Source organism: Eubalaena glacialis, chromosome 4, assembly GCF_028564815.1.
Source record: "Eubalaena glacialis isolate mEubGla1 chromosome 4, mEubGla1.1.hap2.+ XY, whole genome shotgun sequence".
Lineage (NCBI taxonomy): Eukaryota > Metazoa > Chordata > Mammalia > Artiodactyla > Balaenidae > Eubalaena > Eubalaena glacialis.
The window spans coordinates 158,345,048-158,406,251 of NC_083719.1; the positions used below are offsets into that span (position 1 = coordinate 158,345,048).

Genomic DNA, 61,204 nt, shown 5'->3' on the forward strand with positions numbered 1-61,204 from the left:
TCACCTCAGTCCCCACCGGGCTGCTGATGGTGCCTGCCTGGCTGGTACCAGTGGGTGTTTGAGCTGGTTACCCCACCTTGACATGCATGCTGGGCATTCCTGGGGCCCCGGGGCTCAATTCCACCTCCTGCCCCATCTTAACTCCTGTGCTGTCCCTCCCAGCCCCAGAGGTGGTGAAGAACGAACGGTACACATTCAGCCCGGACTGGTGGGCGCTAGGCTGCCTCCTGTACGAGATGATCGCAGGCCAGTCACCCTTCCAGCAGAGAAAAAAGAAGATCAAGCGGGAGGAGGTGGAGCGGCTGGTAAAGGAGGTGCCCGAGGAGTACTCCGAGCACTTTTCCCCGCAGGCCCGCTCACTCTGTTCCCAGGTACAGCAGGCAGCAGGAGGCCCAACCGGCCAGGGCTGGGGCTGGGGGCGCCTCTCCCGGGGCTACCCTGACCACCCTGCCTTGCCGTAGCTCCTCTGCAAGGACCCTGCCGAGCGCCTGGGGTGTGGGGGGGCCGGTGCCCGCGAGGTGAAGGAGCACCCCCTCTTCAAGAAGCTGAACTTCAAGCGGTTGGGAGCCGGCATGCTAGAACCACCCTTCAAGCCTGATGTGAGTGCCGCCCACTCCTGCCGAGGACAGGGCCAAGCCCTGGCTGGGGGGCAGGGGTGGGCGGGAAGGGTTGGGGGCTCTTGGAGGATTGGTTGGGACACCCTCATTGCAAGTGTTAGAAAACTCAAGTGGGTTAACCAACAAAACAGAACTCACTGGGCTCAGAAAAATGAAAAGCTGTGGGAGAGGCCTTGCTTTTGGCCTACCCAATCCAGGGCTCCAACAATGTTGCAGGAATTCCGTCTTCCTCTCTCTCCCCACTACTGGTCAGTGTGCAGGCTTCTCTTTCAGGCAGCTGTCCCCAGGGTGTGGCAGGCCTACATCTTAACAACTCAGCCACCCTGGAAGACAGAGAGTGCCTCTTGCCCAATAATTTCAAAAGAAGTCCTAAAAGGAAATAAAAAGGCCTGAGGCTTATGCTCATTGCCTGATTGCCCAGAGGCCCCTCAGCAGCCACACCTGGATCCTATACCCACTTGAGCCACTGCCAGTGGTGGGAGATCGGTTTCCCAAAGGAAAACTAAGATGCCTTGCCAGCAGGGGAAAGGGCCATTGGGCTGGCAAAACATCTGCTGCCCACTACACCTGGCAACGCTGACCTCCCGTCTGGGAGCAGGACACTCCCCTCTGCAGAGTCTCACTCATTTACTGAGCATCTCAGTGGGTCAGGCATCCTCCTGGCAGAAACATCCTCGAGTCATCAAATTCTAAGTGGCAGAAGCCCAACTCAAACTTACGCCCAACATGGAGCTTATTGGTTCATTTGGCCAGAAAGTCCCAGAGTAGGGCCAATGTCAGGGTTTCATACCATGTTGTCAGGACTCCATCTCTCGGCTCTGCTGCAGCCTGTTGACTGTTCTCCCACTGAATTCAGGCTTCTCTGTATAAAGTCATAGGGAAGGTTCTGATTGGCCAATATTAGGTCATGTGCTTGCCCCCCTCTCATGTGTAAGAGAACTGGGACCTGTGATTGACAGTTCACCAGGAACACGGGGGAGGAAGGTAGGTGATGGGCAGGCCAGGTTGGTGGCTGTCAACCACGCACGTGATTGTTGACACATTCAGTGAATATCTGAGTGCCCATATGTGCCAGACCTCAGAATTAATAGAGTCAACAGGACCCAGTCCTCCCTTCATGTTCTAGTGGGAAGACAGCAAAATAAACCAGTAAGTGGAAAAGGAGTGGTGGAGGGGTGGGAGTATTTCTAGACAGGATGGTCTCTGAGGAGCTGATGGTTAAGTAGAAGCCTAAAATATGTGAAGGACAGAGCTGTACCAGGATTTGGGGCGTGAGCATTCCAGGGAGAAGGAGCAGCCAGGCATTGAGATCCTGGTGCAGGGACCAGCCTTGAGAGGTGGAACAGCAGTGGAGGCCAGTGTGGCTGGCGTGAGCATGTGCAGGGAATGTGGAGCAGGAATGTGAGGTGGGGGTGTGGGCCATAGAGCAGGGGAGCAGGAGCGGGAGTGGGAGGCCAGCTAGCGGGCTGCTGCCTCTGCAGGACTGCATCTTGTAGGTGGGTCTCACCAGCAACCCACGGTTTTAGCCTTGCTGTGGGCAGTTGAACTGAGAGCCTGACTTACGGCAGCCTGCCTCAGGGCTGGCCCTGCCACTCAAGTTTACTCCTCCTTCCCTGCACATCAACCTTGAAAATCAGTGCCCTGGAATTTAACTTTTTTAGAAGCAGCAGATGAAAAATATGCTTGATGATGATATAGTTTTTAACAGCTTTATTGAGTTCACATACCATACAACTCACTCCTTTAAAGGATATAATTAAATGGCTTTTAGCATAGTCAGGTTGTGCGACCGTCACCGCAATCAATTTTAGAACATTTTCATCACCCCTCCCGCCAAAGTACCCCATACTCATTAGCAGTCATTCCCCATTCTCCCCTCCCCTGGCCCTTGGCATCCACTAATCGACTTTGTGTGTGTGTGTGTGTCTGCGTTGTGTCTTTGTTGCTGTGCGCGGGCTTTCTCTAGTTGCGGCAAGCGGGGGCTACTCTTCGATGCGGGGCACGGGCTTCTCATTGCGGTGGCTTCTCTTGTTGCGGAGCACAGGCTCTAGGCATGCAGGCTTCAGTAGTTGTGGCTCGCGGGCTCTAGAGTGCAGGCTCAGTAGTTGTGGTGCATGGGCTTAGTTGCTCCACAGCGTGTGGGATCTTCCCGGAACAGGGATCGAACCCGTGTCCCCTGCATTGGCAGGCAGATTCTTAACCGCTGCACCACCAGGGAAGTCCCTACTAATCTACTTTATGTCTCTCTATATTTGCCTATTCTGGACATTTCATATTAATGGGATTATATAATATGTGGTCCTTTGTGACTGGCTTTTTGCACTTTGCATAATGTTTTCAAGGTTCACCGATGTTGTAGCATTTATTGGTCCTGCATTCCTTTTTTATGACTGAATAATATTCCATTGTATGAATATGCCACATTTTGTTTGTTCATCAGTTGATTGACATTAGGGTTGTTTCCACTTTGGAGCTATGATGAATAATGCTGTTTTGAGCATTCACGTACAAGTTTTTGTGGGGACATATGTTTTCATTTCTCTGGGACATACACCTAGAAGTTGAATGCTGGCTCATATGGTAACGCTATGTTTAACCTTTTGGGGAACTGCCAGACTTTTCCAAAAAGCAGGTGTATGATTTTACATGATGATATTTTGACATCATTAACAGTAGGACTTAGAAAAAAATGTAACGATGAAAAAAGAAGTGGCCTTCTGGAGTGAGGTGGGCTCCTGGCAGAGGGCTGGGGGTGCAGGGAGGTGGGAGGAATGTTCTAATCCTTTGGTTGGCTGTGAAACAGAAGGGAATGGAATATGCCATTGGACGTCCCAGGACAGAGGACCTATCAGCTCCAGGCCCCCGCATGGGGTACCCAGCTGAGATTCAGTCTGCGCTGCCCTCACCAGTTGCACGTAGACAGCTGTATACAGGTGGAGGGGGGTGCCTGTTACTGATTCCGTATGGCACTGTGGGGGCTGGTTGGCCACCGTGGGTCAGCTCTGCAGCCTTGTCAGGCAGTGAGCAGTGAGGGATAATGAGCCCCAATTTAGAGGGGAACTTGGGCCTCAGAGAGAAGGGACTGCCATGCTCAGGAAGTGCATGGGGCATTTGTGTTTTGTTTTGTTTTGGAAGTATAGTAGATTTACAATGTTGTGTATTAGTTTCTGGTGTACAGCAAAGTGATTCAGATATATATATGTACGGGTGTATATATGTGTATATGTGTGTGTATACATATTCTTTTTCAGATTCTTTTCCATTGTAGTTTATTACAAGGGATTGAATATGGTTCCCTGCACTATACAGTAGGACCGTGATGTTTATCTATTTTATATATTGTAAAATATATCTGCTAATCCCAAACTCCTTATTTATCCTCCCCCCTTCCTCTTTGATAACCATGAGTTTGTTTTCTATGTCTGTGAGTCTGTTTCTGTTTTGTAAATAAGTTCATTTGTATCATTTTTTTAGATTCCACATATAAGTGATGTCATGTTAAATATATTTGTCTTTTAACGACTTACTTCACTTGGTATGATAATCTCTGGGTCCATCCATGTTGCTGCAAATGGCATTATTTCATTCTTTTTTATGGCTGAGTAATATTCCACTGTACATTATTTATATACATATGCCACATCTTCTTTACCCATTCATCTGTGGATGGACACTTAGGTTGCTTCCATGTCATGGCCATTGTAAATAGTGCTGCTGTGAACACTGGGGGCACCTGCAAACCAGGAAGCTGCAAGGGTCAGGGCAAACCCAGCCCCAGCTCAGGGTTGAGCTGCCCTCCTGTCGAGGAGGGGTGTGTGTGGTGTTCCTGTCTAACCACTGCCTCTGTCCCCCCAGCCCCAGGCCATTTACTGCAAGGACGTTCTGGACATCGAACAGTTCTCCACAGTTAAGGGTGTAGAGCTGGAGGCCACTGACCAGGACTTCTACCAGAAATTTGCCACGGGCAGTGTGTCCATTCCCTGGCAGAACGAGGTGGGGGCCTGCCCAGCTGATGGGGTGGGCTCCAGAGGGGCACCCTTGGGGGCAGTACTCACAGCTGCCTGTTCTGCGGCAGATGGTGGAGACCGAGTGCTTCCAGGAGCTGAATGTCTTCGGGCTGGATGGCTCGGTTCCCCCAGACCTGGACTGGAAGGGCCAGCCGCCTGCACCCCCAAAGAAGGGACTGCTGCAGAGGCTCTTCAGTCGCCAGGTAACCCCCAGCAGTGTCCTACCTGGGTCCCCCGCCTGGCTCCAGGGGACGGTGGGTGGGAGGCAGAGCCGGTGCCTGCGTGCGCGGGGAGTAGGCATCCTCCAGCCGTGTCAGCGGTGCCCAGGGTCTCTGGCCTCATTCCCGCCTGTCCCCCACCCCCGGCTGGGCTCACGGCCTCTTTTCTCTTTCCAGAGGTGAGCAGTGTGGGCTCCCCATGGGTTGGCCTTGCTGCCCGGCCTTGGGGAGCCACAGACAGCCCTTCCATGGCAGAGGCGAGATGTGGGCGAAAGAAGTCTGGTGCCCGCTCCCTACCTCCCCCTCCCCACTGCTTCCGTGCCCAGCACCTGCAAGCTGCTAGCCTTGCTTAGCCATCTGTCTCCCCATGCCCTGCCTCCACCGGCCCCAGGGGAGAGGGCCCTGGCAGAGCCTGGGATCCACCTGGTCCTCCTTACTTCAGCCTGTTGCCAGCAGCCTCTGCACTGATGTCCACACATGTCTGGCCTGAGCTGCTGCTCTGGGCCCCTCGTGGGGAGCCCCCTCCTTGGAGCACGGAGCTCCTGGTCTGCCCTGGCAGGGCCGGCCCAGGTGACAGCCCTGGTGGCTAACTGCGCCCGCTCTGCCTCTCTCCCTCCGTGTCTTCCCCGCCCTCCAGGACTGCTGTGGGAACTGCAGCGACAGTGAGGAAGAGCTTCCCGCCCGCCTCGAGCTCCCCACCCGCCTCTAGCCCCCAGCCTGAGGCCCCGCTGGGCGGTTGGCGGTAGCAGCTACTCCGAGCGCTGTTTACAGTTTTGCACAGTGGTCTTCCCCATTGTCCACTCAAGTTGTGGCCTGGGGAACACAGCCGGAGCTGTCCCCAGTGCCCTCTGCCCCTCAGCCCCTGGTCTGGCTGAGTTTGGCAAGGCCTGGACTGTCCCTGGGACAAAGGTGCGTCCCTTCAGCTCTTGTCTGTGGAGCTCGGGGCTTTCTGTATTTATGTCTTTGTACGAATGTATATAGCAACCAGAGCGTTCTTAAGACCCACCCTGGAGCCGGCACAGGGGCTGCTGCCACACTCCAGGCACCTCAGGCCCAGCTCAGACGGGCGAGGTTGGGCCAGGCCAGGCCCCTGGGCCCCCAGCACTGTGCTTGCCACCGCCGACCTCCGAGTGAGACTCGTGCCTGCCCCTGCCGCCCTGGGCTTAGGCCGCCACCTCTGGGGCCCAATACTGTCCCTTCTCAGCACTTGTCAGAGCTGGATCTGGGACCTGCGTGTCCCCTAGGCCTGTGCCAAAGTGTGACCAGAGATTGGGCTGACCCTGGGACCCCTCAGTCCACTGCCCAGGCTGTCCCAGATGGGTCTGCCTCTGCCTTCCAGCTCCCAGGTCACCTCGTCCCTTGTGCTGGGCCCTGTCCTGAAGACACCTCGTGCAGAAACACCCCAGCCCAGGCCAGGGGAAGGGTAGGGGTGGGGGTGTCCCTGGCCAACCGTCAAACATTCCAGACTCCCCTCATAACAGACACATGTGCCCAGCAATAATCCACCCCTCCCTGTGTGTGCCTGTGGGGTGTGTGTGTCTGTGTGTGTCTGTGTGTGTGTGTGTGTGAAGGGGGCAGGCGAGGCTGTGGGCCTGTGCCCCAGGCCCCAGCCCTGGCCCTTCCTGGACTGTGATGACCATCCTGGTCCCAGTGTTAGGGTAGCGTGGGATTACAGGGTCCCAGTTTTTCCATATTTAAAGCCAATTTTTATTACCCATTTTGTCCAATATAAGCTGCCACATGTCTCTGTGTGAATACAGTCCGAGCACAAACCTGGCCAGCTGCCCCTGCCTGCCTCTTTCTTGCCTCTGGTGGTCCAGGGGTCTTCCTGCTTCCCTGGCCCTGCTGGAAGTGGAAAGGGATTGGAAGTGAGGATAGTGGGGGCTGCCCTTCCAGCAAGGCCCAAGGGCCCCCAGGGCCGATCTTGGGGTAGCCTCTCCAGGCAGCCAGGCTTTGGTGGCCTTTGGGCCCAGCAGCTTCCTCAACGGGTTGAGGCCTGAGAGAAGAAGCCTTGGGTCCCCACTAGGTATGGGTCTGGCTCTGGAACCACTAGGGTGTGGGCCTGTGCTGGAGAGACGGGCTCAGCTGGCAGTATCCCCTCCGAGGCCAAGGTGGCCTGGCTGCCGCTTGTGGGTTTGGAGCGGCCTGGGGAGTAAGGTGGGAGCTGCTGTTAGGAACACCTGCCCAGTCTGTCTTAACCTGGACACCTGCTGTGTGATTTGCCCAGGGCCAGTACACATGTGTTAGAGCCATTCCTCTGCTTTGCCTTTGAAACAGGAAATGTGGCTGGGCAGAGACAGACACTGGTGATGCTGGAAGTTAGGCTGTGGCAGAGGTGGGTGGAGACCAGCCATGTGGCCATCAGGGAGGATTCTCTGAAGGTAGCAGTTGAGCCAGGTCTTGAAGGAGACATTCACCTGGGGGACAGAGGAAGTTGGGGAGCATTCCACCTGTGCAGAGACTTGGGAGTGGCAGCCTGTTGACCACAACTCTGTCCCAGACTTCACAAATCTGTTCCTGGTCTGTAGCATCCCAGTGGCCCCAGCCCCCCAGGGATGCTCTGTAACCACCATAAGTGTTTGTTCCTTGCCTCTGGGCTGGGTACCCAGTGCCACAGAGGCCACATGAGCTTTGCAGTTGGATAGCTCTGGGTTCAAGTGCCAGCCTGGCCACTTGCCAAGCTGCCTTTGCATAGGCCCTTCCCTTGTCTGGAACCCTGGGTGTGATACCGATCGCCTCACCGGGCATCTATGAGAATCCAATTAAGTAGCCAGTCACCCCCTTGAGCACCTGGGTCACTGGCAGGACTCTTGCCTGTTGGGGGTATGTGGGTGCTGGGGGTCAGACTGATGGCTATCTTAAGGACAAGTCAAGGTTCCAAGTACCAACTTCGAAGGGGCCTCTGGTGGCGGCCTAGCTCTTGGTATGTGGAGAGCGCACCGCTGCTTCTATTGACTTGGGGGAAACGGGGTAGGGAGAGGGCCTTGCCTAGGTCTTCCAGCTGGTGAGCGGCCATTGCAGGGTGGAGAGGAAGCCAGCTGAAGATGAAGAAGCTGGAGGTGAGAGGTTGGGGCCTGAGGTGCTCCGGGCTCTGTTGTGGGCGGTGGGGAGAGATAGGTATTAGTGTGCAGAGGACACAGCCCAGCTCTGGGCAGGTGTGCGAGGGTAAATGAGTGCCAGGTAGCCGGGTGGGTCCAGACCTCCCACCAGACTCCCCTTAGGCTAGGTAGGAACTTCTTGGCTAGGGTTCAACCCACCTTAAAGTTCTTTCCACAGTGGATGCTTGGCAGAGAAAACTCCCAGAATTCACTTCTTAACAAGCCTTGCCTAAGTTCACCTCCTCCCTATCCAGCCCTATGGTAAGAGCTGGGGGACCCAGATGGAGATGAGGCCCCTGCCAGCTTCGAGCTCTGTCTGGTAGGCAAGCAGACGTGGGGACAGTGGGACCCAGTGTGATCAGCACTGTAGCAGAGATGATGCTGGGACTGGGGGCCAACACCAAACAGGGGAGGCCCCTTGCCACAAAGGTGTCAAGTTGGTACCCTCCAGGATACAGAATCAGATGTTCCCAGGGGAGGAGACGGATGGTCTAGAGCCTCTAGTGGTTTAGGATGGCTGAACATGGGGTAGTGGCTGGAGCGGAGGTCAGTGAGACTCTGCCATCCTGGGCTTTGAAAGCTGTGTTAGGATGCGGGGTCTCATCTGGAAGGTGCGGCAGTCCTGAAGGGTTTTGGGTGGTTGTGTCAGGGTGTCTGCCTAGCATGTACAAAAGCACCCCATGTTTCCTTTGGGTAGACTCCCCTCAGTCCTTTTGGTTTATATGAGACTGGGCTTGCACCCCCTGCATACACATATACCTAGAGCATGTGACCCAGGTTGGGCTGTTAGGAATCTTTGGTTGCAAGTGACAGAGCTGTCCTATAGCTAACTTAGAAAGTGTTAAAGGGATATGGAGGGGCTTCCCTGGTGGCGCAGTGGTTGAGAATCCGCCTGCCAATGCAGGAGACACGGATTCAAGCCCTGGTCTGGGAAGATCCCACATGCCGCGGAGCAACTGAGCCTGTGCTCTAGAGCCCGCAAGCTACAACTACTGAGCCCGCGTGCCACAATTACTGAAGCCCGTGAGCCTAGAGCCCATGCTCCGCAGCAAGAGAAGCCACCGCAATGAGAAGCTCATGCACCACAATGAAGAGTAGCCCCCACTCACCGCAACTAGAGAAAAGCCCACGCGCAGCAACGAAGACCCAATGCAGCCAAAAATTAATTAATTTAAAAAAAAAAAGGATATGGAGGAGCTGAGATGGGAAGAACCAGAACTGAGGCGGCTCATCAAGGCACAACCTCCAGAAGCAAAAATGCTACAGCCATGTTTATGTCTCTGCACCACTGAGCTCCAGATCCAAGGAATCCAAATGACCAGGCTGGGAACCTGCCCACTGTACATCGGGGGCAACTAATGGGGTGAAATGAGTCCCCCAATGAAATCAGGGTGCTCAAAGAAAAGGTAACGGATACTGGGTGGCTGAACACATATCCCTTCCCCCATACCTGGATTGGATCACCTATGGGCACTTGGCCAAAATGAATCCAAAAAGAGCCTAGGGGGTTGCTAGAACTCTTGGGGAAGAATTGGGGTTCTCAGTTCCTCTGGGGATGGGTGGCTTGTGCCTAGAGCTGTGGGGTCATCCTCACCACCATTTGGGGGCAAATTTGCCTGAAAATAATGCAAACAGAAGAGAACTGAGTGGAGAGAACAGATAAATGCCTCATTCCATTGCTGGAACACAACTGTGATCACAGCTAAAATCTACCCCTGGACTTCCCAGTTACATGAGCCAAATGCCTTTGAGCTCAAGCCTATTTGTTTTGAGGTTCTGTCACTTGGAACCCAAAATGTCCCAGCCAACATGATGGTGGAGGATGTTTTTGGAAGACCACCCTAAGCATGGTGGAGAATTTGGACTGGAAACAAAGAACCCAATTAAGAGGCTGATGGACAGTCAGGTTCAGACTCAGCCTAGGTAGCGGGGCCCTCACTAGAGCTCACCTCTGTTCCCTGGGGATGAGCAGGGTCCATGAAAGCCAGGGCTATGGATCCAGCACTAGGTTTTCCCTGTGCTACTTCTTACTGGACATGTGGTAGTGTGTGCTGGGAACACAGTGGGAAGGGCCGTGAGTTGGGAGTGGGCTATGTATTTGTGAGTTGGAGCCACATTGGGGTGCCTGCCTGCTCCAGCCCCTGCCTACTGCGTGTGTGCTGTGCCTGTCAGGATGTGGCCAGGGCCTGGACATGTGTGCGTTCTCCGGGTTGAGGTAGGTAGGTAGGTAGGTGTGTGTGTGTGTGTGTTCGTTCTCCGTCTCAGCTCCTTGGCTGAGCATCCTGTGTGCTCGGCTGACGACGGTGTGCACCGGGTCTGCTAGCGTCTGCCGGGTCCGGACAGCCTGTTGCCAGGAGCTGTGCGGCGTGGCGTGGGCATTCCCCGTGCAGGGTGAACCCGGCGCCCTGCCTGCCGCGTCTCGGTGCGGCAGGTGGGTGCCGGGTCCTCAGCCTTTCGCTCCCGGGACAGCATCCTCGGCAGCGAGTGACTGGGGGTGGGGGCCCTCTGCCGGCGGCCGCGCGCGCGCACGCCGGGCTCGGTACGCGCCGTGTACGCGCCCGTGCGCGCGCCCCGCGGCTCCAGCCCAGCTCTCGGAGCCGCCTTCGCTGCTACAGTCCGCTCCCTGGGGCCGCCGCCACCTCCCCTGGGTCGCGGGCTCTGTCCGCGGGGCCCGTGCCGCTCGCCCCGAGCCAGGAGGACGAGCTCGAGGAGGATGCCTGGGCCCGTGAGTACCGCGGCGGCGGGCCGGTCGGGTCCGGAGCGCGGGCGGAAGATGGTGCCGGGGCTGAGCCCTCCGCGCCCTGGCCCCGGGTCGCCGCCCCGGACCCCCGCCCCGGCCAGCCCCTCCCCCAGCCCACACCGGAGGAAGGGAGGGAGAGAGAGGGAAGGCGCCAGTGAGCCAAGAAGCGGGAGCAGGGCGCAAGCCGCCGCCGGTTCGCTTGGAAACGGTTGCCACAGCAACCGGGTTGCGCTCCCCGGCAACGCGGCTGCAGGGCGGCGACCCCCCCCATCCCCGCCCCCACGAGGGGCCGAAGCCCCGGGGGACTCTCCCTCTCGCGGTGGGGGGAACTCCGACCCTCTGGCCCGTCTGGGTGTGCCTGCCTCCACAGCCGTCGAGGGTGGGGGTGGGGGGCGAGCGGCCCCGTGGGCAGGAGCTGGCTCCCACGTGGCTGCAGTCGTCGCAGCAGGGCTCCTGGGGTGGCAGCAAACGTGGGGGCGGGCCAGCCCCTGGGCCAGCCACAGGAGGAGGAGGCATGGGTCCGGGGTCTGTGCCCGTCACCCCAAACCCAAACCCCCCACCACCACCCCCCGCCAGCGAAATGCCCTGACCCGAGTTGGGTGCCCCAAAGGCAATGGTCCCTACCAGGGGAGAGGAAAGACGCTCGCATCCCTCCTCCTCACGGCCAGAGCATGTGCCAGACCGTGGCTTGGGCCCGCGGTGGGTCTCTGCTCCTCTTCTCAAGCCATCATTCTCCGGGAATGGGTGGAAGGAGCGTGGGCAGTAGCAGAGGAAAGGACATTGCTGACCCAGGGAAGCTGAAGCCCAGGCCAAATAGGAGCACCCGGCCCCCTTTCTTGTCTGAGCACAAAGCCCAGACTGTGCTGGGTGGCATGCAGGTTGGCCGGCAGGCAGGCCAGCGCCACATGGAGATGTCCTGTCTTCCAGGGGAGCTCCTCTGAGAGGAGAATGACCGCTGAGTCAGAGGAAATGATCTCTGGCTCCCCTCCCAACCTCCCCTCAGTGGATAGCGTGCTGGGGGGAGAAATGGCCCTCCTGCCAGCTCTCCTGGGCCTGACTCAGCAGATGCCAGCCCCAACCGCAGGCCTTGGACCCAACATCCCAGTGACCACAACCACCCTTGGGTTTCCTTTCCCATCCAGGGAGGTCTCCTGGGTACCAGAGGTGACCATTACCTGGTCATTTGAGGCCTTGACATAGATGCCCTTAGATGGGTGGTATCCTAAGTCAGGCCTGAGTCTCCCACAGGCAGGAGTGCCTTTGGAATTACTCACAGGCTCCTTTCATTCTGTTCCTGCTCTGTGTGAGACCTGTGTTGAGCACTCTGCATCCATGATCTCCTAGTCCTTACAACATTGTGCAAGGTAAGTTTATTATCCCCATTTTAGAGATGATGACTCCAAGGCTCAGGGAGGTAAAATGACTTGCCCAAGGTTGCACAACTAATAAGTGGTGGAGCTAGGTTTCCAGTGCAGGTTTCTCTACTGGCATGGCCCCTCTCTGCTATGGTATTGCTACATACTATCTCTTGTGAGCCAGGCAGAAAAGAACTGTAGAGCCTTCTAGAGGAGCATTCTTAACCTTCTTCTGCATTCCTCCGGTGAGGAAATTCCCTATGTCTTTTAGGCCTTGGTACACCTTTCCTTCTTCCAGCAAAATCAGCCAGATTCTTGCCCCCAGATGCTCTATAGGACCGTGCTATGGCTGGGTTGCCTCCTTTCCTCCCTCCTTCCATTTTCTCTCTCTGAGGGAAGCTGAGCAGTGAGGGCTACCTCAGTCCCCTGGGAACCCCCAAGGCCCTATTCCTTGGTTTGTGGGCTCTGTGGCCTGGTCAGCTTGCAGCCCTGGCTGTAGCAGAAGGAATTTAGCAATGATGGGCCCATGCACTGCTGGCCCCTATGGGTGCTCAGTCTAGCTCAGGGGTTAGAAACCCAAATGCCTCCAAAGCCCAGGTGGACTAGGGCACTAATCAGCTGCAGTCTATGTCACCATCTGAGAATGTGGACTTGGTATGACGAGGTTGTCCAGTTTTCAAGTTGACCCAGAAATTTATGTAAAATCTCCTGGTTTTTAAATGTTGGCAACTAATCATATTTTTAAAAAATGATTATGGGCCAACAAAACATGTCCATGAACTGTGTCCAGCCTGAGAGTCACAAGGCTGAGATCTCTAGTCCGTGGGAAAGTGATGGCAGTTTTTGCTAGACCATCTCCAGGCTTGTGTAGATGTAGTGCCATGGGCCAGTTTCCACATTTGAGCCTCTTGAGGCTGCAAGGTGCTGGCATTTGGTTTGTCAAGTGCAGCTGTATATGCTGGTGTATTTTCACATCCCCCATCAGTTCTGCTCCTACCTTGGCACTGCCAGGCAGGCCTCATCGTCTCTATCATACAGGTGAAGAAACTTCACCTCAGGCATGGGAATAGCCGGGATGGGATTACACAGTCCGGGCAGGGCATAAGCAGGATTTGAACCCGGGGATCCCTGCTCAGTGCTCTGCGTGTTCACCAGGCTGCCCCTCAAAAGAGGGTACAATCACCTCCGCTCCACCCCCCCACCCCCGAGGTGTGGCCAACTCCCTTGGAGGGGCAGATCTGAGTACAATAGACACCAACCCACTAGGGCCCCAATCTCTGTTGTCCTGTTTGCAGTTTTGCAAGCCCTGGGTTCCTGGCATTGTGCCGAGGTTGGATCACAGAGATGCTGCCTGCAGGTGAGGGTGTCAAGCCAGTACCTTGGCCTCGCTGGAAATGAGGTTATGGCCAGCTCCACACCTGGCCGACTGTGGTAGCTGGGACAGTTGCCATCATCTCTCTCTGGTTTCAGTTCATTTGTCTTGGTGTGGGAGGAGTGTAAAAATGTCACCAGTGCCTCCCTAAAATGGCCTTCCTGCCAGGACAGTGGGCTTTACAGTCCCCTGGATTTCATAAGCCCGCAGGCTATGTGGGCCTGAACTGGCCCCAGCTCCCTGCCTGTAGAGTGGGGATGGCAGCAGCTCCCTCCTCGCTGAGGTAATGAATCTAGAGAGGTTAGCAGGGGGCTTGGCACGTGCAGGGCACGCAGGACAGGTGACCGGTCACCTTTCCTACCCCACCCTCATTCCACACACCATACTCTCCTCCTTCTCTCCTCTGTCCCCTGGCCTGAATGCCTGTTCCTTCACTTGACCAGCAACTCTGGTGTCACATCCAGGGCTTCCCCTTGTGACCCAGAGCCCCTGTTGCCTGGGATTCCTTCTTTCCACTCCAGAGCCCCTGGTACACATCTCCACGTTGACTTTTCCTTTTATTCACATAGACGTATGCATCCTCAGCTTGCTTATAAACCTCCCTGTGAAGGCTGAGAGCTGCTTTCTCAGTGACATTTTGGTGAATGGCCAACATTTCCCAGGAATGAACTAGATGCAGACCTAGCTCTTGAGGTATTCCTTGTCAGACAGCTAAAAGACCAAACAGGTAACTGGACACCTCCAGTTACTCCTTCAACAAGTGGTTTTTGAGCTACCGTATGCCAGATGATCAAGGCAGATGCAGCCCTCGTGTTGGACACAGGCCACTACAGAACACTGTGATTGATATCGTTGGACTTCTCATCCAGCCCTGCAGGGTGAGGTAGCTGGAGGCTGACATGTCCAGGGAGGTAACAGGTGAGGCCAATAGGTGAGGCTGAGGAGCACGCGCTGGGGCGAGAGCAGCGAGGCTGTGTAGCAGCTGGGTTCAGGAGCGGGCCAGGAGGAAATGGACAGTATGGAGAGTGGCAGGCCAGGCAGAAGCACAGCGTGGAAGTAGAGAGTGGTGGCAAGCACGGTAATGGGGGCTCAGGTGAGAGATGACAGTGACCTGACCCAGCCAGCTGCGGTGTGGGGACAAAAGGAAGTGGACAGATGAAGACACACTACACTGAGGGTTAAAAACAACAGGATTTGGCAGATGGTGTAAACGGTGGGCCCTTTGCTGAGATAAAAGACCCAGCAGCAGATCTTTGGGGTCTAAGGTTAGGGTGCCAGGGTTCTCCATACAGAGGAGTAATGTGGGAGGTGCCCACAGCAGTGCACCAGGCCCTAGAGTAAGAGATCTGTGTGACCTTGGGGGTCATTTAATCTCTCTGAGCCAAGTGTTCTCATCTGTCAAATGGGCAGAATGCTCACCTAGTTTATAGGGTGACTGAGAGAACTCTCGGTGGCGTCCAGCCCGGGGGCACACACCTCTGCACCCCCAGCTCCGAAACTGTGGACAGCAGTGCTCATGTTTGTTGGGCATCTCCAAGCCCTTTGTATGGATTAGCTCACTCTTCTCCACAGCCACTGATGAGGAAACTGAGACAACATGTCACCCCCCAGCTCTCACTCCCATCCCCTGCTGCACTCCCAGTGAGTGTGTGGCCTAAGAAAACCCTACAAAGTGATATACTCACAAACTCCACAAATAAACCAAGATGGAATCCTGAAAAATGTCCAAATAACCCGCAAAAAGGTAAGAAAAGAGAATAAGGAAACAAAGAGAAAACAAATCATAAAACGGCAGACTTAAGGATGAGTCTGGCCAAAGGCTCCGCTCCCAGCACACAGTTGGAGTTGGTATTTACTAGGGACCAGGCATGTGTCTGAAGGGGATGGGGAAGGTGAGTGGCTGTGAGCAAGAGGCAGGGTCTGAGTTTGAAGGGCGCCCCAGACCTGGACAGGAGCATGCACAGGTGTGAAGGGATAAAAGAACAGCCCTTTGGAAAGGCTTTGAGAAACTTGGCTTGGTCAGGAAGAGCACTTGGAAAAGCCTGAATTAATTCCTTGACATTTATATATTGGGCAACTACTGTGGATTAGATGAGATGTTACTGAGCAACTCCTGTGGACCAGACACAGGGCAGGAGGGAGGTTCAGGCAGGATTCCTGCCCTCTGGGCCTGTTGGAGCACCAGGGTGAAGCAGCAGCCCAGGAGGCATTGTCCCACCCCCACCCCCCACCGCCAAACTGGGCATTAGAGCCAGTGTGGGGTCAGAGGGCCAGCTCAGCTGTGAGACCTTAGGCAGACTTCCTCTCTCAGACCCACAGTGGCCAAGTCTGTAAAATTCAGCAATAGTTCCTGCCTCTCAGCTGGAGTTTAGCTAAATTAGAAATAAAAATACCCACCAAGGCCTGTCTACTGTGTGTCAGACCTTGTTCTAGGCCCCTTCCACACAGAATCTTATGTGATCTTCAACACCGCCTTCTCACTGGGGGTCATGCCCATTTGATAGATGAGACAGGCTGAGAGGCGACAGTAGCACCCAGTGGGTCTTGGGTGTGGCCTGTCCCAGTCCTCCTAATGCCCAGCGAGCTGAGCTGGACCCCTCAGGGCACAGTCCCTGTCCTTTGTTCCTTGTTAACCCTAGAGCTGCCATTCCATCTCTCCTTCACCCTGTAGCCTTTCCCACTCTTGAGCTGAGGGCTGGTTGCCAGAAGCATCAAGTTTTGGTGGGAAGGAGTAGGAAGGCGCGTTCTGGCTACAGGCTGGCCAGCCTGGCCAGTGTCCCCACGACTGCCAAATCTCCTGTACTGAGTGCTCACGTGCATTTATTTACATCTCACTCATCACTTAGGGGAAAGTGTTTCAACACAGACTTTGGATTCACACTCAGGCTAAATCCTAGCTCTTCCCCTTATTAGCTGTGTGACCCGGGGCAAGTCACTTCCTTCACTAAGCCTGTCTCATCCATCAAATGGGCATGACCCCCAGTGAGAAGGTGGTGTTGAAGATTGCATTCGATTACTCTGCATGAAAGGGGCCTAGAATGAGGCTTCACACAGTAGACAATCCTTGGCAGGTATTTTTATTTCTAATTCAGCTAAACTCCATCACCTCCAGCCCCAGAAGTGCTTTCCTGACCCAGAGCTGTTCCTACTTTGCAGGCCAAGGAGGCCCCTAGTTAGGGCCAGCTTCCTCAGAGCACTCCTGAAAATTCCTGTGGGCTCAGGAAAAGGAGAATAACAGATTTAATTAACTCCCAGTGACTGGCAGCATCGTGTTTTTATCTGGGCTGCGTCGCCATGGCAGCCTCATGGTGGGGTTGTCGAGGGGGCGGGTGGAGCTATTGTTCCTGCCATTGTCTGTTCTGGAACACAGGCCCAGGAGAAAGGGACTGGCACGGGCACCAATGGCACATGGCACAAAGCAGTCACGGAGTCAGAAAGGAGCCATCTGGGGGAGAACTGTGGGGTGGCCCGTGTGGCCTGGCTTCCCCCCAGCTTGCTCTCAGACCAGTCTAAGTCAACTTAATGTGGGGTCCCCAGCTTGGGGCTCAGGCCCACTGTGGCACCCAGAGCTGAATGCATGTGTGCCTTGGTTGGGTATGCTGAGGATGGGGGGTCCATGGGGCTCCTGGAAGAGACCCACAAAGTAGCTCAAGCAGCAGCACTCTCCCACCCCAGGCTAGGGTTTTGTGGCCAGGCTTGGGTTCAAATTATGGAACCGTCAACTGCCATCCACACAGCTAATTGTGTAAAATCTGTAAAACAGGTATAATTTGTTACTCCAAAGGGTTGTATGTGAAAAACCCTGGGTATAAGGCAGTCAGGAAGGGGTCATTCCTGTTCTGAGGGGGTGGTGAACAGTCGCCTGTCCCTCCTCAGTCAGGGCTCCCTCCTACATACCTCTTAGGATGCAAGGTTCCCCTCTCAACCCTGGCTGTGGAGAGGAGATGGAGCTAGAGGTGCCCATCTGGAGTGATGTGGAACCAGGTGGTACCGATTACTTGAGCTAGTTTTCCTACCCTCTGCAGAGAGGGAAAGGAATTGGGGGAAGAGACATGGCGGCCTGGAGCTAGAAGGGCAGGGCCAAGTGGGGCTGCGCATGGGTAGGAGGCTGAGGACGCGGAGACGGAGCTGGGATTCAGCGAGCGGAGGCGCCTAGAGTAAAGGAAAAGAGGGAACGGCCCACGCTCGGCGGCGCGTTGGGCTCAGACGAAGACAGGCTGGTAGCACGCAGTAGCCGCGGGAACCACCCGCCCGATCCCCCCCTACAAGAGCTGAGACAACCAGGAAGCCGCGGTGCGGTCCGGAATGTTCCACGCTTTGTACATCCAGGGTTGGGAGCGGATACAAGGCCTAGGGCGCCAGGGGCTGCCAGGTGTGTATGCATAGGGCTGAAGCTGGGCACCGGCGGGCTGCTTGTGGGGCCTAGGATGTGGACCACCTTTTCTCCGCCGCAAAACAACCGCGCCATGGCTCCCCTTCAGCGCCCTGGGAGTCTGCCTATGGGCCTCTCAAGCCCTTTCGGAGCTGGGGTACCCTGCACCCCGGGGATGCGGATGGTAAATCTCCCGTTCTCACTGAGGCCGAACCTGGCCTTCACGCGCCCCCTGCTGGCCTGCCTGGAGTCACCTCGACTGGGAGGCGGCGGCGACCGGGTCTCAGATACGGGAAAGCCCTACGGGGGAAACCTCGGAGCGTGACGTCATCCCGGTGACGTCACCGGGGCCCCGCGGAGTGCAGAGGTTCCGCAGAGGAGGCTTCCCCGGGATTGCGCAGGGCACCGGCGCGGGCAGGGAAGTCGTCCGGGGCTACAGCGCGCCTTCACTGCGCCCTGTGTCTGTCCCACAGGTCCCGCGCGGCCCCGGGTGAGGCCCGCCAGCGTGCCTGCCGGCGCCATGGGAAGGAGCGGGCGCCGCTGCTGCTGCCTCCTGCCTGCGCGCGCACGACTTGAACCCAGCTGCGGGCAGCCCCCGGCCGCGGGTCCCCGAGTGACGCTGGCGGCATCTGGGAGCTTGGCGCGGGCCCGGGGCCACGTCGAGGAGCCCATTGTCCAGTGAAACAGCCGAGGACCCGCCGCCCGCGCCGCCGCCATGGTTATGTCCCAGGGCACCTACACGTTCCTCACGTGCTTTGCCGGTTTCTGGCTCATCTGGGGTCTCATCGTCCTACTCTGCTGCTTCTGCAGCTTCCTGCGCCGCCGCCTCAAACGGCGCCAGGAGGAGCGGCTGCGTGAGCAGAATCTGCGCGCCCTTGAGCTGGAGCCCCTTGAGCTCGAGGGCAGCCTGGCCGGGAGCCCCCCCGGCCTGGCGCCCCCGCCACCACCTCACCGCGGCCGTCTCGAGGCGCCGGCGCACGCCCACCAGCACGTGCACGTGCACCCGCTGCTGCACCACGGGCCCGCGCAGCCGCACGCGCACCCGCACGCACACCACCACGCGCTTCCGCACCCACCGCCGCCGCACCTATCAGTACCGCCGCGGCCGTGGAGCTACCCGCGCCAAGGTAAGTACCGACCTCCGCCAGAGGGCAGCCTGGGCCACTAGGGTGGGCGAGGCCTCGGCAGGGGGCGGGGTCGCTGCTGACCCGCGGGGCTTCCACAGGACAGCCTCCTTGAGAACCCAGGAGGAGGGAGCGGGTTGGGTCTGGGGTTGGGGGCTGGCCAAGGCCTCTGCGGGTGGCTGAGGACGGAGAGCCTCACGGCCTCGGACCGCTTCCCACTCCGCAGCGGAATCGGACACGTCCAAGCCACCGTGCTACGAAGAGGCGGTGCTGATGGCCGAGCCGCCGCCGCCCTACAGCGAGGTGCTCACGGACACGCGCGGCCTCTATCGCAAGATTGTCACGCCCTTTCTGAGCCGCCGCGACAGCGCGGAGAAACAAGAGCAGCCGCCGCCCAGCTACAAGCCGCTCTTCCTGGACCGGGGCTACACGTCGGCGCTGCACCTGCCCAGTGCCCCGCGGCCCGCGCCGCCCTGCCCTGCGCTCTGCCTGCAGGCGGACCGCAGCCGTCGGGTCTTCCCCAGCTGGACCGACTCGGAGCTCAGCAGCCGAGAGCCACTGGAGCACGGAGCTTGGCGCCTGCCGGTCTCTATCCCCTTGTTCGGGAGGACTACAGCCGTATAGAGGGCGCCCGGCGTCCCGAGCCCCACCCGCGGACTCCTGGCCTGATTGCGGGGCTTTTTAAACGCTTCCCTTGGACTGCGGAGGGGGGTGGGACGGGGGTGGGGCGGGAGGGAGGGATTTCTTACCCCGTTTGTTACATTTTGAGGATAATAAAGGTGTGTGATCTGGTTTGGTACAAGCGGAGGGGGCACCCACTGCTTGCACCCAAGGTTCTGGCGGCCAGGTGTGCCCGGCCTTATCGGGACCGAACCTTGTTGCGCCTTTCAGCTACAAACCGGCCTGAGGGTATAGAACTAAACCTGAGGTCTGCCTGCTTCAAACCACTGGCCGGTTCCCCAGGGAGCCTCATACCCCACCTTCCTTGCCCTTGAGGTCTTGGTGAGGGTGCCCCCCGCAGCCTTGGAAGTGGGAAGAGTTGGGAATGGGGTCGTGGCAGGTGGTCCACCCCAGATCAGCCCCTGGAGGCCCGGAGCAGCAGGCCCAAAGGGATCTGGATTTCTTTATTAACAGACATGAGCACGACCTGTTACAGAAGTTTGTGCTTTCCAAAAAACAGTTACTGAACGTGAAAAAGGAACCCAAGCAAAGAGGGAGGAGGTGGAAAGGGGCCACCCATAGCCCTGACCTGAATCACGCCTAGGGCCTCCAGCCTGGGACCTGCCCAGCAGGAGGGGGCAGGAAAGGGCCAGGAAGCTGAGAGGCCCCAGCTGGGCCTGCTACTTCCTTCGGGCCAGGTGGGGAGGGGTCAAGAGAAGGGGGGAGGGGGCGGGTCCCAGGGAGCCAGAGCCCACGAGCCATTTATTGCCATGTTTTAAAATTCGTGCAAAATATCTGAAGCCCTGGACAGAGAATACAAAGTGATATTTTTCCAAGAAACAGAAAACTAGGAAAAGAGGTGGGGGGAACATTTTCCCACCAGAACTTCCCCCCACGCCAGGCCCCAAGCAGGGTGAGGCCTCCACCCCGGCCAGCTGAGTGAGCAGGGAGGACTAAGAGCTACAATCTGGACCGGGTGGGAAGGGGGTGGAATTTGCAACAGCATCTCAACTACCAACGGGAGGAAAACCAGTCAACTGTACAAGTCTCCTATCAACTTTAAAAAAGAGAGAAAAGCTGTAAAAGTAGGGCCCTGTGGGTAGGGAAGCGGCCAAGTCCCCGGCCAGGGCCGGAATCCAGAGTGGGTGCCAGGCGGAGCTGCTGCAAGTGCAGGCACTGCGGGCCGTCTGGCCAGAGGCCGGCGCAGGTGGGCGGCCTTGGCGAGGGCAGCCTGAGGGCAAGCATCACCGCTAGTCGCCACCCTCGAAGCCCTCCTCCTCTTCCGGTACTGGGTCTGCATCCCAGCAGGTGATGTCGATTTCTATGGTGTGCAGAAGGGAGGGGAGTTAAGGAGATGGCCCAGCAGATCCATGCCTGTGTCCCTCCCAACCCTGGGGAGCTGTGCCAGCTGTGCAGCAGGCGGGGGGAGGACTGCCTGTCCACACTTGAACACAGCACCGCCACCCAAATTCTTCTCCATCACCCATCACAGTACTACCTGGAGGCTTGTTGTAGAACATAGGTGGCGGAGCCTTTGCACACAGCTCTTCCGATTGGGCAAACTCCTCCTCCTGTGATTGGCTGAAATACCCCTCACTGGCCTGTAGAAGAAAAGCTCCATGTCACTGGGTCCCACCCAGCAGGACTAGGGCTGACCTACCAGGCACGTTTCCCCAGCAACCAGCGATTATATCAGTGGTTGCCAGGCAAACACAGATGCCTGCCTTGGGAATAAAAGCAGAGCTGGCCCAGGGAGGGGGAATGAAATACAGCTTCCCCCCCAATGATGTGGGTCACAGAGAAGGGGGGCAGGGTACTGCTGCAAGCCTAAGGAAGGCAGGGTCAGCCCCCTGCTCCAGCCCTGACCACCTCCCCTCCCATCAGGCAGCCCCAGCCCCACCTGGGTCCCCTCCTTCTGGGTGGTCTCGCCATTGGTCAGCAGGTGGGGCTCTGGCTCCAGCTCTGGCTCCGGCTCCGGCTCCTGATCCAGCTCCTCTAGAGCTGAGGGCAGAGTTGGAGCCTGGGGAGCAGCCAGGGGCTCCCCTTCTACTTCCTCCCCTGGGTCACAGAAGGTGGCTGGTGGCTCAGGCAGCTCATCAAAATTGAGAAGGTTGGCACTGCCTTCACCTGCCGGCGGCAGTGGCTCCTGAGCCACCTCGTCCAGCAGGGGCACTTCTGCCAGAGTGACTTCGGCACCTGAGGGTGGTGTGGGGGCCCTAGGCTCAGCCTGGGGTACAGAGGCCCCTTCCCCATTGCCAGGCCATAGGTCAATGAGGCTGGCAGTGGCAGGGGTGACGGTGTTGGCAACACTGGTGTCAGCAGCGGCAGTGTCGGTTTCAATGGCATCAGCTGCTGGGGTGTCAGCTACAGAGGCTCCAGCCATGGCAGGCTCTAGAGAGGCAGCCAGGACTGCCTGCTCTGTAGACGCCATGAACATCAAGTCCTCCGTGGGGCTGCCTTGGCCCTGGGGAGGCTCTGGTGCCTGAGGGGACTCCTCCAGGGGGCTGGCCCAGGCCTGAGGGTCTGCTGCTCTGGCTTCCTTGCAGGTCTCTGCACTATCCAGGCCGGGGCTGGGCTCCTGGGTCTCTGTCAAAGCACAGATGGAGGAGACATGTGATCAGCTCCCAGGAAAGGATGCGGGCCCTGGGCAGGCACCCTACAGTACCCTGCCCACCCACTGAAGAGTCCAGGAAAGAAGGCCTCCACTAAGACTTCCATGCAGAGTGCCTTCTAGCACCCACTGGGCCCCACTGCCCCTTTACCTAGTGTCTTTCAACCGCTCAGCAGCCCTGGGAGGAAGGCACAATCCCCACTCCAGGGAGACACTGAGGTGCAGAGAGGGCAGGTCTGACCAGGGCTCCTCCCTGCCCCAGCCACTTCCAGGGCAGTACAGTCTGGCCCAGGTCCCTGGGGGGTTGTTACCATGGCCATTTGGAGTTCCCAGCCCAGGGGCTAGGGCCGTTCACACACCTTGGGCTGCTGGGGGTGGTGGTGGCAGTGGTGGAGGCTGCGAGGACATAACCTCATCCAGGGCCCGCTCGATCTGCTCAGTGACAGGGGTAGAGGCCATGCTGGAGTCAGATGGGCTCCGGGCAGGGATCGGGGTAGGCACCATCCTCCGGTGGCTGTCCAGGTGGCTGCCTGTGGAACAAAAACCCCTAGGCTGGTCAGTAAGGGCCAGGGAGCCAGGTGGAACCAGGATCGTCCACCTTGGGGCCTGACCAGCCCCTCCTCTCTGGAGTCTGGGTCCGGGCTGGGAGCTCCCCAGGCCCCCCAGGGGCCAGACCACAGCTCCAGACCCTGTAAGCCAGGCCCCTAAGGGCCAGTGTCCCTTCAGGGCCAGGGGAAAGAGGCGGGCGGTACCTGCTCTGGGGACAAACACCAGAGATCAGCAGTCAGGCTGGGGGAGTGAGAGCAGGGGGGCTGCTGGGAAGCGGGGGGCCCTCCTTACCCCCCCACGGAGGCCTGGGGCTGCTACCTACATGGGAGGGAGGAAGAGAGGTTTGGGGTGCGGTGACAGGTGATATAGGGAAAGGGAGTCCGTGGAGGGGAGGAGGAGGAAGAGGAGGAGGAGGAAGGCCCACTGTCCGATGCCTTTATGAAAGGGCAGTACGGACGACCTGCCAAGAGAGACAGAGAGAGAGAGACAGAGGACAAGAGAGGGTCAGTCTCCCCCACCCCCACCCCGAGGCCTCATCCACCCCCAGCCTGGCCCTGGATGTCTAAGCTGCCTTCAGCCAGGGCGCACGTTCAGCCAAGCTGGGCCAGAGCCTCAAGCCAACAGATGACTCCACCACACCAGCCACACACAGCAAAGAGCCTGATACGCCACAATGCAACCAGCCTCAGGGCAGCCCACGCCTCGGAACAGCCTGCCCCACCCCTGGAACCCTAGCACAGGGCCAAGCACACAGAAGGGGCAAACAGACCAGCAGACAGGGAGCGGAAGGGGGCTTCAAGGAGAGGTGGAAGCTGCACAGGGAGAATCCAAACAGGGAACCCTGGGTACAGGCTCCAGGCTGCTCAAACTCAGGACCAGGGAAAGAGCCCACTCCTCATGCACCCACAGCCCTTCAGATAAGACCTAGTTCAACCCCAGCAGGGCTACTCCTTGCAGCCAGGGGCATGCCTTAGCCCTTGTGAGAAATGCCCAGATGGCTCTAGCACAGCCAATTGCTCAGCCCAGGCCCAACACCGGCCCTGCCCGAGCCCTTCTCAGCCCTGCCACCTGGAGGTGGTGGGTGGAAGCACACTTGATGATTGGCCTTGCCTTCTCCAAGGGGTCCTTGGGCAAGGTTTCCCTTCCAAGAAAGGTCCCAAAGAGGCTCAAGGCCAAAACCTGAGGAGTGGGGATTGGGTGGGGGTGGGAGCTGGGACTACCTGGTCGGTGGTTGAAGGGTGAGGGCACATCACAGCTGCCTACGGAGGCCGATGCGACTCTTTCCTGCTGCTTAAAGAACTCCCGTGGGTTATCAGGTCGCTGGGCAATAATGGCTGCTGCCTCCTGGGGGCACATGGAAAGGGTCAGGCCAGGCGGGGCCCAACTGAGGCAGCCCTACCAAACTCAGATGTCTGGTCCCCCCGGCTCTCACCTCTACCTCCGATTCTGACTTCTTCATCTGGGTCTCTTCCTCCTCATCCCGCTGGTCACCCTGGAAACCAACAGGGAAGGTGTTCTGAGCACCCCACTCCCACAGGAGCTCTTGGCTTTCTTACAGCCCCCATGTTTCCTCCACTATCTGGAACCACTTTCACGACCCAGTCACACAGCACCTTCTATCTGCAAGGTCCTCAGCCACCTCATCTCCAGTCCAGACAGGCCCCTGGGCACCCAGGGCCATCCAGGAGCACTCCCTGCATTGCAGCTTACTTTTCTCCAACCTCCTACCACACCTACCGCACCTAGCCAACCACACCTCCATCACTGCTGCCTGGATCTTGGTAACACGAGTGAGGCTTCTTCATTAGTCCCCTGCCTCCTTGTTCTCTTTCCCCCCATTTCTTCTCTACAGACCTGAAAGGATCTTTTCAAAATGTTAATTAGTCGCCATCACTTAAAAATCAGGTTTTCTTACTGAGATCAGGGTCTCCAGTTTCTCTTGAAATGCCAGAAGCCCTGGCAACACAGGCCAGCGTGTCCCAAAGCAGCCATTGACTAGAGCTGCACTGTAGCAGCCCATAGGGCGTGTGTTGTCCAGTTCACCACAGTCCCCACCACTCCCTACTGCCCTTCGCATGTCCACTTCACTCTCTGTTTTGAGATTGCAACCCCAGGAGTAAAGGTAGGTGGGGCCCCTTTGCTTGGCCCACGTTCCCTTCTCCCTGCCTGATCTAGTCCATCACCTCTCACAATGCTCCCCTCCCACCCTGACTCACCCACACCCTGTGAGATGTAGGCATAAATTCCTCAGCATGATGTAGCTGCAGTTCCTGGAACATGCATACAACTTCCCACCTCCGTGCCTTGGCATGGGAGATGAATCTCTCTCCCCAAGTGCCCGACCCCCACCCCAGGTCCAGCTCTTCCTGCTTCCGGCCTCAGCTTGGGCACTGCCTCCTCGGGAAGGGGTCCCTGGCCCATTCAGGTCATTTCCTTCCCTGGGTCCCCATGAGGTGTTCCAGGCATACACCACAGATTACACTGTGTCATAATTTCCTGTTTCTGGATCATCTCCCCACCCTTTGTGGGTGATACAGGATAAGAACTCAAGTACGTGTGTGAGTGGCCAGCCCAAGGTTCAGTTCGTACCTGTTTCCTCAGTTGAACTCATCACACCAAAAGCCTCAAGAGGGTTGTCACCCCAACTGCCACTTTGTGTCTTCCAGAATGAAGTCTAAACTCCTCCTCTGACCTTGCTCTCTCCTCCCAAATTTCCCAGCGGGCTCCAGTCATTGGGGAAGGCTCCTTGCCTTCCCCAAAAAATGTACATCCCACCAGCCTTTGCTGTTACGCTGCCCCTGCCTAGTATAACCTTGCTAGGTTCCTCTGCCTTATTCAAAAAAAGGACCAGAGGCAGCTTACCACAAAAACCTTAACTACATAACACTGTGAAAACCACTGAAACAAATTAGAGCTTGGGGTTGGAGAAAGACATCAATATACTAACCATAAAGGTCAATAGCATTGCTATCCCTGAGCATCTTCAGATAAATGGAAGCTCCCTGGCATCCCAGGCAAAAAGGGAACTCACATAAGGAATGCAATTCTTATCAGAAGAGAGAAAGCAGAATAGCTCCTTAAGCCAATATAAAGCACTTCATGGTTCTAAATTCCAAAGTTTCTCATGTGGGAACTCCCTCAGAGGACCTGAAGTTGCAGGGTAACCACAGTGACCTGCTAAAACACCTACTGTCACTGTCACATAAGCCACACTTGAAGGGTCAGATGAGACTATAAAATAATGGTGTGACACTGTAAGCCTTTGCCCGAAACACTGGTAATTGGTGAAGATGAGCAATCAGTTCAGTGGGTTCACTATACTATTCTTTCTACTTTTGTGTACGTATGTGAAATTTTCCATAAAAATAAGCTTTTTCAAAAAGAACTTGCTCTGAACGGATGAACAAAATCTGGTATACATATACAATGGAATATTAACAGCTTTCAAAAGAAAAGACATTCTGACGCATGGATAAACCTTGAAGATGTTATGCTAAATGAAATAAGCCAGTCACAAAAGGTAAAATAACTGCATGATTCCACCCATACAAGGTACTTTGAGTAGTCACATTCTTAAACACAGAGAGCAGAAAGCAGTTGCCAGGGGCTGGGGGAGGGGGCAATGGGGAGTTAGTGTTTAATGGGTACAGAGATTCAGTATGGGAAGATGAAGAAAATTCCGGAGATAAACATTGGTGATGGTTGTACAATATAAATACACTTAACACCACGGAACCGTACACTGAAAAATGGTCAATATGGTACGTTTTATGTTATGTACACTTTGCCGCAATTAAAAATAAACTAATTCATCAATTAATTGTAAAAGAGCCTTGTTCATCTTGTTCTCCACCATGTTTCTCACACCAGCACGTGGCAGGTGGCAAGGGTTTGCTGAATGAATGAGGCTGCAGCTTACTAACCGCATGTCCTCTCCACCCCCAGGGGCTAATGTGAGTGGAATGACCTATGACAGCCGTTAATGCCAGTGCCGGCAGGGCTGTCCGGCCAGCTCCCTCCCAGCCCCCTGTGGGCGCGACCTTGGAGCCTGTTTGAGTCCCCAGGGCCCAACGGCTACCCGTCACAGTCCCAGTCCAGACGACTACTGCCCACCTCCTGTCCTAAACTCTACCATGCTCAGCTTTGAATGATCTTAGCTATTGCTCAAGTATAAAATTCAATTCAAAGCATGAAGATTTGACTCCACTGTGATTTTGCAAGGGTCAATCATGATGACCCTATGGGCCATCCCAATGTTTGGAGGTTCAGCTAGCACCCCTGGAACAAGCACCTGTTCTCAAAGAGACACTACACACACTTGTATATAGATGCTCAGAACACCAGCCCAGATTCATTCAATGGCTCTGCAGCATTCTTGCTGTGGGGACCAGGCCTCGAGCCCCATAAGGGCAGGAAGCATGTCTAATCCACCTCGAGCCCCTCAGGCCCTGCTGGGAGGGGGCAGGAGGAGCCTGGTCAGTGAGGGTCTGGGTCAAGGTAGATTTTCTCTTTCAGTCTAGAGTATTAGCTTCTCCAAGGAGGTCTCTTTCCACAGCCAGGGAACAGAGCCCCACACGATCAGGTACCAGGCCTGACACTGCATGATACCCCGTGCCCATGCAGCGGTACCCAGAATGCCCAGCACTGTCCCCAGGACACTTACTCCCCCCGCAAGAGGCCCAGGAACACAGGGACCATCCTCACTTCCCTCACCAGGAGACAGGAACCCCGACTAAGAACTTACAAAGATGGACTGCTCCTTCAACCGCCTCTTGGCCTCCTCTGCTTCCAAAGTCTGTTGTTTCCTCCTGGAATGAAAGGCGCAGGGAGCCCTTCAGGACGGGCCACGCGGGGCCGGCGGCCCAGGGCCCGGTGAGGGGGGGGGGGCGGGGCGCACCTGTGCTCCTCGATCTGCTGCTCCCGCTCCCGGTAGCGCCGCTCCCGCTCCTCCTGCTCCTGCCGCTCCTGCTCCATCCGCTCCTGCTCAAACCTGAGCCTCTCATCCAGAGCCTTCTTCCGCTCCTCCTCCTTCCGCAGCTCCTCCTCCTTCTACAGCACCCCGTGCCAAGGCAGTGCAGGCCCTGAGCCCGGGGCCCGCCCCAGCCCTCCAGCCCACCTCCAACCCAGGGTTCTGAGAATTCAGGGGCTTGCTCTCTCAGTAGGGGAAGCACGTAGGACGGGCCAGGCTGCTGAAGGGAGGCGCTTAGGGAGAGAAGGCAGAGCTGCTCCATGGGGTCAGGACAGGGAGGGGCAGCTCAGCCTGCAGGCTGGGGTCAGGGTCCACACCTTGGCCTGCTCCCAGAACTGCTCGCGGTTAATCCGCTTCATCTCCACAGCTGCATCAGTCTTCTGATAGGTGGTGCCCTGCAGAGTCAAGCGGCCTGGCGTGAGCGCAGCCCACGGGCCGAGTGCTCAGGAGCCCCCACACGCAAAGGGTGAGGACTGAGAGGAACCGGACGGCGGAGCCCTGGGCAGGGCCAGCCTGCCCGGGGCGCACACTGACCACCGGCTCGGCGTTCTCATCCTCACGTAGCCGCAGTCGGTGCAGCACGGGGCTGGAAAGCCGTGCCAGCCCGTTGGAGAGCCGCTGCCCGATGGCGCCCGCATCTATGTCTTCCACACTGCTGGCGTTCACGATCACATCGACACCCTGCAGCAGGAGGAAGGCGTGTTCAGGCAGCAGGGCTCCCTCCCATCACCGCCCCCATGAGCCCTGACCCCACTCGCACCTGGAAGAACTCGGCCACCTTAGCCACGTGACTGGCACAAGCACATTTGCGGGCATCAGGCACATCTTCGCCAACCTGCAAAGTACCCAGCAAAAGGGGGCGTCGGGAAAGGACAAGAGTTGGCGGCAGGCTGAGGCCCAGGGCTCTCTTCCCGGGACTAGTGGGGTTCTCTCCAGCAGTGTCAGTGAGTGGAGTGGGATGGAGGATAACCGTTCTTGGGCCTTCGGCTCCCTTCCCCAGCCCATAGCTGCATACCCAGTTGATGAGCACGTATTTCGGCAGAGCAGCCTGGGAGTCCTTGACGCTGCAGAAGCCATACATCACCTTCTGGTTCTCAAAGTGGCCAGAGAGCTCCTGCAAGCCCCCATCTGGGGGAATCAGGAGGGTGTCAGGCCCCATCTCCTGAATCCCTCCCCCACAAAGGGCCTGGAACCCAAAGCAAAGACTCCTCTTGTGGGCTCTGCAGGCACCGCCAGAGATCTGGAAGTCCCAGAGTTCTGTGTTGGTGTGAAAGAGGCAGCAGGCAGGTGTGAGCTTTGCCTCTGAATCCCCCAGGACCTTGGGGAAGAACTGAGGAAGTGTTCTTCACACATCAAGTCTCACGCGGGGCCAGCACCCACTGAGGTAAAGTAAAACCTTTTAGGGCTCTCAAGAAAGTGGGGTGATCTGGGCCATCCCTGCCAGGCCCGTTCCCGCCTAGCTGTGTGACTTTGGGCAAGTCACTCTTCCTCTCTGAGGCTCAGTCTTCTCGTAATCAAACAGGAAACAAGTCTCCCTCCCTCCCCACCCTGGGGATCTTAGGGATAACCACAGGAAGGACACTTGGCCAGACAAGTGTGGGTCTGCTGGATGCAGGCAGCGAGGTGGCCTGGAGCCAGGCGGATGGGGAAGAAAACAACCGGAGGAGGGAGCGGAGGGGAAAGCAAAGGAATGGCTGGAATTCTTACCTCCTGACGCTGCAAGCTTGAGGTCATCTGAGCCATCCTCATATGTGTACAGAGCCCTGGGGAGAGGGAGGGGTGGCTGGGAGAACTGTCAGGGCCCAGGCAGCCAATTTTGGGTGGAGACAGCTCTCCGGGGTAGGAGGGACACAGAGGGGGCAGGACAGGAGGGGGGTTCCAGCCCAGCACTTAAGCCTTGTCGCTATGACAACAGGGCTAAGCACCATTTCAGGCTGGAACCCAGTGGGGGACAGTCCGGGATCTGATGGAGGGAGGCCTGAGTCAGGCGGGGAGCAGGAAGTGGGGAAGAAATAGCTGCCCAGTCGCTTGCTTCCAGTGAGCCAGTGTGTTGCGTCCTCGGAGCCCTGGCCCTAGCAGCCTGCAACCCAGCCAGCGGAGTGAGATGGAGATTCCAAGGCGACGGTTCCTTGGTTACCGTTCCCTGGCTACCGCTCCTCATCCCCATTGGCCGTTGCCAGGAACCTACCTGGCGCGTGCCTCGGTACCCACTGCCCCTCCCCCCACATCGAGGAGGATGGGGAGAGAGAACCTGATGCTGTTCAGCTCTGGGCATCCCCTGGTAACTATGGCAACCCAGCAATTGGCACGCGACTGGCCCACCCCAGCTGCATCCTCCTGAACACAAAGGACCCCAAGGGGACACGCCCTCAGTCTCAATCTCAGTCTCTCTGAAATGGGGATGAGGTCACCGTGGTCACTCCTGCCTGGACTCTGGCCCCTGGGTGAATGTGCTCTCCTGGCCTTCCAGCCCTAGGCCTCCTCCGCCCTAGCTGAGGCTCTGGCCTCTTGGGACTGCTGGCCTTTCCTTCCCTCTCAGCTTTGGCAGAAAGCTGACCTAGCAGCCTTCCTCCTTCCTCCTCCTCCCTAGCTTTTTCTTCACAGGTAGCAGTGGCACAGCATCCATTTCACAGAAGGGAAGAGAGAGATGTCTCCTCCCCAGGACCCACTTGGAGGACAGGCTTGGGGCCAGGAATAAAGGTCATGTTCCGGAGGTGCAGGAGGCTCAGCCCCTCCCCCAAGCTCCCCTTTCCCTACTGCCAAGGTAGGGGGCTAGGAGGAGAGGAGGCAGGAGCACCAGGGAGATGCAGAAGAGAAAGCGAGCAGGGAGAGGAGGCAGAAAGAGAAGACAAGAGAAGGGAGGGAAGTGAAGGGATGAAGAGAAAATGAAGGAGCGGGGAGAGAGGAAGGGAAATGGGAGGGAAGGAAAGAGGGAGGAGAGAAGAGGGAGGAAGGGAGGGAAGAGGAAGGAAGGGGGAGAGGGAGGAGGGAGGAGGGCGGAGCAAGGAGGGAGCAGGGAGGGCCTGGTCCAGGCCCAGCCCCATGAGGTCAGCACAAGTCACTGCCAGAGCCAAATGGGCCCCCAGCCCCCTGCTTCTCGGGATCCCTCCCTCCTGAAAGGGACACAGGTGGGCTGTGGGGCCGGAAGCTCCTGGTCCAACTGTTGCCCAGGCTACAGTCCTGGCAGCTGCTTCTCAACACAGCTGTCCCACCACCTGTCTGGCTGCCCTAACCCACCACTGGGAACAAAAGGCCCTTCGAGAAGCAGGGTCTTCCCTTCTCCATTCCACAGATGAGAAACTGAGGCAGAACTCCAAGACCCTGGTTCCCAGACACTGCTCTGGCCATCACACCTCCCTGGGGTGGCTTGTCAGCCTCTCCTAGGCTCTCTGAGGGACCCTGGCTCCTCCTAGGACCCTGCCCCTTCCATTCTTTACTCCTTGCCTACCCACCTCCAGCCACCTTTCCTGCTGCAGCCCTGGCCCTTACCTGGTGGAAACCATAGCTGAGTTCAAAGGTTTCAGCAGGCCTTCAACCCTGAGCTCCGCCCACCTGCCTTTCCAGCCAGACCTCCGTATCCATACCGTACACTCGGGTCACATTGGATGGCTCCCTGATTCCCAGCACAGTTCTGGATATTTCCCACCCTGGAGCCTCTGCATATGTGGTTCCTTTCACAGGGAGGCCAGACCTGTTTCTCCACCCCATGCCCATCCCTGACTGCAATCTCTCAGGGACCCAATGCCAGCTCCCATGAAGCCCTGCCCTGCGCTGCACCTCCTCAAAGCGCTTACCACACTCCAGCAGGGACAGGAAGAGGCACCTGAGCCTGCCCCAGATCTCACTAGACCACCAGTGCTTCTCAAACACATTCGAGGTGGCCTGAGCCTTGGGTGGGTGGGACCTGGTGAAACTGCAAGGAATCAGGATGGAGCGGGGCAGGAATCTACATGTCTCACCACCTCCAACCCCTGGAGACAGACACTGTCCTGAACTATAAGCTTCGTGAAGGTGGGACATCTAACTCAGTCCTTCAACAAAGAGCACAGAGCAGCTCCAGAAGGTGTTTGCGATATTGAGACAAAACTCTGAGAAACCATCTCGGCCAGAGAAAGTGGACTGGGGTGAGGTGGGAGCTGGAATGTAGCAGCTCCAGGGAGATCCTGGGGTCAGCTGAGGATGGGGGGCTCAGGGCAGGTGGATTCTTCAGGACAATCACACTCTCAAGATATTAGAACTGGAAGGACCTTGGGTATCCCAGGTATGGTTGAGCCCAATCCCCTTTTCCTCTTTTCAAGAGGACCAGAGAGGAGCAGAGACTAGTGTGGTTACATAGCGAGTCCGGTCACATCCAGGACAACACTAGTTCTTTTCACTACACAATCTGACTTCCTGGGTCCCCTGCTGCCAGCATCAGGGCAGCGGTCCATTTCAGAGTGAGCCACCTAGGAGTGAACTCCCCCACCCCTACTCCCCACTCAGAGGTAAGGTAAGGGAGGGCAGTGCCAAGCCCCGTTTGCCCAAACAGCAATTTTACCCAAGACGCCCTCTTCCAGCCTCTGAGTGCAGGGTCTGCCCCTGAATCTTGAAACCCCACTGTACCCCTGGTTCTGTGCTAGGTGCTGGGGACCCTCATGTCCCCTTCTGCAGGGTGATCCTCACATCCTTTCTACCAAATGTTTATCTGGGCCCTTGGGAGTGAGCAAATGTATGTATGTATGATGGTGCACGTGTACATCTGTGTGTGTCCCACACACAACGCAGACTGGGGTGGGGGAGGGGTGAGGCACGCCAGTGATGAATAACTCACTTTGGCCACATGGATGCTGCTGGGTGGTGGGAGCCCAGGCCTCTGCTGAGCAGGATGTGGGCCAGCAGTGGCTGTGGGAGCTCTGCCTTTGGGAAGGTAGGGGTAAATGGGGTGGTGGCAGGCAGCACCCCCAGACTGGAAGGCAAGGGTCCCAAGGTGGGCTGTGCCTCTCTCCAGGCATGGCCCATATCCCAAGGCCAGCTCCTCCACCAGGCCAAGCCGGCCACTTGCCCTGAACTCCTCCCATGATGTCAGTCCCCCTGGGGCAGGGCTAGGACAACGGATGGGCCGCTTGCCCGCTTAGCCTGTGCTGGCCTCTCCTGTGACTGACCCGCAGGACAGGAGAGCTTGCTTGTCTCCCGCGTCCATCCCTCCAGGCCTGGCCGCCCGCCAGTGCTGCAGTACTGTGGCATGGATGCCTGGCCATCTTGTCCCCTCCTCCAGCCCCCAGGTCAGTGTCCTCCCAGCATGAGGGTGAGGCCAGCCCAAGTGAGGTCCCTCAGACCTGCCTTCACTTTGTGTTTCCTGCCTGCCAAGGGGAGAAGAGCCCTAGGTAACAGAATGGGCATCTGCCCCAGGAGAAGAGTATCTTGGGGGGATGATGATTCCTGAATGGGGCAGTGTGAAACCCCCTGGCTTTCCTGCCACCCTGGGGACTCCAGCCCCAGAGCAGGTGGTCCAACCCCTCCCACAGCCTAGGGGGAGACAACAGCTGGGGAGGGAGGAGAGGGCAGCCCAGCTCCTCCCCCACAGAGGAGCTGAGAGCCCCTTGCCCCTGGGCCAACGAGCTAGGGGCTCAGTGGATCCACTCACCCCCTCATCCTTCTCTGGGAACTCCCTGCAGAGTGGTGCGCCTGGGGGCTTCCTCCCAGGGACCCCACCTGGCCCCCTAGGCAGGCAGTTCAGTTCCTTTGGCATGTCCCAGCCCAGCTGCCTACTCCCTGCAATCCCCTTGGCATCGAGGAGAGCACTTATCCTTGCCTCCTCCTCGACCCCTGAGGGGAACAGGAGTCACTTGGCGGTGGCCCTGTGGCAATGAACGTCTTTCCATCACACCCCAACTCCGAGAGGCCCCCCGGTGGGCGGGGCGCCCCGGCCCCCAGCCCGCTCTGCTCCTCCCCCGCCCTAGCTTTCCTTTGTGCTGTGGCCGGGGCCGGGTTGGGCCGGGTAGGCTGCGCTGGCTCTGCTAGCTCGGTCCCTGCCCGGTCCTCGCCCGCTCAAAGGTGGCAAAGGTGCCCTTGGCCGCCCGTGCACACCTGTCCGCCCGGCCCGAGGCAAAGGGGAGGGGGCGGGGGATGGGCTTCCACAAGGCCGGGAGGCCCCGGGCCACACATCTGGACCCTGCGTCTCTCCAGCCCGCGTCCGGCCACCGTTCCCACCGCGCGGCTGGGGCCGCCTCCGGGCGCTTGGGGCCCGCCGGTGCCCCGCCTGGCCCGGCCCCTCCCCCGGCGCGCACAAAGGCAGCCCCTCCCTGGCCCTCCCGGGCCGCTGCACCATTTCGGGGTCTCCCCCTCCCTCCCGGCTGCGGGGCGACGGGGCCGGGTGGAAACAAAGGCGCGGCGGCGCGGGGACAAAGGGGCTGGGGGGCGGGGGCGGGGGCTCACCAGTCGGCCGCGCTCTCCTCCCGAATCACCTCCTCGTACGCCGCCAGCAGCTCCAGGCGGTGGCCGCTGAAGCTGACGCCGGCCATGCTGCGGGCCGGACCGAGGCCGAACGGACAGACGCACAGACGGACGAAGAAGGAGGGAGGGAAAGAGGGAGTCGCCGCGCCGCCGCCGCCGCCTCGGAGCCTCTGCAGCGTTGCGAGCCGAGCGAGCCAGCGGCCGGGGGAGGGGAGCCGGCCGGCGGGGGGCGGGGGGCGCTGGCTCCGCCCGGCTCGCTCCCTCTGCGCGCTCGGTCCTAGCGCCGCCCCGACCCGGCCCAGGGGAGGCCCGCCCCCCCTTCCCGGCCTGCCCCGGGGCGCCCCCACGCCCCTCGCCGTCAGTCTCTGCGCCCCGCGCCCGGGCGGGTGTATTCTTCTGCGAGGGGCCATTCTTCCCGTGTCCCAAATTCTCACCTGTGGTGTCCCCAGCCACAAACCTAGCCCCGTCCCCACCTCTCCAATCCCTATCCAGGCCCAGCTTCATCCCTCTCCTTTCCAGCTCCCGGTCCCAATCCCAAATCCACTCCATTCCAATCCGGCCCAGCCCCACTCCGTCCTTAATTTATCTCCACCCAGCCTCACCCCTATCCCTGGTCCATCCCTACCTCCAGCCCCAACCCAATTCCCGTGCCAGCCACCCCTGGCCCATCTGCAGCCCATCCCCTCTGAAAGGCCCATTCCTAGTCCATCCCCATCACTGTCCACTGCTGTCTTCATCCCCAAATCCAGCCCATTTCTGTCCCCTCCCAGCTCCAGCCCCACTCCCAACCCCATGCTTAGCACACACCCCCTACCCATTCATCAGACCCCATCCCTAGCTGCACCTTCCTCTTTCCAACCTATCCTGTTCCCATTCTGATCCCTGTTCCCAACCACACCCCTCCATCCCTGCCTCCTAGACCATTCTCAGCTCCTTACCCCAACATTGCCAACCTCTACCCCATCCCTGCCCTACCCTATGCTGAGCACCCCTCCCTTACCAGCTGCCCCCTGAGTCCTCTCAGGTGGGGCCAGACTAGGAAATCCTTTGCCTTCTCTCCCAAGCCTCAGGCCTCACAGAGGAATCTAACCCCAGACTCTCAGGGCAGGGCTCCTCCAAGGACACTCCAGGGCCAGCCTCCTGGCACCTTAATTTCCCAAAGCTCTGAACACAGAAAACACTGGGGCCTAAGAGGAGTCCCTCGAGGCGAAGTGGACACCACTGCCAGGGCCTCCTGGAGCATCCCTGCTCCTGTCTGAGCTGGAATCCTGAAACCCTCTGCAGCTCTCAGAAGCCTTTACCACCACCTACAAAGCCTCCCACCCCTGTCTTCCCAGAGGAGGTGACAGAACCTGAGCAAACTTTACCTGGTCCAATCTGGGAGGTGGTGGGGCTGGGCCTCTGAGTTCTGAGTTGGGTAACCAGCTGGGCCAAGAAGAGGAGAGCAGTATGTGCACTGATCTCCAGCAGTGGGTCCCAGCGCTTTGGGGTAGGAAGAACCTCTTAAAACTCAATACATTTCATGGGTCCCCCCCTGGGGAACTCTCTGCGTCCACTATGCCCATGGACCCCTGGCCCTGGCAGTTTCTCCACGGCCCCCACTTGGAGCAAGTCCCAGGCAGAGTCAGTAGGATTCTGGGGAGGGAGGAAGACCCCACAGCAGGGCTGAGGGGTGCCTGGAAGCGGTAGGTAGGGGGATCTCCGGCCTCAGTCCCTTCCTGCTTCGACTTTTCCCAGCCCAGAACGCCTTCATCTCCCCATCCCGAAGCCCCCTCCCCAGCCTCCTGCTCACTCAATTTCACATCCAAAAAACAGAAGCCCTACCTGCATGCTCTCCCTTCCTCAAATTCCTGCTTCCCCCCAGACACCTACAAACTCCAGCCACACCCACTCTTACCTCTTTGCCATCTATATTTTTAAACAAACTTAATTTTAGAACAGTTTGAAATTCACAGAAAAATTACAAAGATAGTACAGAGAGTCCCCATATGCCCCATGCCCAGTTTTCTCTGTTTTCAGGGGAGCAAGAAGTTTCCCTGCTCACACACCCTGGAGCCTACCCTTCACCCCTCCACATCATTATCATCCTATAATTTGTACATCGGTAGTCTGTCTCCTTCCCGCATTTCCCTGGCACTGCTCTGGCCAAGGTCACCAGAGACCACTAAATTGCCAAATTCAGTGGCCCTGTTGTAGTCCTCAGTTTCCTCAACCGGTGGGAGCAGGGTGACCAATGATCACTACCTCTTCTGCAAATCTGCCTCCCATCAGCTACCTGCTGCCCCTGAAACCCACACGCTCAGCCTTGGTGGGTGGGTGCTGGGTGCCTCCTTGGAGGCCCTCCCACCAGACTTTCATGTCTACCACTCCCAGCACTGATCACCCTTCAAGTCTCTCCCACTCCTAGATCTCGAGCTCCTCTCTGCCCCTCCCCCCCTCAGCACTGGGAGCCTAGTCCAATGGCTTCTGGGTCCCCAGAGTGGAAAAGCCAAGAAAGAGGGAGGATTCAGATCCAGAAGTTGGTCACTTGCTGTGTGACCTTGAGTAAAATGCTTTCCCTCTCTGAGTTTCCTCTTTGATAACATGTTGTGAGGATAAGATGTGACTGGATGAAGGCTTAGGAAGCGAGAACCCCTCCCCCTTCCTCCTTGCAGCCCCGCCCTTCCACGCCCACCTTCCTGCTCTGTGCTCCCCCACACCTCTCAGAGAAGGCTTCAAGGCTGACATGTAGGTTTCAGGACTTTTTCAGCACCAGCTGGTGGAGCCTTCTCTGCCCTCACCCTCCCTCTGCAAGTTCCTACCAAGCACACCTTCAAAATTTGCCCCCTCATCATTACAATGCTCCCAGCACTTTCCAGGTCTTGCCCCTGGCATGGGGCCAGCCACTTTCATCACTTAGCTCTGCTCCTGAGCTGCACAGACTACCCTGTGACTTTAGACTCTGCTTGGCCTTTCTTGTCTCACTATAAAATGGGGATGATAATGATGGTACCCACCTCATAGGGTCTATTTGAGGAGTTTTTTTTTTAAATAAATTTGTTTATTTTATTTATTTATTTTTGGCTGCGCTGGGTCTTTGTTGCTGCGCGTGGGCTTTCCCTAGTTGCGGTGAGCGGGGGGGGGGGGGGGGGGGGGGGCGGCGGGGGGGCTACTCTTCGTTGCAGTGCACGGGCTTCTCATTGCGGTGGTGTCTCTCCTTGTGGAGCGCGGGCTCTAGGCGTGCGAGCTTCAGTAGTTGTGGCACACAGGCTCAGTAGCTGTGGCTCGCGGGCTCCAGAGTGCAGGCTCAGTAGTTGTAGTGCATGGGCTTACTTGCTCCGTGGCATGTGGGATCGTCCCAGACCAGGGCTCGAACCCATGTCCCCTGCATTGGCAGGCGGATTCTCAACCACTGCACCACCAGGGAAGACCCTGTTTGAGGATTTTTTTAAAGTATCTAGAAAATGTTTAAAATGGTAACTGCACATAGTAGGTGCTATTGACGCGTTGGCCATTATTACTATTTCACAGCTGGGAAAACCGAGGTTCAGAGAGGGGCAGTTACTAGCCCTGTAACACACAGCTGGTGAGTGGCAAAATCTGTATGGGAACCCCAGTCTGTCCTGTATCACATCAGCATAGCACACACCCTCCCTGCTTCCCCTTCTAGCACCCCCATTTTTGCATCCAGGGGCTGGCCTGGAATTTGGTAGTAGCTCCTGAGGCTACAGCTGTGGGGTCTAGGGAAGGAGTCAGGGGGCAGGGATCCTAGGCGTGGAGAGCAGGATGTCTGCCCAGTGCAGTGGACGTCCATGGTCAGGCATCCCTGCCTGTCTTCCAGTTGATTTTCCACTGCAGGCTCCAGAGGGGAGCATGTGATTCAGGCCAGTGGGTCAGAACCAGTGACTGCTTCAGGAATGGACACATGACCCAAGTCAGTCCAATGGGAGCCAGCCATGAGCTGGCCCCACTGGATGTGGGCCTGGAGCTGGCTGAGGGGTGTCTTTGCTGATAATGGGGAGAGTTGCCTGAGAATAAAGCCAGCACTGAGAAAAGCAGAACTGAGAAATGGAGGTAGGGGGAGATCTGGGGGTGGGGGTTGCGGAGAGCGCACCCGGGGGCTCAGAGACTCCTGATATACATCCATGGGTACTGGATCCTGCCATGTCTGAAGCCATTAAGCTTTTAAGTTAAACGAGACAAATTATCCCTGTTTTTTTTTTTTTTTTCTTTGACAGGCAAACATAGAAGTACAGAAAAGAGAGAAAGAAGGTAAATAATTCCAGCATTAAGTCCTCTTAATAACGTGTCTCTTTATAATCATTGGGCTATCCCTGTTTTTGCTTAAACTAGTTTGAAATGCGGCTGAGAGTCCTTCCTAGTTGACCTAGTCTCCAAGTAGTAGTCATTTTTGTCAGTGGCAAGGGACATGGGTGAAAGCTGAGTTAACCTTCTACTGCCCCCGGGCCCTGAGTGGGAGAACCTAGGCTGGTCTTGGGACTCTCCCTGGCCACTCTGTAGTGACCCCACTGCACAATCTCCCAGGGCTGACCCCAGCCTCCTGAGTTCACCGCAGGCTCCCAGCAAGCTTCTTCTTGCCGCACCATAGCTCCTGGAACCCTAGGGTCGCCCCCGCACGCCCTACCCTTCCCCACTTTAGGTCCCAGATGGGGAGGAGCCCTTCCTCCACTCTCAGGTTTGGCTTTGGACTCAGGCCAACTCAGGTTCGAATCCCAGCCCTGGCTGCTGCCCCCTGTGTGCCATGGGGCAGGGCCCTTTAGCCCCTAGCCTCAGCTCCCTTCCTATAGCAGGACCCTGTGTACCCTGTGAGTGTTCCAAGGCCCAGGTGGGGCCCAGCACCAAGAAGGCAGCACCAGAATCATCAGTTCCTGCCTGTGTACCCTGTACTCCACCGCCTGTCTCCCTGCTGACTTCAAACGAGCTCAAGCTGCTCAGAGCTGGAAAATGCCCCTCCCTGGCCTGCTGTCTCTCCAGTTGCCCACTCAGCCCCCCTCCAAGGGCTCTGCCCCCTCGGCTGGGGGGACTGCACTCTCCAAGGGAGCTAATGGCCTCCCATGCCCGGTACAAAGACATTTCCCAGTACCCTTGGCCTCCACCTGCATAGCCTCACACCCAAGCTTGAGAACACCGTGATCCCTGCAGTTCTGTGTTGGGGAGGGCGGGTGCTTGGAGGTGCGGTGGGGAGCACCTTGGCCTTTGATCCATGGAGCAGCAGACCCGGGCCATTCAGGCTGGGTGGCTCTGGACAGGTCACTTTCCCTCTCTGAGCCTCAGGTCCCTCATCTGAAACATGCCTTTCATGACATCTCTCTTAAGCATGTTTTGATGATTAAATGACATCTAAGAGATTGCTCTGTGGTTCCGGCAGAGAGAGAGGTGGCTGTTCAGAGCAGGTGCCCATGCTTGTTTATACTTCCATTCAGACCAGCTCTGCTTTCCTGAGATTCAGTCCCCAGCTCTCTGCTCTTTGCTCTACTCTCCCTTTACATCAGCCCTCCAATTTCTTCAACCACCTTCCCTTGGCAGGAGCCTCCAAGCTGCCTCCTCCACCCGTCTTGGCTACTCAGCTGACCACGACGGCTAGTGGTCCTCTGGGCCCACCACAGCCAAGCCTCTTAAGACAGCCGTCTACACTCTCATCTACACAGTCTCTACACCCTCCCCCTTGATCTTCCAACCCTGGCATCGGAAGTCACCCAGTTGCAAAAGGCCATGGGGACTCCTCGGCCTTACCTGCCTGGTTGACACTCTTGGCGACTTCTGGAAACACTCCTGCCCCACCCGCAGGCTGTGATCCTCCACTTCTGGCGGCTCCTTCTGCTTTCTCTGCCCTGTGCTGTGATGTCGCTACTCCCCCATCTCTCATGTCTTCTCTATGCTGCGGCCCTGGCCATCCTCACATTGGATTTGGTCCACGTTTATTTTTTTTTAATAGGATTTAAAAAATCTAACTTAGTTGCCAACATTGAAAAACCAAATTTCACATAGAAGTCTGAATCTCTGGACGCTGTTGGTAAACTGGCAGATCTGGCTACAGCTCAGCATTCCCACACGGCTGCCCCCAGAAGGCCCCCCACAGACGGCTTCCAGCAGCACTCACCATCCACCCCTCTCCATGGAAACCAAGGATGGACTGAGAGAGCTTCATGGTTCAAGAGAAGTGGGAGAGAGTATATTTCTTTGTGGAAATGAAAGATACTCTGCATTTAATATGCCAAGGATGTCTAGGGACTTCCCTGGTGGTCCAGTGGTAAAGAATCCGCCTTCCAATGCAGGGGACGTGGGTTCGATCCCTGGTCAGGGAACTAAAATCCCACATGCCACGGGGCAACTAAGCCTGAGTGCCACAACTACTGAGCTCACGTGCCTCAACGAGAGAGCCCATGTGCCGCCCACGCGCCCTGGAGCCTGCGTGCCACAACTAGAGAGAGAAAACCCGCACGCCACAACTAGAGAGAAGCCCACGTGCCACAATGAAGAGCCCACGCCGCAATGAAAGATCCCGCACGCCTCAATGAAGACCCTGCATGCCTCAACTAAAGACCCGACACAGCCAAAAAAATAAATAAAATAAATAAATAAAATAAATATTTTTAAAAAGGCAACAAGAAATTCTTTAAAAAAAATAAGCCAGGGATAACTATGTTGAAAGAAAACCACATCCTACCTGCCTTACTCCTGATGTGACCTGCCTGGGCCCCTCTCCGGGCATCAAAGACAAGTATCTATGATAACTGCCCCAAACTCACTCCCAAATTGAATCCAAGGTGAATCTAGACTTGAATCTTCTGCTGCTCCCTGAATTGGTCTCCTAAATGTCCCATAGGCACCTCATTCAGTCATTCAACAAACATTCATTGGGCATCCACCATGTGCTAGGTACTGTTCTAGGCTCTGGAAAGACGACATGAAATTGGAAAAACCCGAATGAACTTTTTGGCCAACCCAATAACACAGGAAGCCCTGCACTCATGCTCCAGGGGTCCTCGAGAGAACACAACAGAGAGGCCCGTCTCTTCTCTTAAAGAGGACAGGCCCAAGCACCTGTTGAGAATGCCAACAACTTTAGATGTGCTGAGGTTCCTCATGCCAAGGGAGCCCTGGAGGACAGGTGGCCATGGGCGCACTGAATTGTCTTGGCCTAGTTTGGGGCCTTTCCTCAGTCCCTCTCCAGTCCAAACTTGGAACAGGAGAAATGACAGTCCCCCTGGGGTAGTGGAGGGCACCAGTGGGAAGCAAGAGACCCCAGGGAAAGATGGGGCCACCACCATAGCCTCCAGGTTTTGAGGTAGCAGGCAGAAGTAAGCTTCCGAAGGAGCATCCCTGGAGCATGGCACTCAGTGCCGGCCAGTCCCAGGACAGTGCAGCCAGCTTTGTGCCTGCCTTCTAGTCTGGCTCATGGCTCAGCAGCTGTGCGACTTTGGTCAGGTCTCCTAAGCTTTCATCCATAAAATGAGAATAACTGCAGGCACCTCACAGTGTTGCTGGGAGGATCATGTAAGACGATGTGAGGAATGACTGGTATACTCCAGATGTCTAGCAAACCTGCCTTCCTTCCTCTCCTCACCTCTCATCCCAGGTCTCCACTCTGGGCTCCCTGGGACCTGTCACTGGATCCCATCTCTGCCTTTTGGCGTGTTGCTCTTCTCTTCCCCTGAGTCCTGCCCCTCCTCCCAGTCTCTCTCCTTCTGTTCACCCCACTCACGGCTCTCGGGGTTTTTTCTACAACACAGATCTGAACACTTCTGTGCCCTGACCTCCCCACCGCCACCTTGTCCTCAGGAAGCAGTCCTGGCTCCTTGTCCTGGCACTTGTGGCTTCCCAGGACCGGAGGGCTGCCCTCTCCAGCCCCACCTTCTTTGCCTGCAGCATACAGATGGCAGCGGTCCCTCTAGGCCCTCACTCTGGCGTACTGTTTTCCATGTCCCATCCCTGAGGATGCCCCTCAACTCCTCTTCTCTGACCTCCATGCCAGGCCAGCCCAGGCGCCCCCCACTTCTGCGGGTCCTGGGCCCAGCACATGCGATTCCCCTTTGCCTCCTCCTGCTGACTGAGAGTCCTCCATGTCCCCATCACAGGACCACCAGGATGGTAAGCCCTGGAAAACTTAATCTCCACCCTGCTACGTGCCTCAGATCCCACCTTTCTTGATGCGTAGGGGGAAGTGCACACCGGACACAGCTGGATACAGGTTTATTGTGGCACTGTACGTGAAGAGGGGCCGGTGTGGCCAGCACCAGTGTGCAGAGGTGGTGGAGGGAGTGGGGGGAGGTGAAGCGGGTGGGCAGGGGCTCAGGGAACCGCAGGCTCAGGCCAAGAGTCGGGGTTGGGCAACTTTTGCTGCCCCTACCCAGAAATCTGGGGCGATGACTCCAGAACCAGCAACCCCTCCAGCTGGACAGGGCGGGGTGGGCAGCAGTGGGTGGGAGGGGCTCACACGTGGGAGAAGGCGTGGCTCTTGCAAAGGGGCTTGTCCTTCTTGGAATAGAAAGTCTTTCCTTCCAGGTTGATCTGACATATCTGGGAATAGCCAAGGTCCAGTTACATGGGGTTGGAGGTGGCAAGAGAGGCCCCTTCCCAACCACTTAGGAATCCCAGAGGCAGGGGTGGGAGGGAGGGTGGTGAAGAACACAGGGCTCTGGGGGCGGGGCCTGAGTCGGAGGAGGGGCACTCACCGCGCACACGAAGCACGTATCGTGCCAGCTGAAGCCCAGCGCCTCCAGGAAGCGGTCCCCGGCATCGATCTTGAAGTCACAGCCTCGGCATTTTGTGCCAAACATCTTCTCATAGTCTGGAGACACACAGAGAGGAAGGGGACCCTGGGTTCTCCCCTGCCCGCGCCCCGCCCCCTCACCCAGCCCCGCCTCTTTGCCTGTTCCACCCCATACCTCGCTCGCAGTAGGGGGCCCCTTCCTCCATATAGAAGGCCCTGTTCCGAATGGGTGTCTTGCAGGCCGCACAGGTGAAGCAATGCACGTGCCAGGTCATCTTCAGGGCATGCATGATCTCCTGGGAGGAAGCGACAGTCACTTGGCAGCTCAGCACCCGCCTCTCCAGAGCCGGGGACACAGGAAAGCAGGCTTGGGTCCTCTTTCTTTCAGGGTAAATGTTACGTCTGCACACGCATTGCTGCTACTTTCTCTCTCCAACCCTGAGGTCTCCCCGTGGCTGTCCACCACGCCATGTCTAAAGCTCAGCTCCCTATCTCTGTACCCCAAACCTCTCGCATTCCCACAGCTGTCTCCATGTCAGTTGATGGCAACTCCATCCGCATGGGCCAAATTCCCTGCTTTCTCCCACACCTCACTTCAGGTCCACCAGGAAATCCTGCTGGGTCCACCTTCAAGATGCGTCCAGATTCTAACCACTTCTCACAGCCTCCGTGATGTGAGATGTGAGCCTTGGGCACCTCTGACCTGGATGACTGCATGAAACTGGCTTCTGTGCTCCTTCCTCTGCCCCTACAGACTGATATCAACCTGGGCCAGGCCACATCCTTCTCTGCTCCAATTCCTGCCTAGTCCACATTTCTCTGAGCAAAAGTCAAAGCCCTAGGAAGGGCCCAGAGGCCAGCAAGTCTGGCCTCTGTCCCTCTGCTCTCCCCACACGGCCTCTCATCCATGGCTGACACACCAGACACACCGTCTTGGGGCTTCACACCAGCTGCCCCCTCTACCTGGACTGCTCTGCACCAGATACCTGCAAGGCTTACCCCTCACCTCCTTCAAGTTTCTGCTCAAAGGTCACCTTCTCCATGAGGCCCACTCTGACACCACCAGTTCATAGGCCAACCCGCCTTCCCAAAGCCACACTCCCAATAGCGCTTTCCTTTTTTCCATACTAACATACTACCAGGTAATTTACCTATTTTGTCTAACGCTTATTGTCTGCTCCCCACCCCCTTCTTCCTGATCCAGTGTAAGGTCCAGGAGGGCATGAAATACCAACTGTTCTGTTAGCAGGTATATCCCAACAGTGCCTGGTCCATGGGTATGCATCACAAGTGCTCGTGAGTTGAGTTAACCTGCTCCACTGGAGGCCTGCCAAAGCAGAGGCTGCTGGTGGGCTGAGCTCTCCCTGGGGCTGGGACCCTCGGGCCAACCAGGGCAGCAGCATTCCTATCCGGAGCAGGCAGAAGGCAGTGTGGAGCTCGGAGGGGGGATCAGATCTTTGGGTTCAGCCAGACCTTAGCTGCATGGCTTGCCCAACAGCTTTACCTTCTCTTGACATTTGGCTCCTTCCCTTTTGAACTAAGAGCCTAATCCCAGCTTTGCAGGGGTGTTATAAAGATGGTCCCAAATCTGAAGCCAGGGGTCCCAGACCCAGTGCCTGCCAGGGCCAGGTGGGGACTGTGCTGTGGGAGAGCACCTGTTCTCCCTGCAGGGGTGGTGCTGACCACTTCATTTAGGAATGCCTGGAAGGCTCAGGTGGAAATCTAGGTGTTAAAGTCAAATCCAGTTTTTCAATGTTGGCCACTAATTTAAAAATGAAACAGTGTGGACCAAGTAAGACATAAATGTGGGAAGCACCTAGCTCTCAGCTGGCCCGTGTGACCTCTATAAAATCTGTCATGGGAATTCCCTGGCAGTCCAGTGGTTAGGACTCCATGCTCTCACTGCTGAGGGCCCAGGTTCGATCCCTGGTCAGGGAACTAAAATCCCACAAGCCGTGTGGAGTGGCCAAAAAAAAAAAAAATTTGTCACATCTCACATATACCTCTCAACCACCCTGGCCAGGAAGTTACTGCCACCCCCATTTTAGTGAGGCCCAGAGAAAGTGACTTGCCCCAGGTCATACAGCCAATAGATGGTGGAAATGTGTTTTGAGCCCAAGTCTGGCTCGCTACAAAGCTGGCTCTTCCCACTGCCTGGTGTTGCCTCTTTGCAAGGATAAGACAAAGGGTTGGGGGAAGGAACTTGGCTGGAGCCCACAGAACAGGGCCTTGGCAGGAGCATGGGGAGCCCAGAGCTGGGCCCAGTGGGAGCATGGGCAGGGAGGCAGGTCTCTGCCAGTATCCAGAAGAACCCATGAGCCAGTTTTCCCTATCTTATGCCCAAAGCTTCCTAAATCTATCTGCCTCTCCCATCCCACCATGCTGACCCAGGGCCAGCAGCTCAGTTCTCCTCCTCTAGCTGTCTCCCCCTGCCCCGGGGAAGCTTGCCAGGCACACCTGACCTCAGCAGTCCCCAGCTCTGAACTTCTAACACGGCCCCTGCCCCCCTCTTCTGCCTCATCTCACACCCTCCCTGGGTGTTGCCTTGTGACACAGCTCTTCCCTCCTCTTGGAGCACTTTCCCCTGATCCTTCTCCATGCTAATTCCTACTCATGTTTTAAGTTCAGCTTAGAGGCCACTTCCATCCACTCCTTCAAGTCTTAATTGACCACTTCCTATATATGGGGCACAGCATAATGCGTGAGCAAAACAGCCCTGGCCCCAACCCATGAAATTCACCCTGGGGAAGAGATGGGACAACAGGACTGGAAGGTAGTGAGCAAACAGTGGGGAGCCTGGGCTGGTGGGGAGGGTGGGTATGAGGGAAAGTGCCCCTGAGGAAGTGCTATTTGAGTCCCGGATGAGAAGAAATGAGGTAAAGAGAGTGCTAAAGAGTATTCCTAGCAGAGGACAGCCTGTGCAAAGGCCCTGTGGTGAAGGGAACAGCACACTGGCAAAATGGAGAAGCCCATGTGGCTGGAGCACAGAGTGAGGGGGGCTGGTGGTGAGTGGTGAGCCTTGAGAGCATAGTGTTCCAGAGGGTCCCCAGACCAGGGGACAGGTCCCCTCTAATGTGTCCCCTCCAACACTGCTGAAACAACCTGACTGTCCTGTGTTTCTCTCCCCATGCTCCACTCTGAGCTCCGAGAGCAGGCATAGTCCCAAACACCAGGCACAGGCAGAGCCCAAAGCGCGTGGTAAATTGGGAAGGTTAGCTTCCTGCCCCATGGGAGGGTGAGGTAGGAGCTTCCTGGGGTCTGTCAGGCCCTGGAGTCCCTGCAAGAGGGGAAGCTGAGGGCCCCTGGGCCACACTGTGGAACCACTGGCCTAGGCTGGGGCAGGAGCAGGGCTTGCCACCTTACTCTGGGCTTAATCTAGGACCCAGGAGCCAGTCAGGCTCTGTGAGCCTTGCCCCCTCATCTGCGGCCTGGGTGATAACCCTGCCCACCCAAAACTGGGGCAGGGAGGGACAAGAGTGCCGTGCAACACAGGCAGGGCCATCAGCGAACAGAAGGGCCTTGATCTGTGGGAAACAAACCCAGATGCCAGCTTAGGAAAGGTCCTGGGATCCAGCCCGTTCTGCTAGAACAGTCCAACAGGGTATGGCCTAGGCTGGTGGAGAAATTACTGTGATCTTGGGCAAAATTTCCTCATCTGTAAGATGAGAATAATCAAACTGACTTCGTAGTATGATTAGCTGGATGCCTACACATAGTAAATGACCCACAACACAAGACTGTGATAATATCCTTTCTTCCCTTCCAGTCTACTGATGGAACCCCCATTTTTTGCTGGGCACATAGCTATACCAGACTATATTTCCCAGCCTCCCTTGCAGCTCAGTGTGGTCATGTGATTGAGTTCTGGGCAATGGGATGGAAGCGGAAGGGTTGGGTGGCAGCATCTTCTAAAGATGGCTCCCAAGAGCCTTCCACCCCTTCTTCTCATTCCAATATCCTGCTGGTTGGAACGTGGAAATTTTGCCTGAAGCTCAAGCGGCATCTTGGACTATGAGTGGTAAGTAAGCCAATGTTGAGAATGTCCGAGAAACAAGATACAGGAGCCTGGATCTGCCTACAAGTCCCAGATTGCCCACCTCTGGACTTTCTTAGGTGAGTAATAGCCGCCATTATTTTTTCTATCACTTGCGGTCAAGGTAATCGTCACTAACATGACCATCACTACAGAGCTCTCTAGCCATATCTGGAAGCTCTGCCTATGAATCCAGAAATGGGGAGAAGCATGAGTGGCAAGAAGAGCCCAAGCGGAAAGTCAGCAGTGCCTGGGGCTGCTCTGGCTCGGCCCTCATGCTCTGCAGCCTTGGGCAATTTCTGCCTCTCTCTGGACTTCAGTTTCCATACAGGTACAACTGAAACCCCCTCAACTTGTCACCCTGCCTGTTATGCTCCCCTTTCCTCAGGCTGCTCAGCCCCTGACACCCTCAGAGTCCCCTTCCTCTGTGTGAGCTCCTGGGGGCAGGGCCACACCTGTCTCTTCACGAGGTGCCCCTAGCGTGGGGCATACTGCCCACACTCAGTAAAGAGAACGAATGGGAGAAGGTAGATAGTGCATCACTCTTAACCCATGACATGTGCTGACCCAAGTCCCAAGCCCAGCTCTGGGTGGCAGCTAGGTTGCCCTGCAGGAGACCAGGCCAGGCTATGCTGCATATTTAGCCTCAGCGGGAAGAATAGGATTTTGAATCACAAGTTTTTGAGCCTAAATTTCTGGCTTTGCAAATCAATAGTCCTGTGTCCTTCAAGCCCATCAAGTCATCTTTCACAGTTTCCGTTTTCCTATGTACTAGGGGCGGCAGACACTGTGCATTAGCCTCCCAAAAGCCTGTCACAACCCCCTTCTCTTTTGCCTTTCTCTCTTACAGAGGACAGAAGCTAAAATACTGGATTTGCCAGCTTCCCCCATGGCCCAGGTGCTCACAGGATAACAATTCCAACAACTGAGATAAAGATGCAAGTTCCTGGTTTTTCTTCCAGAGTCAAAAGGCAAAACCTCATTAAAAGAAAGCATCTGCCCCAACCATTTATCTGGCAACCATGATACAATACACTTGAGGACAAAGATCTACATGCTAAGGATTTCAGACCTTAAAAAGAGGAAAAGCCTGAAGGCATCCTTGAGCTGCTATTCCACCCCTGGAATCCTTGTGATTGAAGTAAATATTACTCCTTCTGTTTCAGCCTCTGTAGTGGGGTTTTCTATTACCGAAGCTGAATGCAGTCCCCACACAGCAGCCATCTCTTGTTTTGGCCTGACTAGCACTTACCTCCCTTCTTTGGGTAATGTCATCCTGGTTTTATTTTCAAGGAACCAGTCCTGTGGTTCAGGCAAAGCCACCAGACCCCACTCCAGGAGGGGGTGTCACCCAGGCCTGGCCAATTAGAGTCATGGGGCTTGGTTCAGAGATGGGCATGTGAAGCAAGCCAGGCCGATGGGCATCAGCACTGGGACTCTTGATACATCAACTGGCACAGAGATGCTCTCTTTCACTTTGTGGTGCTAACCTGGGGAGATGTAACCCTGGAGCCACTGTGGCACCATCTTTGCCGCTTTCTAGGGAAAAGCATGCTGGGAACGAAGCCAACAAAGATGAAACCAGAGGCAAGTAGTAGAAAGACTCCTGATGACCTCGGGATACACATTCAGCTGGGCCTGAAGTTAGCACTCCTCAGCCTTTCTGATTATTTGCGCCAACACTCTCTTGCTTGAGCCCTTTTGAGTAGGATTTAGGTCATTTGTTAAGAGGATCCTGATTAATGAAAAGTAAGGTCAATATAGCAGCCCGACTGTTAGGCTGGTAAGGTTCCAATAGGCTCCTGCAGGGAGAGCTCCCAGGCTCAGGAGTTGCTCAACAACACTCCTCAACACTCAAGGGTCAGACTTGCCTTCCCAGCCACCCGCCAGCCCCACTCACGCCAGTGATCTTCTTCTTGCATTTGGCACAGCTGGGTGCATAGCGCACGTCATAGCAGGGCGGGCAGAAGATGGCGCCCTTTTCCTCGAAGAAGCCACCCTCTTCCAGGACCTTCCCACACTGACTGCACACAAACTCCTCAGGGTGGTACGCGTGGCCCAGCGCCACCAGGTAGCGGCCCCTGGCGGGAGGCAAGGGCAGTGAGCGGGAATGGATGCAAACGAAGTTGGGGCTCCTGGCCAGAACCCCACGGGGTTTACCCAACACCTACTATGAAGCCTTGCAGGGAAAGTTCATTCTCTACATCTCCAAATAGGGCAGAAACAGGCTTGGGAGGTGACGTGACCAAAGTCACACAGCAAGAGAGACAAAGCTGCACTGTTTTGATGACAGGAGATGAGGGAGAGGGGCAGTGTTAGAAAAGGGAGGAAGGTTACACTGGGTGAGACCTGCTGATTTAGGCCTAATAAGTTGAACCCAAGGAATTGGTGCCCTGGGTGGGCAGGAGGCCTGGAGTGCCCGTGAGCCCTGAAGACCAGTGGGCACTTGAGCTGAGCCTGGTGCCCACCCTGTCCTGCTTGCCTGTTCCATCTGGCCTGGGGAGGGCCCTACAGGTCCCAGATAAATGGGGATGTCTGAAGAAAGGGGTGCTTCACAGAGCCTAAGAGCTGACAGGAATCTAGAGCAGTGAAGGGCCTCGGATGAGAACTAGGAAGGCACACTGTCACACTGATTCTGGGGGGCTGTGTGACTCTGCCAGGCCCCGGGGAGCAGTGCAGAGAGGGAGGGACTTCAGAGGCTTAGCAGAGAGAGACCAAGCAAGCAGGAAGGAGAGAGGCAGAGGGGCTGGGAAGGGGAGGCCCTTCCTTGCCCAGAGAGCAGCGAGTCTAGGGCTGCAGCTTGGCTGTGTCATTGGCACTTCCTCCATTTCACCAGGGCAAATGCTGAACAGAGGCTAATGACGGGTGGGCTGCGGGTAAGGAATGCGGGATTCAGAATCTGAGGAACCAGCCCAGGTCCCTACCCTCACTCCAATAGGGAACCGAATCCTCATCCTCCCGCAGGCGCGGTTGAGATGAGTGGGGAGATAGATGGGGGAGCAGAGATCAGAAAGACACCAGGGCTGAACTTGAGGTCAGGAAAGACCACAGTAGGAAAGGAACAGGGCCACCCACCGGATGACCTTGTGGCACTGGTGGCACATGGGAGTCTTGCCATTGCTGCCACCGCTGCCTCCAGCGCCCCCTCCAGCGGCAGCCTGCACAATGGAGGTGCGGTTCTGCATGGGCGTGGGTGTGGCTGGCTGCGTGTGCCGGGTCAGCACCGTGCTGGTCTTGTCCGGGGCGTAGCGCTCAGCGAACGCAGGGTCCACAGCCCAGGGAGGGCGGCTGGTGGGGCTGGGGGTGGTAGGGCCTGCCAAGGCCAGGAAAGTGACTCCAGGGGGCTGCCCAGGGATGCCACAGGACCGTGGGGAGACCCCGGGGCAGCTTGGAGGGGCCCACCCCCATGCCTCTGGAGGCTACCCACCCTTCCCCAGGCCCGAGCCCACTCTCTCTCACCAGGCCAGGGTTCCTGGGGTGTAGCTGAAGCTGGGGCTGGGGCTTCTGTCCTGGGCACCTGGCTGTAAGATCTGCCATTCAAGGCCCTGCACGGCTGAGGCTCCTGGCATGGCTCCACCCCCCAACCTTGGTCCTGCTGGCCCCATGGGAGATGCATGGGTGCATGAGAGCTGCTGGGTTGGACTCCAGGTCCCACTGGGGTAGGGATGGGTAGGGCAGCTTCTCCTAGCCAGGTTCCAGCTGGCTGGTCTGTGGCACAGGGCTGGGAGGTGGAGCAGGGCTCTCACTTCTGGGGCAACTCGGGTCTCCTTCTGATGGCAGGGCCCCCTTTGCTGGGTACCCCCACCCACTGAGACCCAGACTGGCAGGGCCCATACTGGATCTTATCCATCTAACACCCCTTTACCCCAAATGCAAACCAAGCCCACAAAGATAGAAGACAGAGGCAGAAAAAGCAGGGCCGAGCATGTTTATTTTCATGCCTAAGCCAGCACAGACCTGGCAGACAGCAGTACCATAGGGCAAAGAGTGAAGACAGTGTCAGATGGAGCCAGGCCCTGTGCCAGCAGGGCAGCCGAGGCCAGGCCAGTAGGAGGCTCAGTCCAGGGGCAGGAAAGGGAGGGGTGAGGTAGGCAGAAGCTGGAGGCACCAAGAGGGGGTGCCCTGGGAGGAGGAACAGAAAGAGAGAGGCAGACAGGGCAGCCGGCCGGCGAGGGCCAGGCTACGACTGCACGTTGAGCACGTGGGCAGAGCGCTGGTGGTGCCAGTCCCGGAGGCGGGTGTAGCGTGGGCTCTGCAGCTCCAGGACATACTTTTCCCTGAGGGGCAGAGAGAGAAGGAGGAGAAAGTGGAAGGAAGGAGAGATGGAAGGGAGGAAGGGAGGAAAGGAGGAAGGGAGGAAGGGAGGAAGGGAGGAAGGGAGGAAGGGAGGAAGGGAGGAAGGGAGGAAGGGAGGGAGGACTGAAGAAAGGAAGGAGAATGGAGAAGCCTGGCTAGGGACGGCCAGGAGCAGACACAGGGTGGTGGGTGGAATGGGAGAGGCAGGAAGTGAGAAAGAGGGGCTGGAGCTTGTCCTGTTACCTTGATTTCTTCAGATGCTCCTCATCCGGGTCTTGCACTGAGAGGGCAGAGGCAGGAATTGACCAAGAGCAGACAGAAGGCCACCCCAGCCCTGAGCCCTGGCAGAGGGTCACGGGGTGCCGGAGCAGGCTCCAGCTAAGCCCAGGCCCGGGTTGGGGGCCAGGAAGAGAGTCTGCCCTGCCCTGGGATGGCACTTACTGAACTCGGTGCCCGTGAGGTGGGCGAGAATGCGGAAGGAACGGGACTGGCCTGTCCCAGGCCTCGGCCGCCAGTCCTCCGTGTCCTCCATCAGCCGCTGCTTGCTGGCGTCTGGGACCAGCGGTCGGAGCGGCTGTCTGTGGGGAGGGTGTGGCTCAGAACCTCATGCTGGGGTGGGCAGCGGGGGCAGCCCCTTCCCAGATTTGGTACATGTGGGCTATGGTGATGGCAGAGTGGGGAAGGGCAAGGCCAGGGCCCTGCTGGGTGGGAGGTTGGATAGGTAAGTGAGAGGGGAGGAGGGCAATCAAGGTGAGAGGAGGGCAGCCAGGGTGGGGAGGGGCCACCACCCAGAGTGCCAAAAGGAAGAAAGAGAAGGACAGGCAGAGGGGGCTCACTGACTTGTCAGGGGTCTGCACCTGTGAAGGAAATAGACACATGGACAGATAAAGGGACAAAGAAGTAGACAAGGGGAGGAAAAAAGATGGCAAGGGATCAGAATAGCTCGAGGCAAGGCTGCACTGTCTAGGGCTCAGACGACCCGACACTAAACCCCAACCCCAGGCCACCAGCGAGGGGGCGCTGCCTCGTTCAGAGCCTCCAGGAGGACAGTGCCCAGGCAGGAGCCACACCCTCGGAGGGGCCCTGTGCCTGCAGTCCCCGCCCTGGCCGCCAGGGGTCGCTGCCGCACGGTTCCGGCCCGGGCTGGGGCGCAGCGCAGACTGAGCAGCAGCGGGCAGCGGGCAGCGGGCAGCGGGCGGGCGTGGGGCTGTGGACAGATGGTGTGGGCGGTGGGCGGGCAGGAGGGGTGTGGGCGGGCAGGGTGGACGTACCCATTCTGCTGCGGGGCGCTGTCAGCGGGCTGGGGGGCCCCGAAGGGCCGGGCCGTCTTGTTGAGGGAGGCGCTGGGTGCAAAGGTGTACCGCGGGGGGTCCGCGGCGGGGGCCAGGGCCTGGGCGGAGACAGAGCGGGCAGGGAGGGCAGGGGCGGGGACCTGGCTAGAGTGGGGTGCCCCCCTGGCGCGGAGAGGACTGCGGCGCTCCAGCCCCACCCCCACACATCTGGCCTGAGGCTACGGGGAAGGGGCGACTCGGGTTTCAAGGGGCCCATTTGGGAGCGATGATCTCAGCCCACGCGGCCCGAGGGCAAGGGCGGACTAGTGCAGCTTGCAGCACAAGCCGGCGGGAGGCAGACAGGCAGACGGACAGACAGGCAGATACGCGTGGTACCCTGACCGTGCGGCAGCCCCCGGCCCAACTCTCAGTCCCCAGACTCCCCAGCTGGCCTCCACCCTCTACACGCGGCCAGGGATGGGGGTACCAAGGCTGCACCAGGGAGGGCAGGTCAGCCCGTACGTCCAATCCCACCCCGCCTGCCGCCCAGATGTCCCAAGCCCCTCACATACCTTCTGCGGTTTGCTCTGAGGCGGCTGGGCCCTAGAAGAGAAGGGAAAGGGGTGTTGATGGGCAGCCCCAATGGCGTGCCCACCTGCCAGGCTTGCTCAGCGCCCGCATACCTGCTGAGACCCAGGCTGAGGCGTTCCCCGCAGGCACGGATCTTGTTCTGGGCTTCGATGTGTGTGAGGCCCCCCGCATTCTCGCCATCGATACTCAGCACCCAGTCGCCCACGGCCACACCGGCCTGCGCAGCTTTACCTCCAGGAGTGAGCTATGGAGAGACAGAGGATCATGGAGGCCCAAGGCTCTGCAGGCCAAACTCAGGCCAACAGCAGCCAACCCTGCCTTTCCTTAGCTGCTCCACTTGCAGAACCCAGAAGCCTCTTCATTCAACATATTTCTGGGCAGCTGCTGCATACTAAAGCCATCTGGAAGGGGGTGGGGCTCACCTGAGCTTCACCATCGCCCCAATCACCCTGCTTAGTTATTCGTTCACCTCCAGGGACCCTCCCCACAGTCCAGAAACTGCTGACATCAACAAGCAGCCACCTTCAGGCTAAAACCCAAGCTTCTCAGCTCCAGCCGCAGCCTTTTGAGGCCCCTGCTGGCCTCTCGCCCAGGCCATTCCACCCACCAGACATGCCCTCTGGCTTGTGCGTGTGGCAAGTACCTCCCTGAGCACTGTTGGGTGCTCTCACTGACCTCTTACACTCCTAGCACCCTGTCCTGGGGCCAACTGCAGGGATCTACCGGAACACTTTGAGCGCCAGGAATAGGCCCCATCACCTCTAGGTTCCCAGTGATCAGTGTGACTGAATGGGGTCCAAAATGTCAGCTGGGGCTTCATAGGTTGTAAATAAATATGGATGTCACCCTCAAGCCCTCAACTGCCACATCACCCTCTCCCACCAATCCTTCAGGTTCTGAGTTGTGAATCCCTGGTTCCCATGGCAAATGAGGAGCAATAGCAGGCTGGAAGGAATGGTCACCACCAGTATGAGCTGAAACTATCAGGATGACTTCTGGGAAGTGGTGGGCTTTGGCGAAAGGAGAGTGGGATGGGCTGCCTCTGGTGTGAGAGAGTCCAGCTATTTATGAAGGCCTCAAATGCTGGAAGGAACCAGGATTTGGCCTTGAGATTAGGAAGAACCAACAGCAGTTTTAAGGCCCGGGGTGGGGTATTTGCCAGGGTCCAGATAGAGTGACCCTGAAGAACCCAACCGGGCCCTCCCAGCCCTCTAGCCTAGTGGCAGCAACACAGGCAGGAGTAGCACTGCTGTTCATAAGTCTAAGCCCACAGGGCTGCCTGGCCATCTGGCAAGGGGCCTGGCATCGAGCAGGCTTGGGGGGAAGTGCTGGGAGGCAGATTCACATTGTGAGATTTGAGGGGTACAGGCTGCCTGTGGCCCCATGAGGCTCATCAGGTAGGCTGATGCTCAGACTCAGTTGAGGTAGGGAGAGAGGAGGTAAGGGGTTCCAGAGAGATGGCAGAGGGACCATATGCAGAGACTAATGGCACTAGGGCAAGAAGGGAGACCTGGGTTTGATGGCTCTATTTCATGCTTGGGAAGTTAGAAGGGTAAGACAGCTGGGTGGCCCTTTCTTCACCTGCTAAATGGTAATAGCAGCTTACATTTATTGAGTACCTAGTACTGCCACACACTGAATCCTTCAACAACCCTGTGGAGTAGAGTCTGGGAATATACCTATTTTACACATGGAAAAACAGAGAGGTTAAGTAACTTGCTTCAAGTCGCCCAGCTAGCAACTCAAGAGGCAAGGCCAGGACCCTGACCCTAAGGCCCCACCCTACCAGGCCATCTCTGCTGAGAGCTGGGGCCCAACTCAGAGGTCAGCCCTCTGGCTGGAAAGACCCCCTGACCTCCTAGCTGGGTTTAGGGCTTGGATCCCCTATCTTACCTCTAGTCCAATCCAACCCCTTATAATGGGCATGGGGAAGTGACGCCCTTGCAAGGAAGTGACTTACTCAAGGTCGTGGTGAGTCAGTAGACGGGAAACCTGGTCTGGCCACTCCCTACCCACACTGGCTGGCTCCTGGGAGGTGTGGGCTAAGCTTGAGGTGGGGGTCTCAGGTTGAGCAGGAGCAGTTGGCTCCCAGAGAGGGGATGGGGAGCTGGGGACTACTTCCTTCTCTGGAGTGAGGAGGATAGGAAGCACAGGAGGGATAGGGGAATGATCAGAGAGGTGGAGACAGAAGCAGAAGGGGGGGGGCAGGGGGGGCGGGGTGTGTCTGGAGAGAGAAGCAAGAGGGCCCAAGGGACCAAGGAAAGGAAAAGCCAGGGGGCTGGACACTGCATGGAGTAGGGGGTGAGTCAGCCTGAGGGCTCCACTGAGCAGCCCAACCCCCAAGTCCCAGACATTACCTCATCTCCCAGGCCCGGGCCTACAGCCAGCCCTAGCCCCTCCCTGCCCCCCTCCATGCTGGGGTCAGGGGAGAGAAAGGGTGCCAGCCCAGCTCAGAAAAGACCACCTCACACACCCACCCACCAGGGCCTAGGTCCAACTCCAGGGATGGGCTCAGCTAGTGGCCCCACCCACATGCTAGGGCTGCTGACAAGGGAGCCTGGGCTCAGAGTGCCCCCAACAGGCCACATTTGAAAGTCCATCCCTTAGGCTACTGTGTTGCCCATCCCCACCAATGAAGAAACTGAGGCGCAGAGGTCAGCCAAGGCCCCAGCCACATTGGCCAGCACTTTCCCAGGGAGGGGAGTATAGGGTAGGTTTCCAGGGCTGGCAAGGCTTGAGTATTGTGTATGGGGTGGGTGTATGTGGTAGGGACACCACTGCCCTTAGCTACCTTGCTGGTAGGGCAGCTTCCAGGGAACCCTGTGGAAGGGTCCCTGGGAACAGTGACTGCCTGCCTGCCCTGGCCACCAAGCCCAACTCTGACAGACTCTGCCTTGGGACCCCCTCTAGCTGGGCCCTCTGGCCCCCTCCAGGCTGTGCTTGCCCTGGGCTTCCCGCCAATAGCTGCCTGCCCACCAGGAGCCTGGGTGGGCCTCTCTGGACAAGCGGATATGGTGACAGGAAGTCCCCACCCCCTCCTGACCCCCAGGCCACAGTCAGAGACACCAACCCAAGGGCTGGCCTCGTGCTCTCAGGGCAGGCAGTTTGTTCTGTGTCCCACAACTGACCCCACAGCTGGAGCCACAGCCTGGTGGTGATCAGCTGAGGGGCCCACTCATGGGGTTCAGGGGTCCAGGCCTAGGCCAGCTTTTTTCCAGCTCTGCAGACTCCAGCCACCAGTTGGCCATCCCAGCATGGGGCTGCATTCTTGGGCTTATAAGGCAATCCCCCTGCCATAGGGAGGAGCCAGCCCCCAGCTCCGCCCCCACCAGAACAGGCTCTTGGGAGCTGAAGTCACAGCCCTAGAGCCCCCGTCCCAACCCCTGCTTGGGGTCAAAGGCCACTGCATCCTGAATGGGACCAGTGGCTGGGATATAGGTCCTCACACAGGCCTGGGGAGAGGCGCCCCACCCACCCACGAAAACTGCAGGCCACCCCTGTGCCTGAATTCCAATCCCTGCTTTGCCATGGAATCGCTGAAGGAGCCCCTTCACCTCTCCAAGTTATCTCAACTGGATAAACAGGATGAGAGTTGCTATTCCTTGGGTGGCAATGAGGATGAAGTGAGATTCTGCAGTCAGAGTGCCCTGCCTGGGGTCCAGCTCCAAGCATTGCTCCCTCAAGCAGCTTAGACCCTTCCTGGAGACCTCAGGCTCCCCTCCTCCAGACATGGCATCTCCCTGAGCCTCGAAGGTGGCCCCAGGAGCTTCGTGGACTGGCATCAGGTACAGTGCAGTGCTGTGGAAGTGTGGGAGCTCCTTTCCTAGTATCTGCCTAGTTGGGAGTCCTTGTGGCAGGTGCCCACATCTCTGGACCTGGACACCTCCTGGCCTACTGGCCTCAGCTCACTCCTGCTCAGACTCCTCCCATCACTCACTGGAGATCTGAGCACCCAAAGATTCCTGAGGGAGCCCCTGCCTCAACCTAGGCTCACCCGGGAGATGGAGAGGGGCACATTGAAGTCCTTGCCCCCCTGCAGCCGGAAGCCCCAAGGTGCTGGCCCCTCTAGTACCACCTTGAAGGAATCCATGGTGCCGCTCCTGAGAGGAGAGAAAAGGTGAGTGATACATAGTGGGTGCACAGGCAGGCCCATCACGGGACACCAGCCTCGGACTAGTGCCAGGCAGGCACTGGCAGACGCTGAGCACACCCAGGGGGAGGGTAGGCGGGCACCTTGTTAGGTTTGGCTGGGCTACTAGCTGGCAGACCTCACTTTGGAAAGACAGGGGCAACCCCCCTTCCCTAAGGAACTGGGAGGGTGAGGGGAGCCCGCATCCAGTCTTGAGGTTCCTCTCATCCAGGTGTGGACCGCAGGGCTAATTTGGCACGGCCTCCTCCCAAGCCAACCTTGAGCCTCGGACTGGACGGCAAGGCCAGTCCGGGGCAGGCGCTCCTCTCCCCCGCCCCCAGGTCCCGGCAGGCAGGCCTCGACTGGAGCCTGCTCGGACTATATAAGGCGTGTAAGCTGACACTATGCGGAGAGCCAGCGGAGGGAGCACACGGGGGCTCGGGACGCGAGGGGGAGGGGTGGGGAGGGAGGCGGCTGGAGCGGGTCCTAGCCATTCCAGGACCAGTCGAAGCTGCTGGGAGCCAGGGCGGGACCCCTGGGCGCTGGGGGGCACTGCGCGGGGGCGCGGCCCCTGCGGAGGCTGGTGGGGGCTGGGACTCCAAAGCGTGGCCAGGAAGGAGATTCATCCTGGAGCTCAGTGGGGGTGGTGCCTCCCACACAGGCCTGCTACCATCCCGACGTGACTCAGTTTCTCCCGCCCGGGCCCCATGCACTGGCCGAATCCGGGGAGTAGGGAGCGGCGCAGGCGCCAATCAGCCCCGCCGCAGCCGGCTTTGCCGCAGGAAGGCGGGGGCGGGGGTAGGGGCTCCGGCCCACCGGAGGAAGCGCAGAGCTGGCTAAGACCCCCAGTACCCCCTGTGGTCCCCAGTAGGCCTCTGCCCCCCGCCTGGTCCTGCCCGAGACGCCCCGCGCTGTCGCATGTACCTGCTCGGCCCCGCCGGGGCGCTGCTCGGCAGCGGCCTCCAAAAACCCGCGTTGGGATCCGCCGCCCGAGTTCTGACCCCGCCCCCGTGGCCGCCGTCCGCTTTGAGCCCGCGAAAGGGGGCGGAGCCAGATACCACGCCCATGTCAGCGTCACGGCCTCTCGGGCGGTGGGAAGCCCCACCCAATCCTTCCGCTCCGCCCAATCACGAAGTCCCATCTCACTTTGAGCTGTAAGACACGGCCCTCCTGGGTCCCCTTGGTGGGGCGGGGCCTGGACGGGGCCTGGGCGGGGACTGGGCTGCTGGACACCTTCCTTGCCCCGGAGCCCGACCCGCCGCTCTCCTGGCCCCTTGCGCCTCCCGTTGGAGGAATGAAAAGAAAGCCGCCTTAGAAACCAGACAGATCTGGACCTCAGTCATCTCTGAACCTTAGTTTCCAACTCGGAAAAGTGGGACAATGATACTCGCCTCTCAGGGCCGCCGTGTATATAGACACAGTTTGGCGTAAGGCACAGCCATTGGCAGTTCCAGAATTTCTAAATCGGACGGATTTGGTAGAGAGTTGCGGGGTGGGGGTACCTCGAGGTGGGGTTAGTGGAGGAGGACAGGACACAGGGGAGCTTGAAGTTAAGTTTGCAGAACACTCCACCGAAGGCAGAAAATAATGGCAGCGGACGGAGGTGGAAGGGCCCTTGGCTCGGCCCCGATCCTGACCTGTGGGCCCTGCCCTTACTCCTACCCGCTGACCCCCGGCAGTCAGCAGCCTGTGGCCCTGCAACCACGGCTCAGCGCTGACTGTCGCGATGGGCTGTGTCCTGGTATCCCGCTCCAGAGCGGGCAGCGCCTCCAATGGTGGTGTCAGCGTCCCCACTTTGCCCCAGTGCTCAGCCCCGGCGGCTAAGCGCAGGCGGCGGGGGAAATTGAGCAGGGACCAAAGTGTGTGGGTGGACGAATAGGCGTCCACCCCTCAACTCCTTCTAGGGCATGGCCCATGCTATTCTCCCCCCTCCACCATCATCTTCTGCATCATCCCCCTCACTCCAGAAATCGGTGTAAGCATTCTCATCTTTAAAGAAATTCTCTCTTGATCCCACATCCCTCTCCAGCTATCTCTCTTTTATTCTACTCCCCTTGAGAGTAAAATTCCTCTGAGTTGTCTATCGCCCTGCCACCCTTGCTTTCCTCCCGTTCTCTCTTGAACCCACTCCAGTCAGGCTCTTGTCCCCACCAGTCCTCTGAATTAATTCCCTCTTCAAAAGGTCTCTAATGACTTCCAGGTTATCAAATCAATGGTGGTTTCTCAGCTTTCCTCTTACCCTGTCTAGCAGCAGCTCTGGTCCAGGTGCACTCCCTCTTCCCCATGGCTTCATGCCTTCCTCCTGCCCCACTGACTGCTCCTTCTCCACCTCCTTTGGCAGCTTCTCATTTACTTCCCAAAGTGGCCATCAGATGTTTCCTCTCTACATTCACTCTCTGGGACCCCATCCTGTTCTGTGGCTATCAATAACACCTATATGCCAAAGACTCCCAACTTATATGTCCAGCTCTGGCCTTCCCCCAAGAGCCCCAGACTCTAGTATCCAACAGCCTGTCAAACCTTGGATGTCTACTAGATATCTCAAATCATCATGTCCCAATTTAAACTTGCAATTTCCCCAGCTCCCTAACTCCTTCCTCACCTCGGTTAAGCAAAAAAAACCCTGCAGTGCTATTCATCTGCCTGGTCCAGTAAAAATTATGGTTTTCCTTCCTTTATCTTCTGTGTCATACATAAGATTCTGCAAATTCCACCTTCAGAATCTGTTCCACACCTGGCTTCCATGGTTGTCCCTGACACTTGTCTCATGCCTGGACATCTTAACAGTCTCCTGATAGAGCTCCCTGCTTCTACCCTTACCCAGTCCAGAGTCTTCTCCATGCAGCAGCCAAAGTGGTATTTTTATTTTTATTTTTCTTAAAAGATGTATTTATTATTTTATTTATTTTTGGCTGCATCGGGTCTTAGTTGCGGCACACAGGATCTTCATTGAGGCATGCAGGGTCTTTAGTTGCAGTGCACGGGCTTCTCTCTAGTTGTGGTTCGCAGGCTCCAGGGCATGTGGGCTCTGTAGTTTGTGGCACACAGGCTCTCTAGCTGAGGCGCACGAGCTCAGTAGTTGTGGCACACGGGCCTAGTTGCTCCGCAGCATGTGGGATCCCAGTTCCCTGACCAGGGATCAAACCCGTGTCCCCTACATTGTAAGGTGGATTCTTTACCACTGGATCACCAGGAAAGTCCCCAAAGTGGTATTTTTAAAGCAGAAATCACACCACATCACCCTCAGCTTTTAGCATTCCAGTGGGCTGGCATTGTGCTTAAAACTAAAGTCTTTCAGACATACATGACACTGATAAACTGGGTCCACCCCCCCATCACTCTCCTCCTCGCTCACTCCACTCTAGCCACTCTGGCCTCCACAAATCCTCCAACACAGCAAATGTATTCCTGTGTCAGGGCCTTTGCACTTGTGACTCCTTCTGCTTGAAACACCTTCTCCCAGATATCTAAACAACAGCCTGTCGCATTGTGTTCAGGTCTCTGCTCAGATGTTGCCTCCTCCTTCCTTGATTGTCCTATCTAAAACAGCAGCCCCCTGACACCTCACCTGCATAATGCACTAGTCCCTTATCCTGCTTTATTTTTCCCTATAGCGCTTACCACCATTTGACATTATATTAAGTGTTTGTTTCTTCATTGCCCTCTGTCCCCATTAGAAAGTCAGTCCTATGAGAGCAGGGGCTTGTCTGTCTTGTTCACCATCTCTCCAGTGCCTGCACACAGTGGATATGAATGAACAGATGAAGGAAGGACTGAGAAAGTGAAACAGCAAATGAGCAAAGGAAGAAGTGGCAGCCTGGGGCTCCGGGCAGTGCTCCAACAGAGAGGGCCCTGGGATCCCATTCCTTGGACCCCTGCACGGCTCAGACCTAGATGGTGCCACTAAGAGCTCCCTGCACAGACAGCCCCTGGGTAGAAACAGGCCTTGGGCTAGGACACAGTGCCCCCTGGTGGTCAGGACACCTGCAGCTCCAGGGCCAGTTCCCTAGATGTTTCCAAAGACTTTCTCTTCCACAGTCTGGTTGG

The 61,204-nt window shown here is 57.4% G+C and overlaps 4 protein-coding genes and 1 non-coding gene across 11 annotated transcripts in view; 2 read left to right on the forward strand and 3 right to left on the reverse strand.

Annotated features, from left to right (window-relative positions):
- The window catches only part of GRK6 (G protein-coupled receptor kinase 6), a 15,511-nt gene extending 8,899 nt beyond the window's left edge, over positions 1 to 6,612 (forward strand). For 2 of the 4 annotated variants that reach the window (XM_061188513.1, XM_061188516.1), the window contains exons 12-16: positions 163 to 371; positions 462 to 599; positions 4,473 to 4,610; positions 4,693 to 4,827; positions 5,480 to 6,612. In XM_061188513.1, the coding sequence (XP_061044496.1) occupies positions 163 to 371; positions 462 to 599; positions 4,473 to 4,610; positions 4,693 to 4,827; positions 5,480 to 5,551 (692 nt within the window). In that variant the 3' untranslated portion in view covers positions 5,552 to 6,612. Of the gene's footprint in view, positions 1 to 162; positions 372 to 461; positions 600 to 4,472; positions 4,611 to 4,692; positions 4,828 to 4,941; positions 4,944 to 5,019 lie in introns of all 4 variants that reach the window. The other 2 variants (XM_061188517.1, XM_061188514.1) reach the window with 2 other exon arrangements.
- A 4,038-nt stretch (positions 6,613 to 10,650) lies between these two features.
- On the forward strand, positions 10,651 to 19,575 carry PRR7 (proline rich 7, synaptic). The gene is made up of 3 exons (XM_061188518.1): positions 10,651 to 10,665; positions 18,253 to 18,906; positions 19,130 to 19,575. Exons 2-3 carry the CDS (start codon positions 18,495 to 18,497, stop codon positions 19,525 to 19,527), a joined length of 810 nt encoding a protein of 269 aa, XP_061044501.1. The 5' UTR covers positions 10,651 to 10,665; positions 18,253 to 18,494; the 3' UTR covers positions 19,528 to 19,575.
- Positions 19,576 to 20,012: 437 nt separating this feature from the next.
- On the reverse strand, positions 20,013 to 34,336 carry DBN1 (drebrin 1). The gene is made up of 14 exons (XM_061189996.1): positions 34,107 to 34,336; positions 29,400 to 29,455; positions 28,708 to 28,820; positions 28,453 to 28,527; positions 28,227 to 28,373; positions 28,010 to 28,087; positions 27,621 to 27,772; positions 27,468 to 27,531; positions 24,156 to 24,215; positions 23,944 to 24,067; positions 22,534 to 22,704; positions 21,464 to 22,149; positions 21,062 to 21,164; positions 20,013 to 20,884 (listed from the first exon to the last, which is right to left on the reverse strand). The coding sequence occupies exons 1-14, from the start codon at positions 34,190 to 34,192 to the stop codon at positions 20,814 to 20,816; spliced, it is 1,986 nt and encodes a 661-aa protein (XP_061045979.1). The 5' UTR covers positions 34,193 to 34,336; the 3' UTR covers positions 20,013 to 20,813.
- A 3,972-nt stretch (positions 34,337 to 38,308) lies between these two features.
- LOC133091634 (small nucleolar RNA SNORD97) lies at positions 38,309 to 38,434 on the reverse strand. Its single transcript, XR_009700965.1, has one exon. It is a non-coding gene; the product is annotated as a small nucleolar RNA SNORD97 (small nucleolar RNA).
- Positions 38,435 to 42,300: 3,866 nt separating this feature from the next.
- PDLIM7 (PDZ and LIM domain 7) lies at positions 42,301 to 58,153 on the reverse strand. 4 transcript variants are annotated; one of them, XM_061189998.1, is made up of 13 exons: positions 58,082 to 58,153; positions 57,023 to 57,128; positions 53,121 to 53,272; positions 53,010 to 53,040; positions 52,007 to 52,023; positions 51,608 to 51,744; positions 51,410 to 51,446; positions 50,330 to 50,391; positions 49,946 to 50,183; positions 48,771 to 48,951; positions 43,013 to 43,133; positions 42,800 to 42,915; positions 42,301 to 42,644 (listed from the first exon to the last, which is right to left on the reverse strand). In XM_061189998.1, the coding sequence occupies exons 2-13, from the start codon at positions 57,116 to 57,118 to the stop codon at positions 42,558 to 42,560; spliced, it is 1,275 nt and encodes a 424-aa protein (XP_061045981.1). In that variant the 5' UTR covers positions 57,119 to 57,128; positions 58,082 to 58,153; the 3' UTR covers positions 42,301 to 42,557. The 4 variants fall into 4 exon arrangements, with proteins under 4 accessions (XP_061045981.1, XP_061045980.1, XP_061045982.1 ...); XM_061189997.1 differs by lacking the exon at positions 52,007 to 52,023 and adding an exon at positions 52,438 to 52,556; XM_061189999.1 differs by lacking the exons at positions 51,410 to 51,446; positions 52,007 to 52,023.
- Positions 58,154 to 61,204: the final 3,051 nt, after the last annotated feature.

Bases quoted from the DNA above. Each gene is read 5' to 3' on its own strand.
- PRR7 (XM_061188518.1), top strand. From the start codon at position 18,495: ATGGTTATGTCCCAGGGCACCTACACGTTCCTCACGTGCTTTGCCGGT. The intron at 18,907-19,129 runs GTAAGTACCGAC...CCCACTCCGCAG, and splicing joins GTGGAGCTACCCGCGCCAAG to CGGAATCGGACACGTCCAAG.
- DBN1 (XM_061189996.1), bottom strand. From the start codon at position 34,192: ATGGCCGGCGTCAGCTTCAGCGGCCACCGCCTGGAGCTGCTGGCGGCG. The intron at 28,374-28,452 runs GTGCGAGTGGGG...CTCCTGCTGCAG, and splicing joins AGGTGGCCGAGTTCTTCCAG to GGTGTCGATGTGATCGTGAA. The intron at 22,705-23,943 runs GTAGTCCCAGCT...TTTGTTCCACAG, and splicing joins ACCCTTCAACCACCGACCAG to GCAGCCACCTGGACAGCCAC.
- PDLIM7 (XM_061189997.1), bottom strand. From the start codon at position 57,118: ATGGATTCCTTCAAGGTGGTACTAGAGGGGCCAGCACCTTGGGGCTTC. The intron at 53,273-57,022 runs GTGAGCCTAGGT...GTCTCTCCATAG, and splicing joins TGCCCCTCTCCATCTCCCGG to CTCACTCCTGGAGGTAAAGC. The intron at 42,645-42,799 runs GTGAGTGCCCCT...GGCTATTCCCAG, and splicing joins ATACGTGCTTCGTGTGCGCG to ATATGTCAGATCAACCTGGA.